This window comes from Mixophyes fleayi, chromosome 7 (genome assembly GCF_038048845.1).
Source record: "Mixophyes fleayi isolate aMixFle1 chromosome 7, aMixFle1.hap1, whole genome shotgun sequence".
Classification (NCBI taxonomy): domain Eukaryota; kingdom Metazoa; phylum Chordata; class Amphibia; order Anura; family Limnodynastidae; genus Mixophyes; species Mixophyes fleayi.
Genome location: NC_134408.1, coordinates 5,057,580 through 5,110,730, shown reverse-complemented (window position 1 = coordinate 5,110,730; position 53,151 = coordinate 5,057,580). Strand labels below are relative to the sequence as shown.

The 53,151-nt window shown below is 38.3% G+C and overlaps 1 protein-coding gene across 1 annotated transcript; it reads right to left on the bottom strand.

Annotated features, from left to right (window-relative positions):
* Nucleotides 1–25,577: 25,577 nt before the first annotated feature.
* On the bottom strand, nt 25,578–50,825 carry LOC142098417 (uncharacterized). Its single transcript, XM_075181262.1, has 10 exons — nt 50,821–50,825; nt 50,001–50,134; nt 47,287–47,361; nt 40,460–40,521; nt 38,115–38,370; nt 30,315–30,524; nt 30,101–30,132; nt 29,160–29,436; nt 28,045–28,224; nt 25,578–25,932 (listed from the first exon to the last, which is right to left on the bottom strand). Exons 1-10 carry the CDS (start codon nt 50,823–50,825, stop codon nt 25,913–25,915), a joined length of 1,251 nt encoding a protein of 416 aa, XP_075037363.1. The 3' UTR covers nt 25,578–25,912.
* Between the last annotated feature and the right edge of the window lie 2,326 nt (nt 50,826–53,151).

The window sequence follows — 53,151 nt, the reverse complement described above, 5'->3', positions numbered from 1 at the left end:
ACTATATCCAAATACCACCGTGCAGGAATCTAAAGTATGTGTTAGTATGTATTGATGTGTTTTCTGGTTGGGTAGAAGCATTTCTGGCAGCCACTAATACTGCTGTGTTTAGTGCAAAGAAAATTGTACAAGAGTTTGTGTGTAGATTTGGTATCCCTAGAATCATCAAAAGTGATAGGGGTACCCACTTTACTGGTGATATCTTCCAGGACATGTGTAAGCTCAGGGGAATCAGTAGCAGACTTCACACCCCTTACCGACCACAAGCCAGTGGTAAGGTGGAAAGAGTGAATGGTACAATTAAGAACAAGCTTGGTAAGATAATGACTGAAACTGGGTTGGCGTGGCCTGAAGCTTTGCCACTAGTCCCCCATAGCATCCGAAGCACTCCTAGACCTCCTCTTAATCTGTCCCCCTTTGAGATACTGTTCGGCCGACAACCTCATTTGATTGTGAGTCCACAAGACGACCTGAAGAGTAATAATGAAGTGACTGTGTAATATGTTATAAAAATGAGCAGACAGCTAAAGCAATAACAACAAAAACTAAACATTCTCTCACCTGGTATGCCAGAAACGAACTGTCATGATGTTGAACCTGGGGAATATGTTATGATCCGCAATGTCTTACGCTTAGGTTGTTTAACAGACCATTGGGAAGGCCCGTACCAAGTGTTGCTGACTTGTACCACATCACTGAAGGTTGCAGAGAGAGACACTTGGGTCCATTCCACCCACTGCAGGAAAGTCAGTAACCCGGAGAAAGTGCGAGATAAAGCTGAGACTGACGACACCGATCTGTCACTCGTAAAACCTGTACCGGGAGACCTAAAGCCTGCAGTCAAGACACCTGAGCCAAGGACGTTACCCAGACTATCTTCCAAGCAATGGAGTGGCGAATTTTGTTTTTCTTTTGTTCCAGGATTTTTCTTGCTTTTACTTTTTATAGGACACTCTATTTTTGTGAAGGAGGAGGGAAGACAGAGGCAGGATCTGGTAGTGACACTGATGAGATGGATGTCGAGGAAAAGGTATTATAATACCCAGAGCAGCCTATTATCAAGCTTGGTCCAGTGGTTATGAAAAGGTCTGATAGCTCTGGAACTCGGAGACAGTGTGACGGGCTATTGTCTGATGAATATTGTATCTGTAAGTTCTGTGACTCCCTAGTTGAAGAGAAGTGCATCCAGCGATGCCAGTCCAATAATAATCTGGACATAGGCGGGAATCCTCTGGAGGATTATCACTCCTTAGTGGGTAAGGTTCTAAACCAAACTGAGTGCTGGGTGTGCTCTCATTTACCTCAGGGACAGCATAACATAGGACTAGTGCCGTTTCCACTAAACATCTCTGAGGTACTTGGATTAAGGGGAGGGAGTCCCATAGAAGGGAAGAACAATAACACTAGGTCCCCTAGTCTGAAGCTTCGGCAATACTCCTTAGACAGATCTTTACTGTGCCTAAATATCTCAAATGCAAAGCATCTGGAGAATTGGGAAGCTGACCTATCAGATCAGACAAAGGCTCGCCACACTCATTTTGGAGGGAAACTTACAAGTTCACCAATAGGCAGGAATGTTGATGGACACCATAAATTAGGCTGAGAAACCAAACATAAGAAAGTATCCATTGGGAAGGTCTCTATAGGTAATATTAAGAATGTCATCCATACTGACGCATGTCTTGAACAAATGGAGACACTAGGCATGGGTAGTTTTGTCAAAACCTTATGTGATATAATTAATGGGCATACTATTACTTATGTTCTCCCAGATGACGTGTACTTTGTTTGTTGGGGAAAAACTTATTCCTGGGTGACTCCGAGTTCCAAGGGCTTGTGTTTCTCAGGTAAACTGGTTCCTGAAATCATGACTATTATTCATGAGGAAATGCTTGGTATTCACAAGACCACATCCCCACCATACATACACACACAGTATGAACACCGTGGCAAGAGAAATATGATTCCTGGTGAAGAACCCATAGCTACAAAATTGATTAGTGAAACCTCTGGTTTTCAAGTTATGGTTGCTCTAGATCTCACCAGGACTGCTCGGGGAACTTTACATTTTAAGTATATTCAAGACCTAGCTAAATTGATAGACAATATCACCGAGAAGTATGATGACACTTTCAGATATACGGGAAGGAAGCTACAAGTGTGTAAGAAGGAGTTGGTGCAACATAGGCTGGTACTGAATTATCTCACCTCTATTACTGGTGGATACTGTGTGACGCTGGCCACCCAGTTTGGTGTCAAATGTTGCACGTACATCACCAATAATACAGATGACCCCAAGGAAGTTATAGACCGGAAGATGGATGAAATACTGCAACTTAAATGGGAATTTCGAAGGAACCATAATTCTTCGTTATATGAGGTCGGGGAAAAGGTGGCAGGTTGGTTCTCATGGTTGAACCCTGTAAAATGGTTCTCTGTTCTATGGGAGTGGGTACAGCAACTGGTTGCTAGTGTAGGTAAGCTCCTTCTCCTTATACTTGGTGTCATCCTAGTAATTGGTTTATGTGTCAAATGTGTTCCTACTGTGTTGAAATGTGGAAAGCAGTCTTCTGGGGGAAACACTGAAAACGGGACTGAAATGGTGGTGAGGGATACCGAGATCATGGTCTGTGAAGAAGTGTTGTACAACCCTGAACTTGAAATGGTGATTTTGTGATAGTCTATTATACTATCAAAGGGTGGAGCAGTCGAAGTCAGCAAATTTGATAAAGTCATTTCAATTAATATCGAGCAAACTTGGTTGTCTTTGTCTGAAATTATGCGTATAGAATGCTATGGCGTGAAAAGGCGTATCCAGCAGCAACACGTGGCAATAACAGTTTTTACACTTTTACACATGTTCACACAAACACACACTCTTGTAAATAGTACACATTAATTGTAGTTGCAACACATAGTTATTTATGTCAAAATATAGTAGTATTTATGTTTAATATTATAAGTTATATGCATGTTAGTAAAACATGAGGTTCAGGTTATAGGAAATGTGTCATGTCTGGTATCATTTTAATCCCCTATTCATCAGCAGCTGTCCGGTTCATTCGGCGAAGAGATCGCACATTGCATACTCTAGTTATTGATGTTAGGGAATAAATCTTTAAAGTGATACTGACTATAAAATGCTAATAGACTAGTTGAGACTGGATTCTTGGCAGGAAAATCGGAGCACATCCCCTGGAGAGTTGACCCCCAACTTTGGATATTTTGGTTTGAACTAGCCTATGATCTGCAACATCCTGGACCTTCCTTAAACCTGGACCAATAGAAGCAAGCCACATCATCTGCATTGTTTTACTTTATTTCTGTCTGCATATAAGCAGGAGCTCTTCCTCTAGTGAGCAGTAATCTTTGACCACAGACTTCAGACCTGAAAAACTGTTCACTGGTTCCAGAGCGCCTGCGATAAGTAACAGCTGTACTTATTTTATTTTGCTTGAATTATGCTGCTACTTTTGGATAATAAATCTTTGTGCTTTGGAAACACAAATCGAGATTTGACAATCGTTATTGGATAGTGACAAAACATGCATAACAATGGGTAGGTGCATATCTCTCACTTTTGTCTTCTGCTATAAATCAGACACTGTTTGCACCAGGATTCAAATTTATTTCACAACAGTATTGTCAAAATTACAATGTTGGTAAATGCAGGGCCGGCGTCACCTTTAGACAGCTGCCTAGGGTGCCGGGCTCTAGGGGGACGGCAGTGTGGCTGGGTACCCATACTAACAATGTCTCTAGATGAGACATTGTTAGTTTGTGTGGGTGGTATATTCGCCCATCCGTTATTTCCCCAGTGCTTACCTGTAAAGCATCCCTCTGGTCCTGACAGTGTTGTGACGTCCCAATGCTGTCACTGGAGAGGATCTGAGAGGCTCCAAAAGGCAATTAAGAAAGAAGAAACAAGAAACAAGAAGTGGAGAAGATAAGAAAAAAGAAAGGCTAATTATATTAATATAGAGAAAACAGAGGGAGCAGGACTGAAGAATATGGGAAGGGGAACAGAGGGGCCTGCAGAATACATGGAGAGGGGGCTAGATAAAATGGGGGCAGATGGGGATAGAGAAAATGTGGAGAGGGGACTTGAGAAAATGCGGAGAGGGGACTGGAGAAAATGGGGGCAGATGGGGATAGAGAAAATGTGGAGAGGGGACTGGAGAAAATGGGGGGACAGAGTGGGCTACAGAAAATATTGAGAAGGAGCTACAGAAAATGGGGGGTGGAGACTGGAGAAAATGTGGAGAGAGGTGGCTGGAGAAAACAGAATCAGAGGAGCTAGAGAAAATGGGGGAGAGGTGGCTGGGGAAAGTGGGGGGGGCTCTGGAGACAATGAGGGAGAGGTGGCTGGAGAAAACAAGATGAGAGGGGGCATTAAGCTGGTTATTTATTAAAATCTTGTGGACAAGAGGGCATGTGAGAAAAAACTATGTGGTAGGGGGGTATGTTTGAGAAAAGCTGGTGGGCAGGGTGGCCATTTGAGAGAAAATCTCTCATGTGTGAAAAAGCTGTCTGGGCTTGGAAGTGGGAATTGGGGGAGGAGGGGCTGTAGGCTGAAGCTTTATATAGGATGCCGAGAAACCATGCACCGGCCCTGGGTAAGAGTCAATAGACGCACCAGGCTACACAGCCCCCACCTTGGGGCCCATTTATAAATCCACCAATTTGTTTCATCTAGGGGAAAAATTGTTGCAGGTTCGAATATGTTTTGTGAAATCATCATCATCTATTTATTTATATAGCGCCACTAATTCCGCAGCACTGTACAGAGAACTCATTCATATCAAGCCCCATTGGAGCTTACAATCTAAATCCCCTAACATAAACACACACAGAACGAGAGAGACTAAGGGCAATTTAATATCAGCCAATTAACCTACCAGTATGTTTTTGGAGTGTGGGAGGAAACCGGAGCACCTGGAGGAATCCCATGCAAACACGGGGAGAACATACAAACTCCACACAGATGGTTGGGAATCGAACTCATGACCCCTGTGCTGTGAGGCAGAAGTGCTAACCACTAAGCCACCGTGCTGCCCATATGTTTGCATGTGTTCATAAATTCAGAAAGAAACATTTCACTGGACAAGCAACAAATGAAGTATGTTAAGCTCTAGGAAATACATATCAATTTCAATGTCCAGATTATAAAATATTTCAATCAAGATAAGTGCAGAAACATGCTTACATTGACCTGATGCATTGGAGACAGCTATAGTTAGCATGATATCCTCCACTGACAGAAGGACATGACTAAGGCCTCAATAAATATGAATGGAGCGACCTATAAGATTACCATCATCTCCGCCAGTATTGTGGTCGCCAGGTGACTCACATACACCATGGAATGAACTGATTTATTTAGAAAGGGATAAGATTCTGTAGTGATTTTATTAACTACACTGGTTTAATTAAATCATTACTTAACCTATTTACTTTGTTTAAACAATGTAGCTTTAATTAATTTCTTAAAATACCCAGATTGTTAAAAAAATCTCTAGACTTATAGGCTGAATAGACAGCACATATTTAAAGCAAAACAACTGAAATGATCAGTATAAGCGGATGATGCCTGATGAAGTATTTTGTTTCGAAACTTGGCTACAGGTCCTTAATTTTCCACATAGATCAGGCTCCCATAAGCCCATGTGCTCTATATCTGGAGAAAAATCTGAGTTTGTAGATTTGTATTTTAAACTATAGTATAAGTGTTTTCTCACTTGATCTATTGCTGGTTCTGGTGACTCCTTCCAGATATTCTGCATCCAGGACAGAAGGACAATTTACCCAAAAAGGTGAGGGGACTACCAGAATGCCCAAAGTCTGTTTCATTCTGTCTACATTGTAAAGGCGTATATTTTATAACTCTAAAAACCTTCTTTGCATTTCAGTTGTGAGTACAATAAGTTTTTTTAAAATAAATTGATGATAATAAACCCCTTTGATCAAATGGAAGCTTCTCCTTTACTGTTGTCCAGAATCCTCTATTCTCATTTCAATTGCACAATATCCACTTGCTGTGTAGTGTTTCTCCTCCCTTTCTCTCTGCTGATGAACTCTGACAGAGATGCCACATGGACTTTCTCATAAGCAGTTACAATTGTTATTCCACTACCTAATGCATTATTTGTTCGCCCCTCTCTCATTTGGGCAGGGTCATCTTTACATTCTGTCTCATATCATTGTATGTTATTTATCTGTTTCACAATTCCCTCAATGTACAGGGCTGCATAGTATGTTGTTGCGTTATAAATAAAGGATAATAAAAATAATAACAATAATAATAATAATAATAATAATAATAACATACATTAGCTTTTCTTATAAGCTAGAAAAATTTAGAATAATGCTGTAACATGTTGGAGAGAAGAAATGTGTAAAATTGCTTAATTATGCATGATTTGACATGGATTTTGGCCTTAAGTTTTCTGCATCTAATTTCCATATCATATTTGTTCCACCCCCCAGACATCTCCCTTGTTATACCACAACTGTACCACAGAACAGAATGAATTGACACATTCTTTATATTAATTCAGCTAAACAAAAATTTCACAACTAGAATTCATAATGCTATTCTGTGGAATGGAGAGGAAACTGCGGAACTCAAACATTCTATCACCGGAACTTCACAATTCACCACACAAATGTGGCAACGTGGAAGGTCATTTATAAAGTGTCTTCATAGCAATATGTTACATTTACACTGCTGCACCTGGACAGTCAGCCCAGGACACATGAAGGTGCTCTCCACTCTCATGACTCACATTAGATGTGCATCTCAATGTGTGGAGAAAATCTGAAGAGGTGACATTGTTCTAGAGTGTACAGGTCACATCCAAGTCCATCCACCTACTTTATTAGCAGACTACTTGCTATAAGATAAACTTTTCCTTATCTCTCCTAATGTTCTACTGCTTGGCTTAAACTCATGTATGGTTTAAAGTATCCATGAGAGTGAGCAGAGCAAGGGACCCCCATAAATGCCCTTCTCAGTCCATAAATCGTTAATTCCACAAAATTGAATCTAATTTATTTTATGATCTGTAAAACAAGACATGCTAGAAACACCCTTACTATGCCCAGCTCCTCCACAGTTTTTCTCCTTTGGTGTTAACGTGTCAGGTGCCACAGAACTCTGCAGCATTAAACAGTAGGAATAATATTAACAACAAATAACATTCATTTGTTATTAATTACATGTAATACACCACAAACATTACTCAATACTTGATTAGTAGGAATACATTCTGATCAGTACACTGATCTAGGAACTAATCACAAACGAATATGAATAATTAAATCTGTTATGGTCATAAAAATATGCAGTCACATTTGGTGAAACTCAAATCAATGATACATGATTCAACAAATTATCTAAATCTGTTAAAGGAGATAGAATGGAAAGAAAACTGTGCTTTACTGACTTTGGATTTAGAATCCTTATACAGTAATATACCACACAAAAAAGGAATTCAAGTGATTTAAAAAATATTATCAGAGGATCAATCATTTCAGAAACTCAGTGTGACTTTATAGTTAATTTCATTCAATTTATTTTATCACGTAAATATTTTTGTTCAAACATGGATATCATCTACAAGTGATGGGAACAGCTATGGGTAACAGGCTTGTGCTCAGTTATGCCAACCTATATATGGGCGTCTTTGAGGAGGCCCATATTTGGGGGGTGGATTTGGTGCAGAACTGGTCCTCTATGGCTGTTACATAGATGATTTATTTATTATTTGGGGTGTTGAAGCATGTTCCTTTGTCACTTCACTTATGACTAATGAATATAATTTAAAGTTTGTATATAAATACCACAAAACAATTATGGTTATCTTGGATCTTCAAATTTCTGTGCACTGTGGACTTTTGGAAACATCCACCTTCTAAAAGAGGGTGGATGTGTCCAATTATATCCACTATAATAGTCCACATTACAACACATGGAAAAACAACATACCTAAAGAACAACTAATGCATTTAAAAATGAATTGTACTAATGAAATCACCTTTGGTTCACAAGCACTAGATTTACTAAGTGATTTTTGTGAAAGGGATTAACTAGAAAAAGATACTGGAGAATGCTCTAAAAGAGGTATAGAGTATGGATAGAAATAACTTATTGAAAAAGAAAAAAACTCTCCCTGGCGCTAAAAAAGAGGGGGGGGGGAGGGTTGCGGTGGAAATATATAAATATTAGATTATTATCAATGTATGGCTTTTCTTATTAAACACAATAAAACATGCAGTTCTGGCTAGAACAAAATACAATACAGGAATGGTGTTCCACAATAGATACACTACATTGTCTATGCTGCAAATGGGGAGCATAGATAGCACCACAAGCAATCAATTATATAGCTGCAAAAGGCAATCTGTTGGTCAGTGAAGACTTACAGACAGAAAGTTATATATGGCAATCATCAGTATATTCTGTGCCAAGTCTATAATAGTGCCGGGATGACACTTAAAAATCAAACTTGTAGAGTCTGAAAAGCGGATCCTAGGAAGTTAGATATCACAGTATGTTTCGAAGCAAGTATATAGGTTCCAATATGTAGGACAGTCCAAAGAGAATCAAAAGGAATTTACTTGTTCCTGTGGGAGACTGTATGTAAGTTACTGTGGATCCCACAAAGTCTCAAGGGTTGTTATAAATGTGGAAGCACTAGATGCACTACCTGAATACAATTAGGGAATAAACCTACAGAATTTTCACATGCGGGTACAAACTATAAAATCAGAGGATTTATTAATTGTAATACATGCTGTGTGATTAATGTGTTGAGGTGTAGGCGTCACTTCAGCACATATCACAATGGAGAGGTTAATAGTTTATCAGTATGCAGTGTGGAATACATTAAGAACACAGCCAGAGGGGGTGATATGTATAAAAGATGTGTACACAAGAAGATTTTTGGATACATCAACTAAATGCATTGAGTTCAACTGGGCTAAATGAAGCCTTAGAATTAAATGAAATTATTTTCCTAAAAGATGTTTAATAATGTTATAAACCTTACAAGGTAGTTTTGCTCTATTTGTGAAGGAGATGCTATAAGTAATTTTTGAAGTTACTTCAGAGATTTGAGAAGTGACAAAATGAGGAACACTTCTCATGAGAATAAATTGCCATAATGACAGGGGCCACCATTAGAGACATTTATTGTAGAGATTTATTTAGTTGGGCACTATATGGGATTGAAACAATTTTCACTGAATATGTCTATCCGTGAGATTGGTGAATGCCCCACTCTGCTGCTCCACGTCCTAATGGAAGTTGGAAATTAACCACTTTAATTTCAACAGGTGTCCTGCAAAGTGTTGCTTCATGCTCCTCTGGAGCACCTCATTGTCAGTGAAAATGACATAGGGCAAGTATAGCAAGGCATGTCAGTCTGCTGGGGTCATGAATGTGTTTGAAAAGTTTGGATGAGTCCTTGTCCAAAGGAATTTACTAGAATCCACACATGGCAATGAGTGTACTGAAAATTATTGCATCAGGCACATAATCAATGACATTCTCCACTGTCCTTGATGGTGCCACAATAGAAGAGCCTTGTTAAAGTGCACTGAATCAATGCAGATATGTACCGTCCTATGTTTTTTGCTGCAGCCACCATAGCTGAGATCCAATGAGTCTCCTCCTCTATTGGTGCAATAACACCAGGGGGTAAAGTTTCCCTTTACAAGGCAGCGCCGCTTTAAATTTAATAGCCGAAGACGCTGAACACGCTGGAGTTGAAGAATCCGGACATTAATACATTTACCCCCAAGTTGTATAATTCTATCCAGTTTACTTTATCTTTCATGGTGATGGGTATTTTCCTGAGTCTACAGACGGTTGGCATTATTGAGTCATCTAGTTGCTACTACTACTACTGGGAGTATTCCTATTGTGTCACAGTTAAACAAATCCTTGATTTCAGTTATTTCTGGGTTTTCTTGCTGTACCACATTTACTTCTGGCCCAAGTTTAATCAGATATAGTTGATACTATCAGGTAATTTTAGCAATAGCATAATATCATAGTCCACTATTTGAAACTGCAGTTCTGCACATGTGAAGTTTAGTTGTACAGGGCCAATGGTACTAATTATCTGCTCACCATAAGCCATGAGGTTGACTGTGCATTGGTGATTTTTATGTGTATTTGGTTCATTCTTTTGCAGCTTTAGATTTCACATCACATTACATTTGGCCAAAGTGTCTATTTTAATTTTCACTGTCTTGCTGTCGTGTTCCACCTGGAAACTCCTTAATATTTTCCCTCAGCTGTCAGATCCACCTTTCTGCAACATAGCGAGCAAAAAGGTTCTGTGTCTGGCTCAGATAATTCTTTTTGGCACTGTCTCTGGGTGGCTCACGCTGATACTTGGGTGCAGGCATGTGTTTTGACCTGCAGCAATTTGCATAATGGTTCCGTTTGCCGCAAGTGTTGCACTACTTGTTGAAGCCCGGACACCATTGCCTGTTTGGGGGGGAGATGGTTACAACAATTTTGACAAAGTATGGCTTGGTGTGATATATATTTAAGTGCCGTTCCTCAGTTCACTTGCACTCCTCTCTGATTGTTCATTAAGCAGGCAAATATTTAGAGCGGTCTCTAGGGTAAGCTGTTTTTCTCTATTTACGGACCGTATCATAATGGATCACTTATGAGCTCATTTGTTATAGGAACAAATATACATTTCTTGGACAGTAATATTAATGTGAAGCCATGGGATTATATTGTCTCATCATGCTTATGGTTTGTGGGGTTGAATATTTGCCTGTCTATTATAACATATTTTATGGCAAACAGATCTCCTCAAACTTTTGTAGCAGCATTTCGGGGACTTCCAATTCCTCCCCATATGCATATACAAATGTATCTGACTTATCTGACAGATTTAAAGAGTTCAATATGCAGACTGTGAACACCAGTGAATATGATCCATATTATAATAGGCAGCAGTCAATATATAAAGCAAGATTTTGTATACAGAGTAATAAGCACTATTCAATATGCAGGCTGTGAGCACAGATGAAAATGCAGTCTGTAATAGTACACAGTATCAATTTAAGCGGTACATCATGTGGAACAAGTGGTGCAAAGACAAAGGGCCTGGTTCATCAAGGAGCTCAAAGTGACTTCAAGTTGCGTTTTTTTTCTCAAACAGACAGAATTACACGCATGTACACCTGTATTAAAGTATAAGCGGATCTGAAGAAATGTTTCCATTTGAATCCGGGTATAAATACACTAAGCCTATACATGTTAATAATATAATCATTAATAAAAAGACATTTAATTTTTTTTTACTTTTTATAACATTAAATACATATATCAGGATGTTATTAATGCGTACTATACATTAAATGTATTTTTACTGCTGCTCATAATTGCAAACACATGTTCTAGCATGCATACGTCACCATCATCATCAATCTGCACTTACTCCTGCCCTGTAGCTGATGTAAGTGATACGGCTAAAATCACGTACCTCAGAAATGCCGGAGCTTGAATGGGATGAATGTGTGTTCACTCGACCTTGGCTCGCCTTACTGTACATTGCCTATGTGCATATGCCCCTTCCCTCCCCTATTCCGCCCTTAAATTTGAAGGTTGTTAGAAGTTTAATTTGCGTTCAAAGATCGATTGCATGCACTTGTGCTCACTGGTCCGATAGTTCGGTTCTGAGCATGAGCAGAGTAATTTTACGCAAAATACGGCATGCAACACGTCTTACTTTCCTTAGATAACCAGGCACAAAGTGTTCATACAAGCTGATACCAGAGGAATTCAGGAGCAGAGACAGAACTTGGTCAGCAATAATTTAAGAATTACAGGTACTGGTTTTCCAGGGTTTAAGCAGAAGCAAGATGTCGATCAGTCATCAATAAACTGGCAACTGTGAATTGCCTGAATCAGACTTTATAACAACTCCCAATTCCCTTGATGACATCATCGCTCACTTGTAGCCATGAGTTCTTAGTCTGTCTGCTGCAAAGCTAGAGGATTGGTAGCTTACTTAGAGTCTTCTATAGTAAACTTCTAATGAGAAAAAGGCATTTTACCCCCTTGTATACTTGTCAAAGCAACTTGTGGTGTAGCCCTTAAAACAATCTTCTAACACAATGTAGAACTGTGTAATAACAGCAGACACATTATGGAGTGGGACATAGAGACATTTACTAGGTGAGAGCTAACATAACAGAATGAATAACAGGAAATCAGAACCTCCCACAATGCCCTGTGTGACAGATGTCACTTTCTCTTAGCCCCAGAAGCTCATACATTTAAAGAAGTTATGACTTTAAAGAGTATATGGCAGTAGAACTACATCAAACATTATTATTATTATTATTATTATTATTATTATTATTATTATTATTATCCTCTGTTTACAAGTCTCCAAAAAGGGTCAACACTGCTGTACAAAGAACATCAAATGACGCAATGAACAAGAATCATAATACATATATAATGTATATCCTAGTTACATAATAGGGCAGAACAAGCAGCAACAGTATAGTTACATCACAGAGTGGAACATATAGCCATATACACAATGTACTAAATACCACAAGTTGTATAGCACCTGGAGGTATGTAGGAGGGAAAGGGACAGAGCAGGGAGAAAACAGCAGGGGTGGAACAAAGAGGGCCAGAGTCACTGAGGAGGAGACAAGAAGACCAGGTAGATGGAGATATTATGTAACAGTACTAAGGCTTATTACAAATAATTACTTAGTCCATCTGGGCAATATCAACATTCTTTTAAACATTAGATCATTGTTCTACAGAAACAGACAGGAGACACCATTCAGTGAAAAAGAATAAGTTGCGTTATATATTACAATGTACCAATATACAGATGTATACACACAAGCAAGAAAATGCATACAATGACACATGTATACACATGGGCACATGTATAAAACATACCATATTAGCCTAGACTCCAGAATGTTAGAAAGTTCTCCTGGACTCCCGGGAGAGCAGGCCATCCTCCCACCTCATGTCCCCTTCCTATTGAACAGGGCAAAACAGGGGCCTAAAAGATTAAAAACGCTATTGATTGCATCTTCATGGCATCGTCCTTGCACATATACATACACAGGATAAAACATATACAGTACATAGAGCACATGCATCATATTTGGCCATTCTACCTGAATGTAGGGGTAGAGTCGGGTTTAACAGCCTAGAAATGTCAAAAAACATTGGGTTGTCATAATCCTGGCATCTGGAGTGGCTGATAGCTGATTGGTCCTGCATTTTAGTTGCCACCATTTTAATATATTTTCAATATCTGTATGATCTTTCATTCAGCAAACAAGTGTCATGTGTCTTTATTTATTAGGTAAGATAACTCTTGGGAAATGCATTCAGGTAAAACTAAAAGGGGAAATCAACCGTAGGCATCTTAAATGAAAAATCAACAAGTATGACATACATACATAAGCACATGCAAATGTAGGCGCAAATACATACACACACATAACATATGCATGCACACATGCAGCCACTTAAATTTGTATGTTTTTGGGCACATACAGTATCTGTCATAATTCCTTCTCTTCCTACTTCTCTTTTACTGTAAATGAACCAATTTAAAAATAACAGACAAAATAACTGGTTTCACTTTTTGTTCTATTGAAGTCTATAAATGCCAACTGTTCTCCACCTTCCCATCACCTTCGGGCACTAATGTCAACAATCTACACAATGTACATACATACATGAACCAACATAGATGAAATTCTTAAAATGACTAAATATATTACTCACGTCAGTCTAGATGATTGTCTAACAGGTAATAACTGGTTTTACCAGTGTTCTTCTCCAACTATTTGGCTTTTAGGTCACAATAACTCTCTGTCATCAACACCTATATGAGGAGGAAGAGAGAGCAATAATGTTGAGGCATGTATAGGGTACATCCTATAAAGAGAGTGGTATGGTGGAAAGATGCCGGGTTTTATCTTAGGAAAACATCTAACATGGACAGTTTGGAGGGAGGAGGGTGTCAGGAAACGGGGTGTTACTGGACTGAGAACTTTTTACTCATCACCCGTTTCTCACAGTTTAATGTACTTTTTAATCCTTGGCCCAGTCTAAGTATATACACCAGAGCATCAGTGTATTATGTGTATTATTATTTCATGTTATTAGGTACATTTTGCCCTTGCTATTACCTGCAATATTGTATGTATTAGAAATAGAAAGAAATTGCCATATTGTGTGAAAATAACGGGACATCAGAAGTCATTTTGCTGGTGTTAGCTAAGGTAATTACCATTTTTCTTAAATTGTTATAGTGTGGCTTAGATCTGGTTTGTAATCAGAACAATGTCTGAGTGACTTCACATAGCTAGCTAGGAGCCCACGTCAATTAGCTAGATCAACAGGTAATCTGAGAGGTAATTAGGTTACAAACTTTAGATGATATGCAATGTGACTCCACAGTAAAATACTGGCTGAAATAGCATTGAGAAATGTATTAACGTGTATCAATATAAATGTTATTTTATCAAAATGTTTCACATTCAGATTGTGTAATGTTGCAGATACAATGTGTTAAAAATGTCTTGTTGTTTCACGCAAGCATGAACTGTTATTCCTTAATATTATATTGTAACCCTTTGTTTAGTGTATTCAGCCAAAAAGCTAATTGAGTCAAGCCATTCCATTGTATAAGCAAGGTAAGAGAGACAGTATGTCTAACAGTTGAAGTATCCATTGATAGACCCCTGCTGAAAGGGGGAAGATTGAGACATTTGACCCTACTCCCTGTCTATACAGCCAAGAATATAGGGAGAGCAGAATGCCAAGAGAGCTATTCTAGCTCAGAGGATCTTGGTGTACAAGATATAAGCGAAAAAAGGACTCTGGGCAGGTATTGTAGTGCCGCTGGAGGAAACCCTACCAGGGCAAGGTTTATGTGAGCCAGTAACCCAGGTAACTGTCTAGCTAAACGGTCATGGTAATATTGCAGGAGGGTTAGACTCTAAAAAGAGATTATTACTTATGAGTGCTGACTGCAAGAGGCTACTGGAGGATACATGCTAACATTTACCCTGAATCTTGTGAGCGTCTTGTGGTGTTGTGCTGTCATAATAAAGCCTTATTTTGGATATACTCTGGTCTACCCAAGTGAGTTGAATCCCACAGAGGGTAACTGCCATCCCAGCTAAGGATGGTATCCTCACAAAGGGGTACACATGAACCTGCATACACGGGCACAACTATACATAGAAAGGCACATGCATACAGACACAGTCACATGTATACACACATGCATATACAGAGTGGTACATGCATACACACAGGTGCATGCATGCAATGATACTAATATAAACACACAAGCACAAATATACACACATGCATATACAGACACACATCTGTATACAAGCACACAGACAAATGAATAGATAGGTACATGCAAACACATGCAGGCTCCGGCATACAAAACAGCATGCATATAGACGGAGGCACATATATCCACACAGGGGCCCATGCACACACGTGTGCTGGGGCAGACATATAGTGATTCCTATAGATCCTATCTATATATCTAATATATATAAGCCTAGCGGCGTGTGTTAGTGTGTGTGTGTGTGGAAAAAACTATTTTCTCAGAAAGGGCTCATCCAATTGACCTGAAATTTGGTATACTGACATTACTAGACAAAATAATTATAATAGTGAAGTCAGTTAACTTCCATCATCCCTCTTTACCCCCGTGGGAGGGGTAGTAAAGGCTAAATTTACGAGTTAAGGGCTCAAACTCTTGACAGTGTGGATATTTATTTACCAGAGCCTGTGTTTGGTCATGGACAATTGTATGTCGCATTTTCACGAGTACGGAGAAGCAGTGATGTGAAAGTGCAGGTTATGAATACTGCTCTTCAAGGAAGACTGATTGAGCACAGCGATAAGGTGTTTAGCAGAAACGTTGTGTATCGAGAGGTTTTAGAACAGTAAGACGATGGAGATTAAGGATGTGGCGATGAAGACGAAGGATGAGGTGATGGAGAAGAATGATGAGGTGGTGACATGTGGACAAAACCACGGTAAAAAAGGGCTCTTACGTCAGGAAGTAACGCTCTTCACCTGAGGAGGCCTGGCCTAGCCCCAAATGCATGACAAGAACCTTTTTAACACCTTAAGTAGCTTGATTTGACTAGAATGCATGAGTATCATGCACGGGTTAACTTGTATATATATATATATATTAAAGATGCTGAGGCTCGGTTCCCCAAGAACCGAACACATCCAAACCTAGCAGATCCGAGTACCGAGCCGGGCTGGCTCAGTACTTTTGCGCGCCCTTGCAATTGAAAAAGAGGCAAAACATCATTGTTACGTTGTCGGATCTCGCAAGTTTTGGATTGTATAAGTACCGGTCCTTATGACGATCCAGCGCCATTTCACAGAGGGACACAGAAGGGGTCTAACACACGTCACCCCCATTTGCACCAGCTTTTCTTTCACATCACCCCTTGTGCACCAACTTTTTCTCACACATGTCAACCCCTGAGCAAAAGCTTTTCTCTCACAGGCCACTCAGCTAATCACAGGATATAAAGGCATACCATGTCGGTATTGAGCAAATAACATGTTCATTAAGGCTTCTGCCTTAATCATTGTAATTTTATTGCTTTTTAGAGTTTGAATGGAAGAGTTTCAATAGTTTTCTAAAATTATAGAATGTGTATAAGAAACCATAATTGGACATGCAATATAGCCTTTTATAAAAAGAAAATATTTATGCTTTTATGTTATGAAATTCAGAACCACTTAGTTTGATGGCAGATGCGAACGATTTGGCCACTATTTTTCTTAATCCCTAATAACTAAACATAATTACATTTTCTATTAAATTAGCCTCTAACACCTCTTTTAGATGCCTATTCAACCTATCTAGCAGTGTTTTGGTAAGTAATTTTTCCTCAGATTTCTCCTAAATCTAGTACCCTTCTTTTCCAGTGCATGTCTTTTCTCACCCATCCGCTCTGATAACTATTTTTTCGTTCATTAGCAACCCACCACCACCGTATTTCCTCTCACTTCCCCCATGACTTTCTCTTACGTCACCACTGCGCATCAGCTCTTCTCATGCCACCCCTGTGCACCTTCTTTTCTTTCACGTGCAATCACCTGCGTACCAGCATTTCTCACAAATATCACTGTGGCATACTAACATTTTCACAAATGCCATCACCTGAGCACCAGCTTTACTTGCATAAATCACCCCCCTGCGCATCAACTCTACTTTCGCGCATCACCCCCCCTGCGCAGCAGCTTTTCTCACACATCACACCCCCTGCTCACCAGCTTTTTTCACACGACTCCCACTGGGCACCAACTTTTCTCACACGTGTCAGTCCTACATTCACACAAGCTTTTCTTTTGCATGCCAACCAATATGCCCACCATCTGTTCTTTCACATGTCATCTCATACGGCCACCAGATTTTATCTTACCAATCATCTTATATGCCCTGCAGCTCCTCATTCTCATGTCACCTACTATACCTACCAGCTGTTCTCTGAAATGTCACCCTATATGACCACCATTTATTTTTTTTTAGTAACTTTATTTGCAAGATATATCACATAATATACAATGACCCAGTATTAACATTAGGGGCCAATATATAAGACATGATATTAATTGAACTTCAAAATGAATCCCATTTCTTATAGCGTAATCATATAATTTCTTTTTTTTCCACCTGACCACATATGCCCGCCAGGTTTTCTGTCACTTACCACCCTTTTTGCTGACAGATTTTCTATCACTTTCCACCCATATACAACCTTTACAATGCACCAGATTGATGCATTAGAGGCTGGGCTGTCTATTTGCCATACTATCCCCTCCCCCCTAAGGAACTCTATGGAAAGAAAGATGGAGTCATCTCTGAAAAAACTTCACATCTCAGCAGGATTTTCCTTGAGGTCAGGCATTGCGACAGCTTCTGTGTCTCAGGCCCTCAGGCTCTGGGTGTCTTCTCTCCACTCGAACATTAAGGTAGGTTCAGATAGGCATTACCTTCAGAAAAACATGGAAACTATGCAGAGGGAGATTGATTTTCTATGTAAACATCGTTGGATTCAGTATCTTTGTCTGCAAGATCTATGGCCTCTGCGGTTGTTACCAGAAGATCTCTCTGGCTTAGGTCATGGGCCACTGATGCATTACCTAAGAACTGTCAAAGTAATAATTAACAAAAACCCTATATTACCAATTAGTTCAATAGAATGAACCACTGAACTTGATATTTGTTTTTGTGCTTTAAGAGAATGGAAAAACACATATTGTACAATACAGAATTACATAACAAGAAACATGTTTTTAGTAAATTTCCATTATTGAACAATATCTGGATATGGACAAAGAAATATTGGCTTCTTAAAATGTCAAGATGACCATCCAATGTCATTTTAATTATAGAGACTTAGAGTGCCAGCAGTGATGTAAGCTGGGAAGGTGTGTTTTAAACTAAGGAGTAACATATTCTATAAATGTAGGAGTTAATCAAATATAGACTGTCAATTGGCATTTGAGACCCTGGGCTTATGTCTGCTTCATCCAGTATGGCTGTATCTATGTATATATCATTTTAATAATAAACTATAGAAATATTATATTTTGGAAACCTGCTCATCTCATTTATTATTTAAAGAGATGGAAAGAGAAAATCTTATACAGAGTAGACTGGCTACCCTGCCATTTGAGGGGGTCTCATCTCTTTGGAGAAAAGATTGGAAGCCTGATTCACAAGTTCACAGGTGGTAAATCCTTCTAATTGTCACGTGTCCAAAGGGGTAGGTTCTCCACAGCTGTTTCCTCCAGACAACAGTTGAAAGAAGAGAGCCACAGGTCAGGAAGACAGTATGGGAGACAGAGTGCACTGGTCCCTCTAGGCAGTTGATTCGTCCCTTTGTAAAAAGGGGTGGGCCTAGGCAATGATGATTCCAAAAGTCAGCTCCCAGTCTTAATAAGGGGGAAGACTTCTGGGATTTGTACATGTCTGGGAATAATCTGCCCAGGACTGCTAGGTAATCAATGATGGGAGGTCCTGATATCACATCGTTATTTCCAATGTTCCAAGAGGAATTTGTTTCATTACCTCAAAGAGGACAACATTGCCTGATAGAGACATTAGAGGCAGACCTGCAGTCCCTCCTGCAGTCTCAGTCAGTTGTTGAGGTTCACTCAGGAGAAGAAGGCACAAGTTTTTAATCACCTGTTTTTATGGTCAAGAAAGCCTCAGGGGCTTTCAGGACTGTCCTAGATCTGATGCGCTTCAACAACTTTATCCATGCAAAACACTTCAAGATGAAGACGCTGAAGTCTATCCTTCTGGGCATCAATGCAGGAGATTTCATGGCCTCCAAAGATCTGAAAACTGCCTACTTCCACATTCATATCTTTGCTCTTCAACAAAAATGTATCTTCGAATGTGTGCATTGGGAAGGCATTTCCAGTTTACCTGACTGCCCTTTGGAATGTCCACCTCTCCAAGTACTTTCACCAAGGACCTGGTGGCCTTGGTGGCAGAACTAAGGATGCAAGCAATCCCATTATGGACATTTTTGGATGACCTCTTAATAATTGGCAAACATCCAGAGATTGTCCTTTCCAGAGTCAAGACATGACAACCCTTCAGCACCAGGGTTAAGTATTAAATTTGAAAAAGAGTCAGCTTGTTCCTTCTTAGTGGCTGAAGTTCCTGGGTGTCGGGATAGTGGTGAATTTGGACACGGTGCGCCTGTATTAGGAACGCTGCTCAAAAAATCTATGCGTTGATAAATCTGGTTTTTCTTCAGCGGACTTGATCATCAGAGTAGTTTTGAAGCTTCACGGGATCTTGGTGTCCATGATAGATGTGGTACCATGGGTAAATGTCAGCTGAGGAGTCTTCAAGAGGACCTTCTTGCTCAATGGGACTGGAAGAAGGGGTTCTTGGATCGGTGGATCAGTCTACAAAACAATACCACAAAGTTTCTAGGATGGGGTTGAAGCTATGTTTGAATGACATGGAAAGCCCTCTTCCCCCCACTCTCAATGGGTGACTCTTCCCACCGATGCTAGCAAGAAGGGCTTGGGAGCTCATTTTCAGGTCAGTCTTCAGGTCATTTTGGACAATGCAACAGTTGCTGCTTTTCTGAACAACAAATTAGGAGTCAGCGCAACCAATCCAACTGATATATTGAGAGACCCTGAAGTGTAAAAATATATCCCTGATCTCTATAAAAAACAGTTATGTATTTGCCAACCCACAGCGCTCAAACATAAGGAATATGATGTTTAAATATAACAGCGTGACTAATGTAGATGTGTTATCAACAAGTATATGAATATAGTCTCTAAAATATAAAGAACCAGTCAGTCTTATAGTAAACAAAAATGGATCACCATTAATGTGTGTGTCCTTTTATCCTCCACTTTAAACAAAGAAGGTCTGACTTGTTCACATAGATTGCAATTAATGGGTCTCCGTCAGTAGTATTTTTCAGTAGTGTATTTTTGTTCTTAAATGTGTGTGATTCTGACTTTTTGGTGGCCAAAAATTTTCCAGTGTTGTCAATCAGTGTTTATTCCGTATTATGTCCATAAAAGTAATGAAAACAAAATTACCTTATGGTAATCACCCTGAATGAAAGAAAAGTATCCACTTACAGTTAAATAGACTTATCCATCTGTGTAGTCTCCTCTTTCATATGAATCTTGGAGTGCTTGGATCACTTGTGTGTGGGTGTAACGTGGCTAGTTCAATCATCATCATCATCATTTTCAACATTTATTTATATAGCTCCAGCAAATTCCGTAGCGCTTTACAATTGGGAACAAACATTGATAAGACAATACTGGGTAATACATACAGTCAGAGAGGTAGGAGAAGTAGTTCAACCATCAAAGTGTCCCGCCAGTATTCCGTGGTGTAGCAATATTTCTCCCAGTATGTTCAATAGCAAACAGGATACATTGATGTTAAGATCAAGATTGAATTTATTACAACAAAACATATATCCATTACTTACAATTTGAGTTTGGTAAAAGCAGCGTGCTGATCTTCACTATATAGCAGTATATTGTATTCTGCAAAGTTCACATTAAAAAGTATAAAATACAAACTACTAATTAAAAACCATAAAAGTAACAGAGGTTGTAGCTTCTAAACATTAGATATGTTAGGTTAAGGTATCTGCTGTGTATTAGCTCAACGTGTTTCGTTCTCTATTAGAACTTTATCAAGAGCAATGTGTGCAAGTCTCTAAAGTCTCTAACCTTCCTTTTAAATAGTTTGTCCAAATGTCAATTAATTAAATCCTTGATTGTTTGATAATGAAGCTCGGTGTGTGTGTCTGTGTGTGTGTGTGTATGTCTTATATCTCTGAAATCATACCTGTTCTATAATAATCTATTAACTTCTTTCCCATTTGTTAACCTTCTTTAAGTATTCATTATTCTTTTAAAAACATGAAACATCAATGAAACATTCATTCATTAGTTTCAAGCTGTTGAACTTATATTTCTTTATATTTCATTATCTTGCCTTTCTTATTAGAGCAAAACATATTAATAGTTCCTTTCTATTTGTATTTCTTTGCAATTGTGTCACTTATTGTGTCCATTATGTCCGTTGTTGTAAAACAAAAATACGATACAAAAGGTTATATTAAATACTATTGGGTAATTACTTTCTGTTGCTGAGTTCCAAAATTGCCTACATCAACATATTCTCTTCTATTGTATGCAAGTGCCGGGACCGGAGCAACCAGCCTTCCAACACCACAATCTCTCCCCGTCCTCCAATTATACCTATATGCACAGTTAAGCCTTAGTACTGTTTGTCAAAATTGAAAAAGTTAAAATAGAATTAAAAACTAAAGGAAACTCCTACCATGTGAATAAAAATCCAGAGTAAAATTGCAATAAAAATACTACCTTATTTACTCAGGTGCAGTACAATAAACACCTGTTCTCCTGTTAATTGTATATATCGCCAATAGGAGTTTGCACATATCGCGCTAACCAGTATGAAATATATTGTTAATGTCTAAAATTAATGTAAACCAATTATAAATGTATAGTGAGAACAAAGGGACATGAAAGCATTATTAGGTTCCTATCTTGTTGTACCAAGACAAAATATGAAAACATTCTGACCAATAATGAATATTTAATCTTCCATTCTTAATTTTTGCAAACAATAAATGTCAAAGTTTATATTTATTCCAGAATGTATATGTAATTATAAATAAATAAATAAATAAATAGGAGTTCAGCAATAATGGCCCCAGTCTCACAAATAATGCTTTGGGTGGAACTGAATCTGAGATTCCTCCCAGCTCTTCATGTGTTGGGGGATGTGAACATTCTAGTGTACTTCCTCAGTCTGCAGCAAGTTCTTCTTGGTGAATGGGAATTGAACTCCGATACAAAATGTACTGCCGCTTGTATTTACCATGCCAGGGCTCATTGGCAAGCATTGGCAAAACCTCTCTGCCAAGCTAACTAAAAACTCCTTCAATAGCAACTGAGCACTGCCTGCAAATCGAGGAACTGACACCGGTTTGGCTATTGTGCTTGCGCGGCTAAGGGCGAGCAAGGGCATAGCGACAGGACCCGGCCATGGCTCCAAGGCATCTTCTCTGATGGCGATGGAGTCCATTGGACTCCTAACGCTACCTTCAGTTTTTTAAGGCTGGTGGTGAAAACAAAGCTTATATTGGGTCACATTGGAGTCCCCAGAGAACTCGATGGGATCTTCAGTGACCAGTGTTTAACAGGTAAATCTCTGATTACTCCTGATTTAACCCATGATAAATTGAAAGAAGAGCCTCGATGGTTATTCTTCCCATTTTTGGATCACTGCAGCTTAATAAATAGACCCTTATAATTGGAGGCCATATGATCTTCCCTCCTTGCATTCTGTGAGTGCTGAGTGCGAAAAAACTATATTCCCTTGGGGTCTCTATTGTCTTTATTGTGTGTCTCGAAAACATTGTTTGAAACAATGTGAGTAGAAATTTCTTTTTAATATGTGGATTATGTTCAGATATTCTTACATTCATGTACTGGAGACCACAAGGGCACTCACATATGTTTACATTCCTTTCTGAAAAGCAGTTAATTGAATCAAACATTTTACAAATATTTTTACTGTTGTTCAATACAATTTATTTTATAGGTTTTGTTGAAAGTAAATGGTTAATCTTGCATGTCATGTAACACAGGAAATAAATGATATCCTCGTGTTTTTTCCGGCAATTGCTCTCTGCGTACATATGTTTACTGTATATAAATACTTGTAAAGAGTTTATGAAAAAATTTGCCTTTCTGTAGATGATTTTTGGTCCATTTGAAGGACATGCCAGTGTTCGTTCATTGTTTGTCTTATTTTATTGGCTTTATTGCTATGTTGTGTTATAAATGAAAGGTCAAATTTCTTAGTTTTTTTATTTTTATATGTTAACAGAGAACCTATTTGTATAGCTTTTGTCTCAAGGTCTTTTGTACTTATTCTTGTATAATAAAACTTGTAGACTAATGGTGTGTCTTTTTCTTCATAAAATAAAAGGCTAGTAAATATTTGTCTTTTTTGTTGTTTGAAACTATATCCCATTGTAGTGCTTGGTGTAAGGCAATTATTTTATGCAAAGTTTCCAGGTTCACAGAAGGGAGCACACACACACATGCAGACACAACTGAAAGAGCGATTAGATAGGTAAGATGGGAACCAGGACAGAACAGTGTCTTGAAGACCCAGGGATTGTAGCATCTGTATGAGGAGAGAGTGGTCAACAGTGTCAAATAAAGCAGAGAGATCCAGGAGAATTAGAGGAGAGTAATCACCGTTAGTTTTAGCTGTGATCAGATCATTGACAATCTTGGTCAGTGCGGTCTCTGTGGAGTGTTGAGAGCGAAAGCCTGACTGAAGAGGATTGAATAGGTTGTTTGCAGAAAGAAAGCGTGTCAGGCAAGTGTAGGCAATTCTCTCAAGAAATTTGTAGTGGCATGGGAGCTGAGATGGGGCGGTAATTTGAGAGAAAGTCTGGGTCAGAATTTTTTTTTCAGAATAGTAGTAATTACTGTGTGCTTGAATAGTGTTGGAATGATACAAGTAGAGTGAGATAGATTACAGATTTTAGTTAAAGGTGGAATAAGCACAGGAGACATGAACCTACCAATTTGTGAGGATATAGGTTCGAGAGGACAGGAGGTAGAGTAGAAAGATAAGAAGAGAGTAGAAACATCCTCTTCATTTGAGAGATCAAATAAAGAGATGGTGTCAGAGGATGCTGGGAAGGAATTGAGCCGATAGATAGTCGAGGAAGATGATACCATTTGAAGTCTGATCTCATCTATTTGTCCTTGAAATAGGAAGCAAAATCCTGGGCACTGATGGTAGTTGGAGGGTTTGGGGTGAGAGGGTTTAGAAGAGATTTAAATGTGTTAAAAATGCGTTTGGGGTTAGAAGCCTGAGCAGTGATGAGAGATTGGAAGTATGTTTCTTTAGCAGTGTCCAGAGCATTTCAATAGGAGTGAAGGATAACAGTATATGTGCTGAAATCATTAGAGGTACAAGATTTATGTCAGTCGTCATTATCAAATTTTTCCATGGCTAAAGTTGGTTGAATGGCATGGTGAAGAAGTTGATAATGATGACTGTTGTACATTTCACTGTTAATTAATAAATCATTTAAAAAACAAATGGATCTCCCTGAAAAACCTTAAATCCTTTTTTCAAAGTAGTAAAATAAATGATGGGGAGGAGTGGAACCAGCATTAATTTTTCAAGATTTTAACACTAATTTCACCATCTCATTACTTTTAAAATCTCTATTCTTTTAAAAATATTTCACTTAAGAGAATATAATAAAGGATTTTACAATATTTTGGTAATGATTAAACACTTAGGGCTAGATTTACTAAGCTGCGGGTTTGAAAAAGTGGGGATGTTGCCTATAGCAACCAATCAGATTCTAGCTGTAATTTTGTAGAAAGTTCTAAATAAATGAAAGCTAGAATCTGATTGGTTGCTATAGGCAACATCCCCACTTTTTCAAACCCTCAGCTTAGTAAATCTAGCCCTTAATCTTATGGGTCCCCACATTGCCGATTTAAATTTCTATTGACAGACGGCGCGATGATGTCAGCCTGCAGTGCCGAACACTTGTCCAATCGGAATCACTTGCAATCAGCATGGTGCTCCCATTGGAGATCTCCAGCATCGGGTTGAAGGTAAGTCTGTTTATTTTCTGTTTATTAATCGTTTTTTCATATTTTCGGAATTCCATGTCGGAATAGTGGTAATCGTAAAAACAATTACCACCGTATGCAGAGAAGGTTTTTTTGTGCAGAGAAAATAACTTTTTTTAAGTTTTTAAATGAGAAGACTCATATCTTTACAATTTTTTATTTTATTTTGACAATGATAGATATGGTATTCATCAATATTAATAGCAAAACTTGGCACAAGCAATATTTACACAAGAAGAAGTAAGTATTGAAAGATACTTCAAGCTCTAAATAGGATCTCTAAGCTTAATTTGCATGTGTACATTCTAACTGTAAGCTACCTGTGTGTGAATGATCCCCATCCACTTCTCCAGATGCAAGTGGCCGTATGTGGTTCATAATACATTTTTACATTGTCCAACACTAAATGAGGCCCTATGTGAGCAATAAGTAGGGAAGACTTCTTTCACTTTGTTCTCAGTCTCCCTGATCATGAGGCCATGAAATAGTGGTAGATCACATCCAGGCTGAGCGTGTTTAAGTCCCTAGTCACTAGTCCATGGCAAATGATATAAGAGTGTAGGTGACCATACAGAGTCATACTGAAATTGTGCTGGAGTCCATCCCTTGTGAAGGCGAACTATTCTTGCTGAGCAGGGTCTATAGGGAGTGAAAAGAATACATTAGCCAGGTCTATCCGTGCATAACATTCCACCAGCATTGTTGCTATTGTCTCTATAACAGATACCATGGGGTAAATGTATCATACCCCGGTTTCTTCAACTCCCGCGAGTTCGGCGTCTTCGCAGCTTAAATTTAAAGCGGCGCTGCCTTGTAAAGGGAAACTTTACAAACTTCCCTTTACAAGGCAGCGCTGCTTTATATTTAAGCTGCGAAGATGCCGAACTCGCGGGAGTTGAAGAAACCGGGGTATGATACATTTACCCCCATATCTGCTTTGAGAGGGGGCACCTGTCAGTTTAGGACACTGTAATCCACTGTCATGGGCAATGATCTATCCATTTTTTTTTAACCAGGAACATGGAGACTTTGAAAGGACTCGATGCAGCCCTGATAATCTCTGGTCCTGACAGCTATTGAATGGTCCTAGTTATCTCTTGGATCCCAGAAGCTATATTTTTTAAACATTCTGGTTTATCTAGTGATGAGATCCCTTTTCCTGTAGTATATACAGTACTGTGCAAAATTTTAGGCAGGTGTGGAAAAAATGCTGCAAAGGGCAGTCACACCAAATACACACTTGATTTAGACTTTTCTTCGGTTCATTCACTTTGTTAATTGATAAAAGTAAACTATTAACACACTAATTTTGAAAGCATTCTTACTTTGCAATATTTTTTCCACACCTGCCTAAACATTTGCACAGTACTGTATATCCCTAGAATATTTTTAGGTAAACCCTGAACACTGGTCCATTTCCTATAACTGTCCCCTCATCCCATAGTCTCACACACACACTAACTGTGGCTCTGCAGTCCTCTGTATATATTGTTTGTCCTATTTGTGCATACTCCCGGATTTCCTTTACTTCTGTACAATGTGCATTGTACCATCCAGCATCTCCCTCTGCATCATCCTTATGGTCAGCGTGTCCTTCTCTATGTATAGTGATAACAGGTATTGCTCTTTGTCTGTCCACATTTAGTTTTGCATAACCCTCATTATCAGATATTTCTAATTGTATCTCTTGATCTGAGTTATTTTTCTCATCGCTTTGCAAGAGTCAAGATGATTACTCAGAATCATAGATCTCACATTAGTCCTTTGAAACCCTTTATTTTCTTGTTTTTACCCCCTGGCATTCATTGCACTATCCAGGAAGTTTGCACCTTTTTTTCAACGTCTTTGCTCTTTTCACTGTATTTTTTAGGTATTCTGTTATCATTAAAAGCTGATATTTTGCTGACTCAGCTCTGTTTCAGCCTCTGAACCAATTGCATTTAATTGCAGTATAAAGTACATATGAATAATAATTATGAGCTTTGTACACAATACCCCATCACCATTTGTAAGTAAGTGTGCAGTGTTATCATCTTCTAATGAAGCTATGGGGCTTTGTAGTTTATGCCTTGCAAGCTACAGGAAGTTTTTTTTTAATCCATGCTATCACTATATTCAGTGTCTAGCCTTACACCCATCTACAGACTCGACTTTGTTCCCTCCTTAACCCCCTTTAAAAAAGAAAGGTGCTTATCTAGGACAAAAATATATTTTCAATTTTAATTTGCAAAGTCAATAAGACAGCATCTCTTCTTGTGAGGTACCAGATTCATTCTCTAAACTTCCTGGAGGCCTATTGGTATGTTTCATAGTATTTTTCTGTTTTAATCAAATTGTATTTTATTACTGTATTGTATATTTACTTACTTTATGTCATTGTATAATATGTTGGAAAATTTTGACTATACTATGTCAGACTAAATTTCACATGTAATCATCATTGTTTTAAACTCTGATTAGAATATATGCTAACACATTACTATAGTATTGTTAAGCCCTATTGTATTTAATTTGCTAGATTTGTGGCTTCTATATGCAACTCAGTATTAGATTGTGGTTACTCCCTATTTATCATACAGCAAGGTGCTGGGGGCAGAGAGAGGTGCAGTGATTTAGGGGGATACGTAGTCAGGGTCCTGTGAGGAAGTGACTGACATATACAGTATCTTTGGTGACATTACCCTTTTCAGACTCACACACATCACGGGCAGCCTGGCAGGGGAAAGCTGTGACAAACACTTATAATATTACCTCTTATCATCATCTTTTTAATATTTACAAGTTTCTTTGAAAATGTTTTTTCATCGGAGGTGAACATGAACATATCTTGAGCATTAGCTTTGATGCTTGGATGCAATTCCAGAATCCGATTCTTCTCCTTATCGCTGCTGTTCTCTAGATCATCAACCACCACAATTACTTTGCTCTTTCCTAAATACAAAGGACAGAAGGTTTCTCATTCACTAATAACCAGTAAAGAATATGAAGAAGTAAACGAAGATACAATACAGGGAATATGCTAATGACCAATATACAACACTCTGAACACTCTAGTGACCCATATACAAAACATTCTAGTGAAAAATACATAATAGAGAGAGCATTCTATTGACCAATATACTATACAATGAGCAATAAAGTGACCCATATAGTATACAGCAATTGTTATTACTTATATACAATACAGAGAGCTTTCTAGTAATTGGCAGACAATACAGAGAGTATCTTTGTAACTGATCTACACTACATAATTCTCCATCTTCATTCTGGAGTTGATTATGCTAAGAAGACTCACAATATTCTGATGGGTTTCTAATGCAGAGCCCCCAAATCTTTGGTGACTTTATAATCAATACAGATAAAAGAGGAGAGATTCAGACTAGTCTTCTTTGTGCCTGTCTCTATTACCTTTCTATAGGCAGCTGAAGTAGCATTAGGTGGGATAAACTTAACTATTTGTTTACTGGTCTCAGTGATTGCAGGAGAGACATGGGGTCAAATGTGAAAAATATGGGAGACTTAATAGATTCATATGTGGCTTAATGCTGGAAACAAGATGCACATTTAGTGGTCAACTCAATCTGTCTTTGAACTGTTATGTAATTTATCGTCAAAGCTTCCAAGTAAATGACTATTTTAATAAATAATTGAATTAGCATTTTTGTTTTAATATTAATAAATAAAAAGTATGATTTTAAACAGTTCCACAGACTCTTCAGAGCCCTGACAAAAACATTCCTCTGAGTTTATGTATATGTATGATCCATGGACCATCATCTACAGTAGACTGGATGACTGAATACACTCCACTAGTAAATTTGAGAGTCTAAGTTCAGTGCGGGTTTATTATTTTCTCTTTCATTTACCTAGTTCCTCAGACATATATTGCAGCTCTTCATCATACAGAGAGTCAGTGACATCAGTGATATTGATCCTCCCTCTGTTCTTGGTGTGATACAGGATCCCAAATGTGCATTGAGAGACCTCATCTCTGAACTGCTGGGATCTATTGTTAGAGATGTAACAAGGTCGGACATTCTGTACAATGGCCTGGAAGGATCCAGATTGCAGACGGCTATTCAGCCACTCATAATCATTCTCTGATGACCTTGTAATGATTCCAACTGTATGTTTGGTTGGACCCTGAGACAGACCATAAAATGTTACCATTATTCTACATTTTTTAAATGCTTTTTTACATATATACTAAGTGCACTAACATGAAAATAAATGTTGCCAAATAAACTTCATTCTATTGAAAGAATCCCTCCTTAAATTATAATAATAAGAAAAAGTATCTACTAGATTTTGCTAAAATGCACAGATAAAGAGCTATACACTGCACCATTGGTAAAAATTGGAACATGTCAGCCTTTTATTCTAAGAAAATGATTTAAGACAAGTATGTTTACATTAGTAATACATTTTTTGTCCTACAATCTGTTATCAGGGGAGTGTCATTGTAAAAACAGTCCCATTTCCAGAAACGCATCAGATATGTAATATATAAAAATGTTTGGAAACATAAGAGTTAAGGACGGACATAACATTTTTTCATTCCACAAATATACAACATGTGCAGCATATCAGTACTACAAACACTAAGCTGTCCACTGACTTGTAATGACTGATACTCACCAAGTACATAGTATCTAATTACATCCACTCACTAATCTCTATCTCCTAAAACACTTTCCTCAAACTATAACCTGAGGTTCGTTACAGAGATTCACATCAAATATGTTTCTTTCTGAGGTATCATAACATTAACATTAAAAAATATGGTTTGCAAAACATTATCTCTTACCACTATCCAAATCCTCGTGTTATAAGATGAATCTACAAAAAAATCCAAAACAATGCTTTAATTACTTTCAATCTTTTAGTGATACAGACAAACACATAAGATCGACAGTACTGACGCTAAATGGTAAACATATAATTTATTGGCAATATACAGATATTGATGAAGGACACTAAAGTAATTACATTGTAACAACAATAGAGTTCTAACATTTTACCTTCTAATAATTTCCTTATTCCCTCCATCTTCTTCTCATATGACTTCAGATGATCTCTATACCAGGTGATTTCACTGTCTGTGAGGTGAAGAATCTCAAAGCTACATTTATATTTCTGTTCCTTACACCATGATGTCATTGTCATATTCTGGTCAGACAGACTGTGATCCGAGCTACCTCCACCCAGCAGTACAATGACATTCTTCATGTCTGGTCCCCATGTAAGAGACATAGATGGTGGTTACATTATGCATCAGATACAGGATACAACATGTACTTTAGTGTAACACAAGGGCTAAAACTATTGTAATTTCTTCTCAGGTTCTGTTCCTCTGTTTCTGTTATCAACTTTATTACCTGCTACTCACTACTTACTTAGAATATAGCTTGAGGTCATGTGCAAGTATTACGAAAGCTTGTCCCAAACTGTAATAATAAGGGACAGAATAGAACCTACTGAAAATAAATGGAAGGCAAATGACTTGTTATGGACATCACTGATATACAGACCTATCAAAATCTGCAACAGGGAATAGTCTGGCTTATGGTAATGATGAAAACTAGAAAGTGCATCAAATAAGAAACTAAGTGATATTCTTCGACCATACCTACATTTTAAGTATGTGCAAAAGAATTGTAAAATTACAGCATGCAATAAATGTTTTATTTATTTTTTAATACAATAGCAAAAATAAAATTGTTAAAAAGAGAAACAGAAAATAAAACACGCTATAAAATGCAAGTAGTATCACTGACAAGAATATTCATAGTCTAGAATTTTTAGTAAGAGGAGCAATATTCAGGAATAATTGCACACTTCCACAATGTGATAGAAACAAATTAAAACATTGAATCAGGTTACTGGGATGCAAACAAAGATTTCTTTGAAAGACGTGGTTAGGCACAAATGGTCTGATTTATGTTCAGACGTATGTTCGTTTGCATAGCGTATCTTCCGTGAAATAGTTCTGTGCATGTCCAGAAACGGCCCTTATAGAAATGGATGCAATTACATGCAATTTATATGTGAACACAAATTACACTCATTACTCAATATGACTTGAGAGGCAGAATGGCAGAGGAAATGGGCAGCTATATACAGAAACTGTGCTGTGAGGTGACTAATTGTAAAAAACGAAAAACAGAAATCATAATAATAAAAACTATTAAAAATAAAAATATGTATTCATCAGAGCAGAGTTTATGTTTAAAAAAGAAATGGTCAATTCTGAAAAACTAATAAAACTAATAAAATCACTCAAATTCATTGAAATAAAATAAAAAAACAACATCACTTTGCACAACCACAGAGACAATAAAAAATACCCAATAGTCATCAACAAATATAGCAGCATAAATAATAGTAGTAATAACAGCTGCATATATATGTGTTTATATGCAAAGGTAACAACACTATAAATAGAAGTAATGCTATTATTAGAATGATAATAAACTGACTGGCTAAGTGAGTGACATTATTACTTAGTCACTGTTCACTTTTTTTGTGGTATATTGATGGGAGTGGAAGCTGTAGTTGAATGCCTGAAGCTGTGCACACCATCCACATTGCAGCAGGTGACAGGTACGTGGCATTTTTCTGGGACCTGGAGAATATCTGACCTGCTATAGAGTACGTGGAGCTTATACAGATAAGCTATAAAGATTTTATGTCTGGTACGCAGTTACACTTATAAATGTGGATGGTCTGCACAGCTTGAGGCTCTATTGCACGGTTTATCTGGTTCTATTTAACCTCTATAGATCACATCAGTTTATTTAGAGGGACCCTGGTGAAGACCTCCAAAAATACGGATAAACCTTCTTATATTTGTATTTGGTACACAGATTCACATAAGGAGTGTGCAGTGTGGTGGAGGTACCCACTTATGTACATTTGATTATACCATGTGTGATTTTTTTCTTGTCTCCCTGACATATGAGAGAATCCAAGGGGTTGAAGTGACCAGTACAAGATTGCAAATTGTTGGAACGCGCATGTTCTTCATTTATCTGGTACGCTCCTAGAAGTGAACTTTTTTGGACAATATTGATAGGCGCCCATCCCTGTTTTGTTTCTGCATTGTTTTATTCTGGACTAACCTACCAGTAATTGGAAGTGGGCAGCCACCTGTACATGTGGAATTCATATTGAGGGTTTAATAATGGCTTATGTCTAACACTAATATTGTTAACCGGGGAGCAAGTAGAGCACCTATTGGAGTCTAGTTATTGTATAATATATATATATATATATATATATATATATATATATATATACTGCTATATTTGGGTTGACTATTGGGTATTTTTATTGTTTCGCTGTTTGTGGTTGGTCTGGTGGTGCTACTATTCATTTTATTTCAACAAATTTTGTTTGGTTTTCAGAAGGGACCAGTTCCTTTTTAAACATAAACTCTGCTCTGATGAATACATATTTTTATTTTTAATAGTTTTTATTATGATTACTATTTTCCTTTAGCCACCCCACATTGCTGTTGCTGTATATAGCTTGTTTCCATTTAGAGGGACAGCAATAGTGCCTTAGTGCCTTCCAACAGCTGCAGAGGTAAGTCATGCATATTATTATTATTTATTTATTTATTTATTTAAATAAATATACCCTTTTTTTTAATTAATTTTGTTTATTAGTCCCGGAGGTCATGTACAGTAAGGGCTTTCTAAGGTAAGGATGATTCAAATCATGTGTTTGTTGTAAGCATGCTTATTATCAGTCTTATGTTTTGCACCCTCTACAGGGCAGGTGTAAATGCCACTGATAGTCTTTGATTTATGTAATACCCCTTTTTCTGCTTGGGTGTGTGTACGGTTGTGTGTTTCCGGTCTTTAAGTAAACTTTGTACCTCATTTCCTTTGTTGCGCAAAAAAGTCATTAGCAGGCTCTTAAATAATAGGGTAGCTTCTGCAGCCAATTTCAATTTCAATCTGATTTAATGGGATCACTGTAATCCAATGATATATGTGCAATGTGGCCAAGACCAGAACTGTGTTGGGGAGGGGGAGGGAAAATAAGGTAATTGCCCAGGCCCTCAAGTCACATACCCCTTCCCCCAAAAAATATTTTGTTTTCAATAATTAAAATAAACGTACCCCCCAATCCTTCCTGAGCATCTATCAGCCAGTTCTGTCACAGTGTTTTAGCTGGAATGAGCTCAGTATGGGGATTGATTAATAATTATATTATGCAGAAGCATAACTGATGTTGAGATTGGGCACCACATATGGATGGATCTGCATAATAGTTATGGCATCACTTACAGCTCTGCATATTATCACTGGAACCAGATAGATATATGTCTGCAAATTAGACTTTGCACCCTATATGGCTGTGCACAATAATCTTGGAATCAGATGTGGGTATACATATAATACTTGGCGCCAGTAATTTGGTAGCAGATATAGATTAATATTGTGTATTTGTCACCAGTCATGGCTCAGCACATTAATGATGTACCATATATGATGTAGTATTGCATACTTGGCATCAGATATACCTCAGCATAACACACCTGGCTCATATGGCTCAGAATACACCAACAATTAACTTTTGGAGCTGACTCCTATATTTTAGACCTATTTAGACATGCTAAAACTGTGCCCTGTTAGCAGCATACTGAACAGCTGCTGAACCAGGAAGGTGTTGTGCAATAAACTGTTGTACGCTTGTTTTCAGTGCACATATAGCATGATATGTCCCTAACAAACAACAAAACTAACCCCTATCCATGGCTTCTTCCCCCCTTCCCCTAAAATAACCTCACCCTTCTTCTTCTGGTAATAGAGAAACATGGCTCACACAATCAGGCACTTCACACTTGTAGCCCTTAAAACAGTTGTCTCAGCTTCAGTCAAGTTCTTCCACCTGTTCCTGTACTCACATTCCAACCTTTTAAAGTGCAAACTATCTAAATTTTTAACCCTGTTTTTCCCAGAAATTCATTGCTCAGTCTCACTCCCTTATTACTTGTCCTCTTATATCTCTCTTGGTGGACCAAATATCATCTCACACCACTACTCATTGTGATGGTTAATGCCTTGATCTTGTATTGTCTCAACTTTGTTCAGTTTCTGATTTTTTTAACACTCCTTTACTTCTCAAACTATCACCTGATCACCTACAATCTCTCCTATACCTCTTTAACCGCTTTGCACTCTAACTTAACCAAGCCATCATATACACACAGAAATCTCAGTTCTATTTACTTTACAATAACAACTAGCCACCTCTCTAAAACAACTTCTCTCTAAATTCTAATTTTCCTACCTTAATTTTGCAGTCCCTCATTTTAAGTGCAAACACTAGAAACAGTCCTTCACAAAGTGGCTTTAGCTATGATTTCTTTCACAGCCTCGGCTATTGCACACCAAGGAAATGTTATACCTTTAAAATCTCTCCCAAAAGGAGAATGAACATTTTCCCAAAAACATTCTTCAGTCATCTTACTCCTATTTGCCTCTTTAATACATTGAAATCTCTTCTCAACTCTTCCATACATACCAATCTGATTACTTTTACTATCCCATACAAACCCCTCTGATTACAATAACTGTTTGCGTCCTACTTTGTGGACAAGATGGACAAGATCTGATATGAATGGTATCCTCTTCCCTGAAAAACAACTTACTCAATTAATTTCATTCGTCCTCTGGAACTTTCATTTCATTTTGTTCCAACAAAAATCTCTAATATATACTTCCACTCCCACTCTTCTGCATGTCAACTGCACTGTACCTCCTTAAAAATAAATTCATTATCCTGTGCTCAAACCAGTCTTAACTAACATTTGTATTTGTCTCCCTGGCATCTTTCCATCATTATATACATATGCATTACATTCTTCGATTCTGAAAATAAAAGTTTCACAAAAACGTTGTCAGATTACCATTCCATCTCATAACTCCAACTGGTCTACAAACTTCTTCAGGGTTCGCCTACACTGACCTCACATACTTCTTTTCCTCACAAAACCTATTGAACGATTTACAGTCATGGTTTAATTACCAACATTTCACAGACTCTGCACTGCCTAAAGTGGTTAATGATTTCATTACTGATAAATCTAAAGGTCACTACTTGCTTATAATACTCCTTGACCTATCTTGTATGTTGCACTTCAATGCTTATACAAAATGTCCTAGGTCTTCAGGACACTGTCCTATCCTGGGGGCCTGATTCATCAAGGTACGCAAACTCCTACGCATCTGCTAAATGGGAATTGAGCTATGTAAAACACCACATACGCAGCGCAAACAGAGCAGATACGTCACTCAAAGTCAACTCAATCTCAAACTCCAACGCAAATATAAGGGTTTGAGTCACTCAAAGTAGGAAACATGAGTTTGCGTACCTTGATGAATCAGGCCCCTGGTTCTCATCTTGTCAAACCACTCTGTTTTTTTTTAGTTTTCTGTATCCACCTCCTCTATGCTTACTTGGAGTACCACAAGGCTCAGTTCTAGGCCCTCTGCTATTATCATATTTATACCATTTCTCTTGGAAAGCTAATAAGCTCCTTCAGTTTCCGTATCTATGAAAATAAAATCTAAAAATGTATATATCCTCTCTGGATCTTTCACCATTTGTTTTGTCCGATGTTACTGAATGACTTTCTACCTTTTCTTCTTGGAAGTTATCTAACCACCCCAAACTCAATATTTTATTAACTGAGCTATTGGTATTTCCACTAGCCAACCTAGGATATTTTTCTAACAACTCTATATTTTTTTTGACCTTTCAAGCTCACTGTCTAGATGTAACCCTTGACTCAAGGATCATTTTAATATGTCTACAAATCCTATTACATGTATCTAAGAAATATCGCCAGAATTTGCATGTATCTCCCACAAGACACTGCAAAAAATTGTGAATTCAGCACTCATAATCTCCTGCATTGATTTATACAAATCCATTGTTACTGGTCTTGACCTAAGCAGACTTTCACCTCTACAACCTATTTTGATTGCAGCCTTATAATAATGTTCCTCACCAACTGATGCTGTTCTCTGTCAGTCCCTACATTGGTTGCCTGGACTTTACAGAATCCAATAAAAATATTTCTAATAACATAAAAAGATATTAACATAACTATTCCAAGATAAATTATTATTATTATTATTATTATTATTATTATTATTATTATTATTATTTTCCTTTGCATCACCTCTTGCTTTCCTATAGATTATACATGCTATTGCATGCCGTCTTGTCCTGAGTAACTAATCACACAAGTGGACAGATCTCGCAGATGATCATCAGAGCAATGTCCTGAAATACTCTGCAACCATGACCAAATGTATATTAAAATGACATTATTGTGTTAAGATTGCAGAAGAAATTACAGCCAATAGCGAAACGAAATAAATACTTTTGTAATCCACGACTCAGCAAATAAATGTGCCAATGTGGCTTCTAAAAACCACTCTGTAATATTAAGATTTCATTTGTGTATCTGAGGTGGTGAGTAGGTGGACAGAGGGGTCCTCAGTCTCCCTCTGGTGTTGCAGATCCACTCAACATTACTGTCACGGGCATAAGGAGTCTTGCCCAGGAATTCACCAGATGACTGGGCTTACCAGAGCGGTGAAGTTAACACAACGGTCCTCTGGTAGCAGGGTGACTAGCGGAACATATATCACAGCAGATGGAGAGAGGATGCCAATAGAGAATAGGAAAGTCAGTGACTTGCAGCTATCTTGGTCAATGAGTCAGCGACTAGCTGCTGTTGTAGAAAAGCAGATTTGAACACGGAGATCAGGATGGACGTGAGGAGATGCAGGGAGGTAGCAGGAAAGTCAGTGGTCTGCGTACAGCAAGTTGTACCACTGCTTATGGTGAGAAGACTTGTCCAGGTGCAGGTAGGTAGCGGGGAAGTCAGTGGTCTGCGTACAGCAAGTTGTACCACTGCTTATGGTGAGAAGACTTGTCCAGGTGCAGGTAGGTAGCGGGAAAGTCAGTGGTCTGCGTACAGCAAGTTGTACCACTGCTTAATAGGTGAGGACGTGAACAGGTGCCGATGAGTGGAGGCATACAAAGGGTAATAGGATGAAGACACTGAGAGCACAGAGGAACTTGATCCCAACAGATATGCAGCGTATCCAGCAAAGTCTATAACGGTATGTGTGGCGCTGCTGGGTAAAGAGACTTGCTCAGCACAGATATGCAGCGTAACAATAACAGTCTATAGCGGGTATGGATACCGCTGCCGAGAGGAGAAGCTAGTCCTAGCGGATATGCATAGTAAACGTGGAAAGTCAATAACAAATAGGCATACCGCTATTCAGTAGAACAGTCTGTCCACAGGAAGATGCAGGGACTGCAGAGACGCTGAATGGCAGCAGGGAGAGTTGCCTGATCAACTAATTAGATTAAAAGCAAAGGTCACAAGAGTTCTTGGGTGCTGCGCATGCGCAGTCCATCAGGGTGGCGGACGGCCGCGGTTGAGGATAGGTGCCGGCAGGAAGGCTAGGGAGCCACGCACCAGCGTAGAGGCACTCACGGTCCGGTGAGTGACAATTACCCAGCGAAGATACAACTGAATCCTGACTTAAATGGAGGCACTGTGCAGAAGATATTAAGTGAAGATTGATATTTGGTACAATGAAAGTATATGCACTGCTTCCCACAGACACACTGGGGAAAGGAGTGTTACATTAATGTTATTTCCTGGCACTGAGCTGTCTCCTTATTTGGCATTAAATAAAATACATTTTGCATATCCTCACTAAGTATATTTGACAAACAGTAATATACTGTATACTATAAGTCATGGCAGAGTTATTTACCGTAAAAAGACGATAATATCTTTACTTCTTCAAGCAATGCAGGTTCCCACATGTTGTTCTCAAAGCAAAAAATAGCACAGAAGCTGGGGGACACTTTACATTTAAGTGTGCTGTCCCCATGTATGCCAGATGTGGAGATTTCTTCGTATGCCTCAAACTCACTGAAGTTGTTTGATTGTAGCAAGTCTTCAATCCACCCACATGTATTGGACTTTTTGATAATCACCAGACATTTATCTGTGGACTGTGTGAAAATCTGTAATAAACAAAATAAGATGTTTCAGCGAAAAATAATAATAAGTAATGAAAATAAAAATGTATAACTGACATTATTTGAAAGCGATTTAAGGGTATATTTACTAAGCTGCGGGTTTGAAAAAGTTGAGATGTTGCCTATAGCAACCAATCAGATTCTAGTTATCATTTATTTAGTACATTCTACAAAATGACAGCTAGAATCTGATTGGTTGCTATAGGCAACATCTCCACTTTTTCAAACCCGCAGTTTAGTAAATATACCCAATAGAGACGATGTAAATGGCTAAAAATTATAACTGTCTAAAGATATTTTTATTTATTTGCTCAGCACAGCTAAAGAGTTTCTGTGGTGTGTGATTAACATGAGTGTAGTTTACTTTTATCTATTTCTGTTTACATGTAAAACGTCCAACCCAAGTGGAAAACAAAACTGTGATATGTAATTAAATGTCAATAAACAAAAACATTGTCTGTTATAAGAGCAGCTGATTATCCATGGACGAAATTAGCTGTAAATCTTCTAATTCTATCTGGAACCTGTTGGAGTGACAATAATGTTTTATACAACCACAATAAGCACGGACCCACACTGTGACTACAATCCCAGTGCATTTCAAGGTGTAAGCCCACTGAACTGCCCCCCGAAGATCAATCTGCACCTAGCATTCCAGATTTCCTGATACAACTTAGAAATTGCATGGTGGAAAATACAAGAAGTGAGGTTACATCTGGATTGTCTTTGCTGTGTGTGAGAAGGATTTCATTACATTGATCAACGTTCCCCAGAGAAGTGGATCTGGAATGTGTAGAATATGTCCTCAATCTTCTGAACCTCACAAGTGGCAGAAAATGCCAGGCCTTGTGGGCAGAGATACAGGTTGTGAACCTCCTCATACCACACAAAGCAGCCAAGGCCAATGTAAATGTGTCCTCTCCAGCTTTTCATCCTCATCCTGTGTCTTCTCCAACTCTTTATCTCATTTAAATTATCTTGTCCTGCAAAACAAAATATCTAGTTTCTGCGCATGGGCATAAAAGCAGGTGTACTCCCCATTCTCCTAACCCGCAATGTTGAAGTCAAATAATTGGATGAAGTCAGCTAAATTGATTATTATTGATTTACCGTGCAATTGCAATTAGTATGCTACAGTTAATAACGAAATCGCACAGGTAAACAACACACACTTACATTCACACTTACAAATAGTACACGTTTATTTAAGTTTCAATCCACATTCATTTATTAGTAAGTGTATTAGAAATTAATTATACATAGATAATACTACAGTAAAGGTAATTATGGTTCAGGTCCTCAAAAATGTGTGGAGTTTGGTCTCATGTTAATCCATATTTTACCAGCAGAAATCCGGTGTCAATAGGGAAGGGATTGTACATAGAGATCGCAAGTTATGAATGGTATGAGATTAATACTTAAAAGCACTTTGTTTATGGGTCAGTTTAAACTGTTATTTCAGCAGGAAGACACATAGGCACAAATTGAAGAGAGATCAAATGAACTGACTTATGATCAGCAGTCTACAGGAACATTGTAAACTCTGGACCAATGAAAAACTTTATTAGTGTTATATTTGTGACATCATCACTGTTTTTGTTAACTCAAACTGGTGGCATATATATATATATATATATATATATATATATATATATTGCTCAAAACAGCCCAGTTTCTTTATATGTAAAAATTATATATTCATCTATTTATTTATATAGAACCGCTAATTCCGCAACAGAGAACTCATTCACATCAGTCCCTGCCCCATTGGAGCTTACAGTCTAATTTCCCTAACACACACATACCGAGAGAGACTAAGGTCAATTTAATAGCAACCAATTAATCTAATAGTATGTTTTTTTGGAGTGTGAGAGGAAACCGGAGCACCCAGAGGAAACCCACACAAACCACACAGATAAGGCCATGGTTGGGAATCGAACTCATGAACCCAGAGCTGTATGACAGAAGTTCTAACCACTAAGTCACTGTTCTGCCCACCATGCACTTCAGACTATACAGCACATTTTTATTACTCTATTACCAAAGCGAATCATCGCTGTAACTATTGACTTACACAAAATAAAGCATAGCAAGGTCTGTAAGTATTTTCCACCAAAGTTTTAACGGTCCAGTTCTCTGTAAATGTACAAAATGTAAAAGAGAATGAGATTCACATTAATAAAGTGCAGAAAAATTAAATGTCGAACAGTCACCAATGTAACAGGTAATGAGTGCTCAATAGTTGACCAATATATTAGTTTTGTATATGAGCGCATAATACAATGATAGCAAAAAAACAAGTGTATATATTAATGCTCAATACATCAATGGACATAATTTCATGTTATGAGACTAGTGCCTTTACAATAAACCTCCAGTTTGGATCACCCCTATTCCATGACTTAACATCTTGGCCCACCACAACTTTGTTCCTATATATATCACATTGATTTTAAAAGTTATTAACACTGATTTTGTATTAGATATTGATCAATTGCACAATGTATTTCACAGTGACTTTGACTCAGCAGTGAAGTTGACAGGGGTTTTCCATAAGAGATGCCAGCATATTGTAATAGTATATTGCCATATGGTTATGTTTATTCCCCTCCTAGAGAGGGACGTGTGGCGCAAACTGTAAAAGGGTTTCAGGTTTGTTAGTTCCAATCTGGGACAAGAGGAGGCTAAAGTGTGGATTACATGGCAGTGAGTTCCAGGCTATTCACTATCTTGTGTATTCCACCTCATTAGCACCTGATTTCGTCCATCTGACAGTAACGTCCGATACTTGTTTGGAGGGCAGTGAACTGAGGAGGTATAGCAGCTAAACCCATACCTCCTTGTGGGGGTTTCTGGTGATTATCTACCCTTCATTAGACTCCATGGGGTAAATGTATCAAGCTGCGATTTTTCATTTCCAGCGATTTCCTTGGTCGAGTTTAAACTCGCCGTTGTATTAAACAGCAATTTGATGTAAAATCACCAGAGAAGTATTTGTTTCAAAATCTCCATTCTCAAAATCGCAGTCCCGACTTTTTGCAACTCTAGCTATACAAATCACCAAATGTATGAAGCTGCAATTTTGCAAACTCATCTGAGTTTGTATTTAAAATCGGCAGATACAAAACGCTGCTGTCTAGGCAAGATTAGCAATCACATCACTGTTACACTGCTGGGTTATACAGACGCAGGACCCGGCAGCTGTATAATGTAAAAAATCAGTTGTTTTTTTTTTTTTTTAAAGCATGCCCCTCACCCCTCTAAACACTATTAACCCTAGCGCTGCCAGTCTACTGCTGGTTGCATCTTAATCAGGAAAAAAATGTGTGGGGTCCCCCCCCCCCCCGATATCAACGCAACCAGCACTAGGCAAACCAGTCGGGGTGGGTGGCACTATAGCAGGGTAATCGAAATCGAGGCAAAACGTCATTGTGACGTCGTTGGATGTCGGAGCTTGTTTCTCGCAATATTTGAAATCCATAAATCCCCGCCTCTACAGCAATCCATCGCCGCAGGCAGCATTAGAGCAGGGAGAGAGCAATTATTCTTGCAATTCTTCTAGCAATTGTTATAGCAGGAAGAGAGGAGGATAGAGGAGGCATATTTGCAAACATTACCAACTGTTTGGGGTGTCATATTCCCTCCTCCATCCTCCAGAAACTATTTTCTGGCTGCAGAAAGTCTTATCTAGCAGCATTATCTATTTAATATTTTGCCCTACAAGTGTTTTGGGGTGTCTCATATTCCCCAGTGTGAAACAAAAATTTTTCTGGTGCTGAAAGTCTTGTCTAGCAGCACTATCAATTTAATATTTTGCACTACAAGTGTTTGAGGTTTCATTAAATTGGATTCACAGCAGTCCACAAATGAACATGATCAACAAGCAGCTGCTTGCACCAGTCCTGATGTTAGTCTTCCCTGTACGTCATCTGGTAAAGCCTATGTAAAAATACATAGTCTTTTTATGTCAGGGAAAAAAAACCACCAAAAAAAAAGAGAAAAAGAGGTGTAACTGATGAAAAGTTTACTGCCGTGAAAAAAAAAATTGCCAGCATGCCATTCTACACACGCAGTGGGAAAGAAGAATGAGGCCTTCGCTTTTCTCTATTAGTGCCAGATCTAAAAATGTTACTAAGCCTTCTTCTTGTAAGGTCACTCGTGACCAAGCAAGAAAAAGTAATTTGAAATCCAAAAGTGGTGCACAACTACTGTTACGTGTGAAAGCCAAGCTGCAAGAAAACAGTAAGGCATTAGAGAAAAATGTATGCTCAGAATCAAAAATGACACCAATCCCTGTGGAGAGTCCATCCACCAGTGGTATGTGTAATCGTGAGCATTCTGATAGTGTACACATAAAGAAGGGCCCTTCCAACATTTCTGCTGATGTGTGCCTGAGCAGCCCAAGTGCAGCCGTTGATACACCAATTGAGGATGCCACTTTGGAATTAGAAGAGGATGAGGGGGAGATTTGTGTAGACGATGAGGGCGCTAATGAGGATGTTGAAGAGAATGAGGTTGTTTCTGTAAGTCCTGCACCAGTGGCAGCAGTTCTGGCACGTGACAAGAAAAAGGCCATTGTCATGCCTGGGCATAAAACAAAAAAATCCACTTCTTATGTGTGGAATTATTTCTACCCAAATCCTGACAACAGTTGTATAGCCGTTTGTAGTGTATGTCAAGCCACAGTCAGTCAAGGGAGGGACCTTAACCATCTTGGAATCTCATCCATGTTATGCCATTTGACGAGAGTTCGTGGCAAGGTTTTGGGAAAAGCTGAAAGTTCTGGCAAACAAATTACAAGCACTCCATCATCAGCTAGGACCCTTCTGTCACCTAAATCCCGATGGCTGCAAAATACACCATCCTCATCAATATCCTCAGTAGCAATCGGAGTTAGCCCTACATCCTACTTGGTAAGGATGGATGACTCCTGCACTATAATTGAGTCCTCTGAAGAATGTTTAAGCGTTAGTCAAACTGCTGCTGCTGGGGGGTGATTATTCCTCCCATAAGAAGGCCATGAAAAAGAGCAGTCCTACATTACAACAATTAACTGTGAAACTATCATTTGCTAGTGGAAGCAAATATGACAGCAGTCACCCAGTCGCCAATAGAATCACAGACACCATGGCTACTACTCTAGTATTAGATCTGCGTCCAATATCCCCAATAAACGCAGCTGTTTTTTCATAGTTAATTGATGTTTTGTGTCCGCGTTACAAAATTCCATCACGACACCATTTTTCCCATAAAGCTATTTCACAACTATACCAAAAAGTGTGTAAAAATGTAGTGATTGCGCTGAAAAATGCCATTCTGCCCACTGTCCACTTAACCACAGATATGTGGACAAGGTGAAGTGGGCAAACCAAAGACTATATGACTGTGACAGCCCACTGGGTTGGTCATTCACCTTCACCAGCAGGAACAGCAGCAGCATGTACACCACTACGTAACATTTGTCACAGGCAGGCCACTCTTTGTATCACCGGCTTCACTAACAGGCATACAGCTGACAATTTGTTACGCAAACTAAGAGATGTGATTGATACATGGCTTATACCACTCGGACTCTCCCCAGGATATGTAATTTCTGATAACGCCAACAATATAATGCGGGCATTACAACTGGGTGAATTCCATCACATTCCCTGTTTTGCTCACACCATAAACTTGGTGGTGCAGAGCTTCCTAAGAAATAACCGTGAGGTTCAGGAGATGATTTCGGTGGTCCGTAAAATTTCAGAGCATTTCAGGCATTCTGCCACAGCATGTAGGAGATTGCAGCAGCTCCAAGAACAGTTTAACTTACCCTGCAACCAACTTAAGCAAGAGGTGGTAACTAGGTGGAATTCCACCCTGTACATGCTTCAGAGGATGGAGGAACAGCGCAAAGCCATCCAAGCATATTGCACAAGCCATAACATTGGGAAAGGAGGGGGGATGTATTTCACTCTTGCACAGTGGGGAATTCTTTCTGTGCTGTGCAAGGTGCTGAAACCATTTGAAGTTGTGACATGTGAAGTGAGTGCAGACTCTGCTAGCTTGAGCCAAGTCACTCCGTTAATTAGACTATTGGAAAAGCAGCTTGAGAAACTGAAGGAGGAGATGAAAGAAAGCAATTCCGCAAAGTATGTTGACCTTGTAGATCAAGTACTTAATTCGCTTCACAGTGATCCTGGAGTTATTAAAATCTTGAACTCGGATCACTACGTTTTGGCCATTGTGCTTGATCCAAGATTTAAGACCTACATTGAGTCTTTGCTTCAAAATGAGCGAGATGTGAACCTTTGCAAGGAACTATTGGTCAGAAAGTTGTCTGCTAAACTGGGCCTTGGCTTGATGACCTCTCTTCCTTCGTTTCTCAGGCAGCTGCTGCTCGTAAAAAATTTAATTTTCCAAAGCGAAGCAGGGAAGATGCAGGAGGCTGACTAAAACAGTTAAACATCTGGGCTGGTTTGAAGGATTTTTCAAAAAAACGTGTGACCTTGCGATAACTCCATCCAATCCGAGTTTTAGCATGCAAAGGATGGTGGAGGATTATTTTCAAGAGGTAATTGATATGTAAATGTCAGACAGTCCCTTTTCTTACTGGGAAGAAAAACAGGCCATTTGGAAACCCATGTACAAACTTGCTTTGCAATACCTAAGCTGCCTACCCTCCAGTGTGTACTCTGAACGAGTTTTCAGCACAGCCGGGAACCTAGTCAGTGATCGATGTAGGAGGTTACTTCCATAAAATGTTGAGAAAATGATGTTCATAAAAATGAAGGCCTACCACGAGGAAGGCCTTTACCATCAAAGACATCCAAGCACTGACAGTTCTCTAATGGCGGATTCAAGCGGAGATGAATTGATAATCTGTGATGATGATGTACACACTGATGAGGGTCAGGATGAAGCTGAAGATGATGACGATAACATCTTTTTAAAACTTTCTATATAAGTGTAGGGTGTAATCTTCCCCAAATAGGAAAGGGACTTGGGGCATTTCTATATCACTTACAGTCTCGAAAGGCTGCTGTTTTGTCAATTTCACGATAAGGGTAGGGTGTCATACATACACAGACACCAAACTGCCTTTGTCCATTTCTATTTTATTGTACAGTCTATGCAGGCTGCTTTTTTTCTATTTAACTACAAGTGTAGGGGAAGGGGGGCTGAAACAGACAGAAACCAAACTGCCTTTGTCCATTTTTTTTATATTTAACTATAAGTGTAGCGTGTAATATACACCCAAAGACGATGGCTGCGTTGCCAATAGGCTAAGATGGAGAGGAAGACAATCAGGTTTGTGCGTAGAATTAAGGATGGCCTACAAGGGATTAAACTGTTTTTTTTTCATAATTTATTAGCTATAAATTGATTTTTAAACAAAATTGCCAAACAAAACCAAAACCAAAACACGCAAGGACGGTTTTGCCAAAACCAAAACCAAAACACGGTTGTCAGTTGTCTCTAATTAAAACTAACACACAATATATCTGTTTTTGACTTGAGGGGCATAATGGGGGAGGGAAGATACACGTATGCGTGCCAGAAGGTATCAAAGAACAGCTGTATGCAACTAAAATACGATATCAAAATGCATATTTGACATTGAAACAATTAAACAAACAAAAATTAATAATTAAAAATATTTTTTGACTATACTGTTAACATTTGTTATTTGAAATCTTTTAAAAATAAAAGTTTTATGTGTTCTGATGTGAACTTTATAGTACTCACACATGTGTGTATATTGCAGTCTGTTCTGTATGTGTATGTATAGCAAGTACTGTTTAGGCAGATAATACTTCCACCAAGAGTTAAATTGAAACGTACCTTGAGATAAGCTTGAATTTGAATATGGCTGAAACTGCACTCAAATTGCATGTTTTTTTTTAAACACGCAACATACGTGTAAGTTACGGGGGGCAAGATTCATTAAGGTAAGCAAAGCAAAAAAAGTAAATTTGCACTTTGGCAAAACCATGTTGCATTGGAGGGGAGGTAAATTTAAAATGTGTGGACAGATTTATATTTGGGGTAGGGCATGTACTAGATCAACTTTAAATTTCAGTGTACAAATAAATATATAAAGTATTTGTGTGTTAGATGAAAAATCAGACAGTATTTAACTTACATGCAATATAATAAACTAATTTGCACCCCTTGCATTATAACATGGTTTGTCCAGGAGAAAAGTTTTGCATTGCTTGCCTTAATGAATCAGACCCTTAGTGTCTCACATATTGTTGCAACTTTGTAATATTGAATTTTTTCTGCAATTTCATCTTGTATGTATAACTTAAACCATATATGGTAATTATTTCCTCATCTTAGCTCATAATGTTAATCTATCTTGGGTCGACTATTTGAACTCAACAACCTGTCTCCGCGTCAGTCTATCATGATTGCTGCTGCTAAGGTTTTTACCTCCACAAAAGTACAACTGCAGTTACACAAACCTACAAATCTCTAAACAATTTTGCTTCATCCTCCATCTGTTTCAGCCATCCATTATGTCTGTCCTTCAACCTGTTGTTCACCACATCTCTTGCTACCTCCTACAATGTACAACTACAAGATTTCTCCAGTCGCTCTACATTTTGAACGCTCTCCCACTCTCCCTAAGATTGTCCCCTAATTTCTAAACATTTAATTGTTTACTGTAATATTAACCTGGATTCTATTATTCCACCATCATCCATTAAACTTTCCATTTGCTTCCTACTTGTTTCCAGTAAGCCCTTTTCTTGTGTCTTGTTACTTTTTCCATTTAGATCACAAAGCACTTTTAACCCTTTTATTATTGGTTGTTTTGGTATGTATTACCCCTTAAACAGTGCTGGATAAATGTTGGTGTTTTATAAATATTGGCACCATATTGTGATCAGTGTAATTCAGCTGATATCTTACCTGGTGGTATTAGAGGCATTCCTGAAGTGCTGTCTTCAGATGCGGAATCATTATCTGCACTCCCCTGCGCAGATTCTAAGTTAAAAGCAAATAATTAAAGATTACGTTTATTTGTTGGTATGAATGACATGGTAAGGTGACCCCCCAAATACAGCTGATATTTTAGCTTATGATGCAATATCACCATCACCAATGCATTTTCCCATCTAAGCTCATAATGCTCAATACATCTCGGGTTTACTATTTTAATTCTGTTAACAGGTATTTTCCTTAAGAGTCTGTTTCCGCGTCAGTCTATCATGGTCACTACTGCTAGGCTTATCTCCCCAACAGCACAACCTTAGCAGTTTTCATCTGCTGATTTATTGACTTGTTCCCCAAACCTGTGCAGCCATGTATAATTGTGGTCCATCCTATATCTGAAGCCCTATATCAAAATTATCTTCCAACTATCCATTATGTCTGTCCTACAACCTGTTGCTCACCACATCTCTCATTACCTCCTAACGTGCACATCTATAAGATTTCTCCAGAGTGACTCTACTTCTCTGGAAACCCCCCTTTCCATAAGATTGTCCCCTAAATTCTAAACCTTAAAGTGTTGTGCTGTAAACTTAACCTGAACTATCTTACTCCATCATCATCCTTTACACTTTCCGTTTGCATCCTACTAGTTCCACTCAGCCTTATCTTGTATATTACTTGTTCCTTTTTCCATTTAGATTGTAAGCTCTTATCAAAAGTTGCTTTTCACCCTTTTATTATTGGTTGTTTTGACATGTTTTACCCCTTAAACAGTGCTTGATAAAATGTTGGTGTTTTATAAATACTGTCACCATGATGTGATCACAGTAACCCAGATGATATCTTACCTGGTGGTATTGGAGGCATCTTTGAAGCAAATTCAGATGTATTACCACACTCGTCGTCTGCACTCTCCTGCGCAGATTCTAAGTTAAAAGCAAATAATTAAAGATTAAGTTTATTTGTTGGTATGAATGACATGGTCAGGTGACCCCCAAAATACAGCTGATATTTTAGCTTTTGATACAATATCACCATCCACAATGTATTTCCCCATCTTAGCTCATAATACACAATATATCTCAACTTTACGATTTGAACTCTGCTAACAAGCAATTTCCTTAACAACCTGTCTCCACGTCAGTCTATTATGGTCGCTGCTGCTAGGCTTATTATCTCCCCAACAGTACAACCTTAACATTTATCTGCCAATTTATTAATTTGTTACCCAACCTATAAACTAATGCACAATTGTGCTTCACCCTACATCTGAAGCCCCATCTCAAAATAAACTCCAACCATCCATTATGTCTGTCCTACAACCTGTTGTTTACCACAAATCTTGTTACCTCCTAACACATATCTATAAAATGTTTATAGAGCGACTCTATTTATCTTGAATACCCCCCCTCCCTAAGACTGTCCCCTAATTTCAAAACTTTTACGTATTTGCTATAAACTGACCCTGGATTATCTTACTCCACCATCATCCTTTAAACTTTCCATTTACTTCCTACACGTTCCACTTGGCCCTCATCTTGTATATTACTTGTTCCTTTTGCAATTTAGATTGTAAGCTCTTATCACAAAGCGCTTTTTGCCTTTTTATTATTGGTAGTTTTTCCATGTATTACCCCTTAAAACATGTTGCATAAAATGTTGGTGTTTTATAAATACTGGCGCCATGATGTGATCAGTGTAAGCCAGCTGACATCTTACCTGGTGGTATTAGAGGCATTTTTGAAACATAGTCATCAGATGTATTACCACACTCGTCGTCTGCACTCTTCTGCGCAGATTCTAAGTTGAAAGCAAATAATTAAAGATTAAGTTTATTTGTTGGTATGAATGACATGGTGAGGTGACCCCTAAACTACAGCTGATATTTTAGCTTTTGATGCAATATCACCATCCACAATGTATTTCCCCATCTTAGCTCAAAATACTCAATATATCTCAACTTTACTATTTGAACTCTGTTAACAGGCATTTTCCTTAACAACCTGTCTCCACGTCAGTCAATCATCGTCACTGCTGCTAGGCTTATTATCTCCAACAGCTCAACCTTAGCAGCTTTCATCTGCCAATTTATTAACTTGTTCCCCAAACCTATGAAGCCATGTATAATTGTGCTTCATCCTACATCTGAAGCCCCATCTCATCTCAATGTGCTTCCAACTATCCATTATGTCTGTGCCACAACCTGTTGTTCACCACATCTCTTGTAACCTAAGAACATGTCCATCTACAAGATTTTTAGGTGTGACTCCCCTCCCTCTCCCTAAGACTGTCCCTTAATTTTCATTTATAATAAATATAATCTAAAAAATAAATAATTGCATAATAAATATTGAATGTCCCAGTGATTAAAACTTCCTATTTCTCTCTTTCAATTATTTTTTAATCTTTTTAGTCTTTCTCTGTTTCTTCCTGATCTCTCTCTCTCTCGGGCTGTATTTACACTTCAAACCAATGTTCCTCAACAACATTTGTAGCAGGAACATCGAGTGTCACTAGACCAATGTTCTGTGGCCCAAAAGAATCAGCTCAAAGTAGAATGTATTACATATGTGACAATCAGGGAACCGCCAAAACAGATTTTTTTATTAAATTAGGCTAGTTCTCAGTATCTAGCTAGTAATAGTAAATATAGTACAGCTATAATTTACATTGTCTAGAATAAAACTCACCTCTCTTGAGAACATTTACTTTATTATCTTCCATAGTTCCAGGACTCTGACTTCTTGTCGACTTTGTGTTTCTTCTATTGTGATCATCTGAAGTTTCTCTTTCACTTTGTAACATCCAGCGCTCCCAGTTATATCTTAAATATAAAAACAACATGTCATTAGTTCTTTAAGTCACCACTGTGAGGAGCATGTAGAATGGAATAATGTGTGTTTTATGGATTAAAATAAAAGTTATAAATACATTCACAAATAACCTTGAGTCTATCTTTTTAAAAAACCCTCCCAAAACAAACCATAAAATACATTAACTAGATAAAACACATACACATAAAATAAGATTGTGTGACTCAGGCTGAGCAATGCCACTTTAAAGAGTGCAGTATATACAGAATGTGGTGCTACAAGTGATCACAGGGGCCCCCTGCTGGAGAAACATGAATTAGGTTTAAAAGTTAAATAAAAAATAACTGAGCTCTGTTTGGAGCGGGTAGGTTAGCTTTTATGGACAGTTTAGAGATGAAATGTATTATTTTTTGGCTGTTGTTGCTCCAGTGTGTGTGGTTTTCTCTAGAACTGTAAGGCCCTGCATAGACCATATAAAAAAATACTAGAACTGTAAAAAAAAATATTTAAATAGTTATTGTGGAAAAGACACTAACGTATATTGTAGTGCACACTGAAAAGTAATAGCAAAGTTTACATTATATTACTTACCCATGCAAAACATTATAAGCACCAAATAAATTAAAACAGGAATATTGTCACTGAATGTGTGTGTTTTGTATCAGAAGGCAGTATTATATGGTGTTATACAACTCACCGCATAAACATAGACAGTGGTCTAATGAGCTTACTGGTACAATGTAAAGAATTTCCTCCTGTTTTCCCAGGATCCTTTAGGAATATTTCAGGTCTCTGGTGAGATGACCATTTGCTTTTTTACAGGTTCATATAATTTGTCTTTTTTAATGCTGCAACAGGACAGGATCTGGCATAAAGGTAGAGCTCTCTCATCTCCCCCTAAGGGGTTGATGTGCTGCGCACAGTGTCATACGTTCACATGTCAGTACCGCTTGTTACTCAAGTTCATCTAGATTGGATCAATCAGTGGCACCCTATTTATCAGAGCAACACAAGGTTTATCCACAAAGTACTTGACAGGCAAAATAGTAAATATAAAACAAAAAAGTTGGAATGTCTCAATCAAACATGCAGCTTTCAGTCTTATGGTATAAGGTATAAGTCAATGATGTTCATGGGCTAAATGTAGAAAATATAGGTAATAGCGATGTTGTTGTTTATCTTAAGCCAGTGTTACAAAGTACCATGTGATTAATTAATTTGCAGTCCTTTCAGGATATGCAAGATGGCAGTCATCTTTAATGTGAACCTGCTGCTAAGTTAATTAAAATTTGTAAGAAATGAGGAAGAGTAGGCGTCAGTGTGGTATGCATAAAGTTACCCGAGGAATAAAATAAATGAATAGACCTTGAAAGTCAACACTGTTTGTTAACCATTCTACCCTATGGGGAGAACATTGCAGGAGAGTGATTTTAGGATTCCTCTCCACAGCCTTCCTGTTCTCCCCTCTGGTTATCCAGTTCAACCCAACAACCAACAACCACTTCAGCCACAAAAGTGTCAGTCTCTGGCAATGAAGTTGTTGGTTTGTTAAACTATGTGTATGTTCTTTTCAACATGTGGGAGGCCCAAGGACAATTCCATTTTGCGCCATTCAAATTTTGCCTTGGAATATAATCTGTTAAAAGTCTACTGATGCCGCTGTGCATCTAATGACCTCTGCCTGCTACTGTAGCCTCACTGTCTATGATGGATTCCCTTGCCATGAAGCATGCTGTCTATTGTTCAAAATGTATTGTGTGCATAGTCTTTCATCAATTTTATTATGAGTGTAGCACTCCTTGGTCTATCTACTTGTCTAAATGCCTAATGATGCCGTCTAATGACCTCTTATTCTTCTTGTAGCTTCACTGTCAATAATGGATGGCCTATAACATTCAAATTTTATTGAGTATTTAGGATTTCAACATTCTTCTTCTGGGTACAGACCACCTTCATCTATCTATGTATATAAATGTCTACTTATGCCGAGGTCTGTCTAATGACCTTTTATTTTTAATACTGGTGTCAATCTGTTGAAAACACTCAGAAAGGTCATTTTCAGCATTCAGCAACTGCATGTAGATAATTTATGCTCACTGCTGTGCTACTATGTTTCATGGGGGTTTTATATTTTATTAAACTGCCTTGTATTTGTGGGGCTATTCTGTTACTAATTTTAGCCAGCCAGCTCGCTGCAGTCTTTCGGACGCTTGACCATTGCACCAACAAGTACTGTAATTACATTGTAATCAAATACATATACTTTAATATGGAATTGGTCCCCCTTTTGCAGCGATAACAGCTTCCACTCTTCTTGAAATGATTTCAACAAGATGTTAGAGTGTTTTTGTGGGAAATGTGCCCATTCATTCTGTAGAGCATTTATGAGGTCAGGCACTAATGTTGGATGAGAATGCCTGGCTCGCAATCTTCGTTCCAGCTCATCCCAAAGGTGTTTGATGGAGTTGATTGAGTTCAGGGCTCTGAGCGGGCCAGTCAAGTTCTTCCACATCAAACTCATCAAACCATGTATTTGTAGACCTTGCTTTGTGCACTGGGGCACAGTGTCAGGATGAGAGCATAAATCTGATATGCTGAAATAGAATATTGGATGTCAGGACCCAAAATAAATCTTTGCATGAATACCTAAATTAACCTGATCTTCAATTCAGATAAATGTGTGACCAAATGAGCCCAGGAGGAGGTAATTGAATTAGGTAAACCCTTTGTGCAGAGACCAGCTTAAGATATGCAGATCACAGACATCCATTGTATTTGATCCTGTATTTTCCTAGCTAATTGACTTCCTTTCAATAGGGTTATAAACACAAACTAACCCCTAGGCGTAAATTGGAGAGCCAGACGCCTAGGTGAGGATCTTGGAGACTCTTGTATAAAACCTCTATGGTCTTTATGCAGGTATATGGAAATGTGCACTTGAAAGGAAATTAATTCATTTTTCATATTTTGGGAAATCCGAATGCCACTCTGTACTGAGGGGCCAAAACCACACAAGGGTCTTGAAACA

What these genes read in the sequence shown, in the direction of transcription:
- LOC142098417 (XM_075181262.1), bottom strand. An exon ending in AGTAAATGTTCTCAAGAGAG is followed by an intron (nt 47,362 to 50,000) that starts GTGAGTTTTATT and finishes CTTTTAACTTAG; the next exon opens with AATCTGCGCAGGGGAGTGCA. An exon ending in ACACGAGGATTTGGATAGTG is followed by an intron (nt 29,437 to 30,100) that starts GTAAGAGATAAT and finishes GGTCTGTCTCAG; the next exon opens with GGTCCAACCAAACATACAGT.